The 70,437-nt window shown below is 45.0% G+C and overlaps 5 protein-coding genes and 1 non-coding gene across 9 annotated transcripts in view; 2 read left to right on the top strand and 4 right to left on the bottom strand.

Annotated features, from left to right (window-relative positions):
• The window catches only part of LOC125510458 (probable UDP-3-O-acylglucosamine N-acyltransferase 2, mitochondrial), a 16,093-nt gene extending 13,918 nt beyond the window's left edge, over positions 1-2,175 (bottom strand). Inside the window, exons 1-7 of the mRNA XM_048675638.1 lie at positions 1,985-2,175; positions 1,806-1,864; positions 1,375-1,424; positions 968-1,032; positions 673-724; positions 528-598; positions 357-423 (exon numbers count right to left, since the gene is read on the bottom strand). Coding sequence (XP_048531595.1) covers positions 357-423; positions 528-598; positions 673-724; positions 968-1,032; positions 1,375-1,424; positions 1,806-1,864; positions 1,985-2,160 — 540 coding nt within the window. The 5' untranslated portion in view covers positions 2,161-2,175. The remainder of the gene's footprint in view (positions 1-356; positions 424-527; positions 599-672; positions 725-967; positions 1,033-1,374; positions 1,425-1,805; positions 1,865-1,984) is intronic.
• Positions 2,176-28,017: 25,842 nt separating this feature from the next.
• Positions 28,018-35,970, top strand: LOC125510454 (mitogen-activated protein kinase kinase kinase 5-like). 3 transcript variants are annotated; one of them, XM_048675632.1, is made up of 16 exons: positions 28,018-28,352; positions 29,179-29,458; positions 29,532-29,784; positions 29,942-30,167; positions 30,250-30,373; positions 31,182-31,355; positions 32,543-32,977; positions 33,219-33,239; positions 33,415-33,479; positions 33,867-33,921; positions 34,333-34,369; positions 34,473-34,801; positions 34,897-35,028; positions 35,112-35,260; positions 35,346-35,472; positions 35,904-35,970. In XM_048675632.1, the coding sequence occupies exons 2-15, from the start codon at positions 29,297-29,299 to the stop codon at positions 35,374-35,376; spliced, it is 2,193 nt and encodes a 730-aa protein (XP_048531589.1). In that variant the 5' UTR covers positions 28,018-28,352; positions 29,179-29,296; the 3' UTR covers positions 35,377-35,472; positions 35,904-35,970. The 3 variants fall into 3 exon arrangements, with proteins under 3 accessions (XP_048531589.1, XP_048531590.1, XP_048531591.1); XM_048675633.1 differs by lacking the exon at positions 33,219-33,239; XM_048675634.1 differs by lacking the exons at positions 34,333-34,369; positions 34,473-34,801.
• TRNAT-AGU lies at positions 33,725-33,798 on the bottom strand. The gene has a single exon. It is a non-coding gene; the product is annotated as a tRNA-Thr (tRNA).
• Positions 35,971-36,748: 778 nt separating the features above from the next.
• On the top strand, positions 36,749-39,406 carry LOC125510457 (coatomer subunit beta'-2-like). Its single transcript, XM_048675637.1, has 9 exons — positions 36,749-36,858; positions 36,958-37,012; positions 37,213-37,261; positions 37,352-37,701; positions 37,811-37,942; positions 38,026-38,177; positions 38,273-38,338; positions 38,593-38,806; positions 39,006-39,406. The coding sequence occupies exons 1-9, from the start codon at positions 36,749-36,751 to the stop codon at positions 39,021-39,023; spliced, it is 1,146 nt and encodes a 381-aa protein (XP_048531594.1). The 3' UTR covers positions 39,024-39,406.
• A 1,363-nt stretch (positions 39,407-40,769) lies between these two features.
• On the bottom strand, positions 40,770-43,860 carry LOC125510455 (probable UDP-3-O-acylglucosamine N-acyltransferase 2, mitochondrial). 2 transcript variants are annotated; one of them, XM_048675636.1, is made up of 10 exons: positions 43,524-43,860; positions 43,212-43,410; positions 43,048-43,124; positions 42,613-42,662; positions 42,235-42,299; positions 41,956-42,007; positions 41,810-41,880; positions 41,639-41,705; positions 41,141-41,212; positions 40,770-41,047 (listed from the first exon to the last, which is right to left on the bottom strand). In XM_048675636.1, exons 1-10 carry the CDS (start codon positions 43,843-43,845, stop codon positions 40,973-40,975), a joined length of 1,050 nt encoding a protein of 349 aa, XP_048531593.1. In that variant the 5' UTR covers positions 43,846-43,860; the 3' UTR covers positions 40,770-40,972. The 2 variants fall into 2 exon arrangements, with proteins under 2 accessions (XP_048531593.1, XP_048531592.1); XM_048675635.1 differs by having other exon boundaries at positions 41,810-42,007.
• Positions 43,861-48,661: 4,801 nt separating this feature from the next.
• Positions 48,662-50,701, bottom strand: LOC125556623 (putative UPF0481 protein At3g02645). The gene has a single exon (XM_048719309.1). The coding sequence runs from the start codon at positions 50,699-50,701 to the stop codon at positions 48,980-48,982; it is 1,722 nt and encodes a 573-aa protein (XP_048575266.1). The 3' UTR covers positions 48,662-48,979.
• Between the last annotated feature and the right edge of the window lie 19,736 nt (positions 50,702-70,437).

Raw genomic sequence — 70,437 nt, 5'->3', positions numbered from 1 at the left:
CTCTAGTATCGGTTCATGCCATGAACAGGTACTAAAGATCTTCATGGGGGCCCCAGCCTGACCACAGCCGCACTGGCCTCATTAGTACCGGTTGGTGGCATGAACCGGTACTAAAGGTTGCCCACGAACCGGTACTAATGATGCCCGCCCGCCTAGCCATTGGAACCGGCACTAATGGTCACATTAGTGCCGGCTCAAATTCAAACCGGCACTAATGTGTTTCACATTTGACCCTTTTTCTACTAGTGAATGCAGCTAGTTTTTAGCACATGACAACAAAGAATTGCATGGAAATTACAAATATTGTGGAATAAAAATAAAGCAAGGTCAAAAGGACGGAGCTGAGAAAACAGCACCTTTGAAGCAATGGAGACATGATCCCGGATGGCCACCCTACCACCTAATACTATGTAGTCACTCAACCTGTGTGTACATAATAGGACAAATTTCAAAAGGCACACATGACAAATTATATAACACACCTAAGAGGAATGAACACTTCATCCATGAGATGAAGCTATACGTACGTTGCAGAACCTGCGATCCCTACTTGTCCACAAATCAAGTAGCACTTTCCTATCACCACATTGTGACCTATCTGCAAGAGGGATGCCAATTCACAAAAAAGAGAGAAGAGCCTGAATCTGATAACTAAAACAGGGGAGAGAATACCTGAACTAGATTATCAATCTTCGTGTCATCTCCAATCATTGTGTCTCTCCAACTGCAGTTAACAAATATAGTTAGAAGTTGTCAGCAAGAATCAGTTGCAGTCAAATGTATAATGGTGGCATGGAAAGGGTACATAGTTCGTCAGGTATATTGAGATCAATCATGGACTAGCCAACAGAGGCCTTAGCCAAGCTAAGCATTCCCTGGACATTAGCACGCCGACTCTATGAGCTTTGAACTATCGAACATTATCAAAATACATAAATTTAGAAAGGATAGAAAGGTGACAAGTTACCTGCCTCTGTCAATGCATGTATTTGCGCCTATTTCCACATTGTCTCCAATTCTTGCATAAAGCTCCTGAAGAATACAAAGCTTTTTCTATGAGGCCTAATTTTTTTATATGCATAAAAATTATCAAATTACGATATACAGAGTCACTCAGTCAGTAGGCACTTCTTAGTGAAAGACATTATTTCTTCCATGTCACGTTGTAAAAGCATTACCTCTGGGTTTCCTCTGTTCTCTGTTACTAGCATTGCACATTTGTTTTAACATATATTAACCAAGAACTTCTTCACCACTCAACCCAATAATTGTGACAAAACACTTCAACCTTAATACTTAGTAGTTATTTGTAATCTTCACCAACAGTTCACCCATGTATTTAATTTCCACCGAGTGATAGTGATGAGGACTAACTTGTGGTTTCTTCTTGACCTGTCCATCCTTGTCCACAAAGAAACCAAAATCTGCAAGGGATACATCAGCAATGGACACCTACATCTACATAGCATCAGAAATCAAGCCCTATTGTTTGATAGTAATTTATAAACCAAATATTTACTATTCAGCTACTATAACAGTAAAACAAAGAAAATTAAAAAATTGACAATAAACAGACCAAATAGGCTTTAGTACCAAAAAACTTGAGATGCAAGTCACCAGCTAAAATGACTAAGAGAACTGAACTGTTTTGATCAGCCGAGAAGCTGCAATTTAGTGTTCCTAGTAAACATGTGCAACGTATCTGAAATAAGTAACGTGACATGTTCTTTGTAGTGTGGTAGAGCATAGAACATACCATGTCTGCCAATTGACATATTTGCAACACTAGGTGAGAAAGTGCTCACCGTCTTGACCGATGCAGGCGCCATTGTGGATCGTATAGAACTCGCCCACCGAGCAGTTGCTCAACACAACATTATACCTGCACATATCAACACATAACTCATCTGCAACAAATGATCACTGCAACCAAACAGAGATTGCTCTGTCTCAACATTGAGATGACACCAGCAAAACGCCATACCCGATCCTGGTGGACTGCCCCACGGATACCGAAGGCCCGACCACGGTCCCAGATCCGATGACCACCTCCTTGCCAATCACAGCACCGTAGTGCACGACGGCGCCGGCCTCCACCACCGCGGTGGGGTCAACAGACGCTGCTCGGTGCAGAACGCCGCCACCATTACGCCAAGGCATGAACTCCGCCGCCGCAGAGGCCGCTGTCCCAGCATCTGGTTCAAGCCATTCAGGAAGCCAACAGGGTCGTACAGACTACACATCTCACAAGTACAGTATGGCAGAAACATGTTTTGGATATATCTAGACTGATGCGTATATGCATTCTTCAGAGAATGCTCAATTTGTAAACTTATGTAAAATTTGGTTGAACCCAATTTTTATTCATCTTAAGATGATTTTGTGTATGTAGGTCTTGTAAAGATATTGCTGATGAGGTAATCGATATACACCGAGGTGATGTAAGAAAACAAAGTTCAGGATTTCATGAGTAAACATAAAAAATCATCATTATTCGTATAATCCTCTGAAAAAGGGACTCATGTGGTTAGTCGTACTGTATAATTTTCTTACTTGAGTCATAGAGTGACTTTTATAATTTTGCACGATTTCAGAATTTTAAGCCCTTTAGGAACTTCAGTATAGATATCTAAAACAAGTGACCCATATGAGTATGTAGTTCTTTCATCCATTAATTGCATGAATTATATGATTTATATACTACCAATGATTTTTAGTATCGAAGCATAATTCCACTTATATCTAGAGGGTACGATACAGCGTAATAGATGTCGGGTCTACATGTACACATTTTCTAAAAGCCTTGCTTTCTCACTAGCTCATAAATTTTTCTTATGAATGAGATGTTAATTTATTCCATGTAGTAAATAATTATGAGGAGTATGTATTACATCGGTAAATACAACTCTTTTGCTGAGTGATTGTTATTCTTCTTTAACTTGCTTCCTCTTGCGAACTAATATGATGCAAGAGGTACTTACCATGGATTTTGTTTCAGAGCCAAAAAAGTATTAACAATTTTGAGAAGAAATATACGTCAATAAATGTAGTCTTTATGTTATATGATTCTGGTAGAATCGATAAATTTGTGGATAATCCATTTATTCCTTGTAACTCCTTATAATTTCCTACAACAGTGGTGTGAAGGTGTTTCGTTGTCCCGACACAAAAATATTTCTACACATTGATGTCGGGCTTTGACTGATGAACATCATGTGATGTGTCTTTGAAATTTGATGTTGAATTACATTTACTGGTTGAGGATCTAATCTCCTCTGTTTCCGCGGAAACAGAAAGTATTGTGGCAAACTCTAATTGGGTCAAATGCAAATTTTTTTATAGGGAAGTTCGGTGGGTGTTTGCAGTTTTCCAAAGAATGAGGTGTGGTTGGTCGAGTGAGGAAGGCGTACAGGCGTGGTGAGGGAAACTAGTGGGCCCATGGTTTATTTTCCGAAGAGAATAGTTTGACAACAAATTTCGTGAGGCAATAATTCTACACATGCAAGATTTTGATGGCTAAACTACCAAATTTTTTGGTTTCCGAACATTTCTTCAAGCAATAAGACATTTGGTACCCATGCATGCTTTGAGCACTTTCTTGGGATCCAAAAAACAGCCATAAAATAAACTTTTTTTTGATAAAGGGTGGACTTTATTGACTCAAAATGAAGCATTAAGAGAATACAAACACAATGAGAACGCATCCGGCCTCTGCATTGCCAGGATGCACACGGCCAACACCAATGCACCCACACAAAAACACGCCGGCAAATAGCAAAGTCATATAAGACCAAAACTATGGTAGGCGAGAAAAAAGAAAAAAATGCCTCAAAGCGATCAGATCCGCGATCGGCAAACTATAACAAAGTCATAAAATAAACTAGGCAAGAATATAAGACGGGTGTGACTAGTGTGAGCCTACTGCCCTTGCTTAGAATTTTTGCGCACCAAGTGGATCGCATGGTTGAGGAATCTGAGCCTCGATGACCCTTAAGTCGGATATCCCACTACAAATAGGTCAACGCATCCAACTCCAACGAAGCAGCATGAGTTAGGCGATTTCACGGGTTAGCTAGTTAACCGTTTTGCAAGAGTAGCAAACCTAAAACTGACTGGTTTGTGAAAGTGAGAGAAAAGGTTAGCAAGATGCGTTTAGACGAGAGCACGTAGCTACGTACATTCCTACCGTCTATTCACTTATGCTAACAGTCACTTTTTAGCATTTGATGAGGTGCATGTCTTGAAGTGTAGGGAAACTCGGTCGTGGAAAAGAGACTTAAGAGAAAAACATGCATAAGATTTAACATTATGGCAAGATTCATTTAAGCCATAGCTTAACTCTTCTAGCAAGCTCCTCGGAAATCCTTTTTCTTTCAAAGATCGATGTCAATATGCATGCATTCTGTTAGCCACAAGAGAGGAAATTTGTTCCACGCTTTTGCATTCCAAATACAATTGGTGTCATCACATTTACTGGCGGATGGAAGAATATAAATTTGCCGGGGCGACGAACAATGACGGAGCTTGATGGTGCTAGTCGCTGGCCGCTAGGTAATTAAGGGTTACCCTGCTCCGCTACCAAAGACCTGGGATGGCCGCCCCGCTCGCAATAGTACGATTAATTCTCCAGGCGAAAAAATATTAGACATTTCATCTTCGAAAAACCGCACTTTTGATGTTACTTGGCGTATAATAATCTCTATGTTCGTCCCAATGATAATGGATCTACTATATTGATCACTTTGCTCACGACAAATCTCTGTTAGTCACACCATTCAATTCCACAAGCTTCATCATACACTAGTGTAGAAATGGGCTTTAGTCCTGGTTCATAAGGACCTTTAGTCCCGATTTTGTAACCGGCACTAAAGGATACTCCCTCCGTCCGGTAAAGAGTGTACGTTTGGCTTCAAAATTTATCCACAAAAGAATGTACTTCTATCTTTCCAATGCACTTTAAAGTAGAAAAAAATACTTTTCTCTCATCACATGGTAATCTAGACTAATAACAATCTACACATGGTCTTCTTAATTTTTACATGCACTTAGCTCATTGGAGTTGGTTAATTAAAGAGGAGAGAGATAGTGGCATGCACTTTTTCAATGCATTTTTTATTTCACTTCATAATTTGTCCTAAAATCTTTAGATGTACACTCTTCATCGGACGGAGGGAGTAGGGACTAAAGGTCCCCCCTTTAGTCCTGGTTCAACACGGCCCGGGACCAAAGGCCCACCACGTGGCACGAGCCCGCGCCAAGGGCTGGGGACCTTTAGTCCCGGTTACTAATACCAACCGGGACTAAAGGAATTTTTTTGAATTTTTTTATTTATTATGAAAAAAATCGAAGTTTATTCTAATTTTCAAATTTCTGAATTATTTAACAATTTACTATCTAATCACCCCTCATCACTGCTCAAGTGTGGAGCACTCATTTCAAATCATCTAACTTTCCGGCCGGTCACCCATCCTCTCACTACTCCAGTCTGAGCACGCTTAACTTTCAAGTTCTATTCCCCCTAGTTTCTAAGTCTACACTTGTTGTTTTCCTAACAATAGTAAGCTGTCAATCCTATTCACCCTTAGGAGTTTAGCTTGAGCATGAAGTCACATGTTTCACCGTTTGAGTTTCAAACTATTATGCTAAAAAACAATAATTATTTATTAACACTAATATTATTTGAATAAGTAGTTTGACCATAGTATGACCACAGTTTGACCAAAATTCAAAAAACTTAAATTTGACGATAACTTTTTTTCTTTCAGAATTTGAGGATTCTAAAATTTGCAAAACGGCCTATGGCCGCCAAAATAGGAATCGGCTTTTCGTGTTGAACATTTTGATATATTATACGTCTTTTCGACATCGTATGCAAAAGTTATAGTCATTTTACTTTTTCATAACATTTTTTTGCCAAACGTGTCGCAATTTGTGTTTTTAAATTTCTCTAACTAGTAGATGTAGTAACATAACTACATCTTGAAGGATTTTAATTTTTGAAGTTTTTATCATTTTCTTTTGTTTTTTTAACTGAAAAGGCGATAAGGGGGAGGGGGTAGAGTTTGAAAATTGCAGAACCCCTTTAGTCCAGGTTGGAGCCACCAACCAAGACTAAAGGTTAGTCTCGGTTGGAGCCACCAACCGAAACTAAAAGGTTAGACCCCTTTAGTCTTGGTTGGTGGCTTCAACCCAGCCTGCCACCATCCCTTTAGTCCTGGTTTGTGACACAAATCGGGATTATAGATACACCACGAACCAGGACTAATGATGCCCGTGCCTTAACCGTCGAAACCGGGACTAATGGTCACATTAGTACCGGGCCGTAATCGAACCGGGACTAGCGAGGTGAACGTAAGGTCGTTTTTCTACTAGTGATATAATATAATATACTTTAAATATGTCACCTAAGCAAAAATCCGATAAGTATTGGAAGTGCCCTAGTGAAACCAACTTCCACGTGCAACAGCATCACTGGTACAACTACTACCTCCATACATGCAACCCCGCCCCTCTTCTTCCCTCGCCGCCGCTGATCCGCGCCGCCGGGCAAAGCTCGGTAGGTGCTGGCGGCGGCGGGGCCCATCTCCTCCTCGCGTGAGGGATCGGCGTGGGCGGGCATCCTCGGGCGGCGTCATCGCGTTCATCCGGGGCACGACGGCTCGCGGGCAGGTCCAACAGTGGTGCTGCGGTGCCTCGTCCTGCGCGTGGAGGGCCAGACACGGCGGGGGCTGCAGGATCACCCGGAGGCGACAAGAGCGACTCTGGTGTTGGAACCGCGAGCAGCAGGTAGGGCGTCCTCCCTTGCCTATGAGGCGGCGGCCAGATCCATGGTCGGCATGGTGCTCTTCCCCTCGGTGGAGTCTATGCCTGGAGATGGGCGAAAAAAGCCGCGGATCTGGCGTCCCGTCCAGATCTGCCCCGGCGTGGCAACCGGTGGCGTGTGGAGGACCGCTGACGGGCGGCTGGAGGCTCCCTACAGGCGTGCCGGCGGCGGCTTTGGTCTTCACGGCGAAGCTCCGTTCGGTTTCAGTCAGCTGAGAGATTGGGGGGCCGTGATTTACGGTGAAAATCGCGCCGGCTACGGTCATGGCGTACGATGGCGGCGTCTATGACGTCGTTCCCTTCTTGAGGCATCGTTGTTGTAGGTCATGGCGCCCCACTCGTGATGCTCTGGGGGAAACCCTAGATCTGGGTCTACCAGATCGGACGATGATGGCACCTTCGATGTCGTTGTCCCTCCTGGGGGCATCGTTTTGGAGCACGTGTTGGCTGAAGGGGGCAAGAGGAGGAGCGGTGTTACATCTACCGCAAGGCCGACGGCGGTTCCCAACGGCATGGCGCCGCGGAGGTTCGACGATGGGCACGTATTGGAGATGGACTCACGCAGGAGGAGGAAGTTGTCTGGCGTCATGGTGGCGTTGATGGCAGAGAGGCCTGGCAAGGTCGGTGCATCAGTTCTGCTCTGAGGATGGACCGAGGGAAGATGGAGGTGACGGCTCTTGTAGCGTGCGGTGCTCACTGAGAGTGTGCCAAACCGGTATGGGACCCAATCCAGGTAGTGGCTGAGATGGGACACCCGGCTTTAGATGTTAGGCTTTGGTGCGATGTCTGTTTGGTATTAGGTCCGGACATTCGGCACGCCTTCATCAAGGGGATAGGAGTAGCAACAACGTTACCAAGATGATAGCTTCAGCCTTATTGATGTACCACTTTGTATAGTCTTTGTGAATAATTAATAATACGTTTGCATGCATAGTTCAGATGCGGAGGCCGGGGGTACATCCTCCTTTTCTAAAAAAAAGAGGTAAGAAATCATGAGTTAAGTCGAAATTGTTGCTTGTAGACTTACCTAATCCAGTCAAACTAGCAAGCACAGCTAGCACAAATGACAGGAATATACTCCCTCCGTTCATTATTATAAGTTGTTTGAATTTTTTTTTCTAATTTAAATGCATATAGACATATTTTAGTGTGTTATTTTAATCTGTATTTAGACCATATTGAAATATCTAAGACATCTTATATTTGTGAACGGAGGGAGTAACTTATATGAATAAGGAATCAAGAATAGCATCAATTTCCACTAGCTAGGCCAAGGATGGTTGACGAGGTACACTTTTTGTTTCATGTGTGCAAACCTCGATGATCGTACGCGAGAATAGTGAGCCTGCACTAATCAATATTCCCTGCGTTCGAAAATACTTGGATGAGAAATAGATATATCTAGATGTATTTTAGTTCGTGATACATTTATTTTTATTCATTTCTCCAATAATTATTTCCGGATGGAGGGAGTACTCCAGAGCCAAGCAATTCAACAGTTGTGCATACTTGACTACCAGGTGTGAGTACATATTTACAAATAGTACTGCTCTACTAGTCGTCTAATGCATTGCACACTATGTTTGAGGACAGCCTACATGTAACTTGTTCCGGAAAGTACCTACAGTTTTTTTTTCTTTGCGTGCAAAAACGCATGGACTTGACTTGATCATTTGATCCGTATAGCTAGTTTGTAAGGTTGTCATATCACATGCGTCCATGAGTTAATGATACTTGTTTGGCATTTTTCAACTGTGTAATGCTACATGAAACAATTTACTCACATTATTTGTAACATTATATTGTTTTACTTGAAAGGCTGGAATAACTAACTGAACGTTGATACACAGTACATTGCTATATAATAGTTAGAGACTTTTTACGATACATCATACTACTCGTTATAACGGGTATTATTAAAGTTAATCCAACGATCAACATGAGTCCATCAGATTTTCTATTAGGGATAGAGTTGTCTTTTCCCAGGTTCAACAATAACGCGATTCATCTAATTAATGAAAATATGTGTCGTCTAATTAATCACAGCCGATGCCTCTGCAGGCCACCGTCCCCAATATCAGCCAGCCCAACGCCGGCAATAATCACCGGACGCATCCTGTAGTCTCCTGACTGTGCCTGTAGGCCGCCGCCTTCAAGAGCTCCGCCATTCCGACGCCGCTTGCAATCCTCCCGGTGCCCCGCCATCTCGATGCCGCTATAGCTGCAGCCGCCGCCGTTGCTACCATCTCGATGTAGCAACTTAATTAGCTATCGTTTTCCGAAAAGAAGGCACATGATGTCAAGACGAGAATTCAATAGAGTTCTAGCCATGATATAGCATCGCGTTCCATTATTAGCGAGTCATGCCTGGGACGGGTTGAACAACACTAGTAGAAAACAGGGCTTTCGTTCGGGCCAGATAAGCCCATTAGTCCCGGTTCAGTCACGAACCGGGACTAATGTGAGCATTGGTCACGGTTCGTGCGGCTAAAGGCATTAGTTCCGGTTCAAATGAGCCCTTTAGTCCCGGTTTGAGACACGAACCGGGCAACACCCTTTAGTCCTGGTTCGTGTGTCAAACTGGGACTAAAGGTCCCATTTTCAAACTCTACCCCCCTCCCCTGTGGATCGTCTTTTCACTTTTGTAAAAAGCAAAAGAAAATGATAAAAACTTCAAAAAAATAAAATTCTTCGAGATGTAGTTATATTACTACATCTACTAGTTAGGAAAATTAAAGAACTTAAATTTGGACATATTTTGCAAAAAAGTGTCATGAAAAAGTAAAACGACTATAACTTTTGCATACGATGTCGAAAAAAACGTATAATATATCACGAAAATCCGCATCCGATTTTCACAGCCTACGACCTGTTTGCAAATTTTTAAAATCCTCAAATTCTAAAAGGAAAAAAAAGTTATGCTCAAATTTCAGTTTTTTTAATTTTAGTTAAATCAGGTCAAACTTTGGTCAAACTACTTGTTCAAGAAGTATTAGTGTTACTAAATAATTATTCAAGAATACCAGTGTTACTAAACAATTATTACAGTATTTTTGAATTTTGGTCAAATCTGGTCAAACTGTGGTCAAACTACTTATTCAAGAAATATTAGTGTTACTACATAATTATTCAAGAATATTAGTGTTACTAAATAATTATTTCAATTTTTTGAATTTTGGTCAAACTATGGTCAAACTACTTATTTAAGAAATATTAGTGTTACTAAATAATTATTGTTTTTTAAAATAATAGTTTCAAACTCAAGCAGTAAAACATGTGACTTCATGCTCAAGCTAAACTCCTGAGGGTTAATAAGATTGACATCTTACTATTGTTAGGAAAACAAGAATTGCAGACTTGGAAACGAGGGGGAATAGAACCCGGAAGTTAAGCGTGCTCAGGCTGGAGTAGTGAGAGGATGGGTGACCGGCCGGGAAGTTCGATTATTTGAAATGATGAGGGATGATTAGAGATTAGAGGTTAAATAGAGCAATGATGAGGGGTGATTAGAGATTAAATTAAAAAATAATTCAGAAATTTAAAAATAAAAAAATCAAAAAAAAATTATAAAAATACCTTTAGTTCCGATTGCCCGTCGAAAATACCTTCGAGTTCAGGAAGGCAAGACGTCGACGGGGCATGCGGCCGGGGCCACGACTCGCCTTCGAGTCTCAGCTGGTTACCAACTCCAGATCCGGCAGGCAAGAAAAGAACAAGAAATGCAGGGCATCTTGCTGCCGATGACGGCCGGCTAGGCAAGGACGGGGGCGCCACCGTGCCAGTGCAAGGCAGGCTGGATGGGGCGACCGGCGATGGCGACGGGAAATGTTCAGTGCGCGATGAGTAAATTACCTACCTGGAATGGATAAATGTGAACTACCCAAAATGCCCCTGATTACTTAATATACTACCAGAAATCTGGTGTAGTATTGGCTCATCTCGGCTGTACAACGAGCAGAAATAAACGATCCATATTAAGTTGATGCACTGTAAAATGTTTCAATAGTTACATAATAGTATATATCAGCGATAAATTGTTGGTGAGTAAACTCTAGCTGCTCCTTGAACCTACTTGCATTGCTACTGCTGCAATCCGCCATGTCAACTAGTTCTATGTAGTATGGACCGACACTCACAATTGTACCTTCAATGGTAAGACATAGGAGTAGCTCAAACTTCATTACAATTTATTGTCTTCTCTTTACGGTAGGGTGGTTACATGATATATGCTCGCCAATCAACATCTCTTGTCTAGCTGGCACAATTGGGTTGGATGTAGAAGAGAGATTAACTAGCTGGGTACATGGGGATGATGGTGAGTGGAGTGTATCAGTATAGTCCATTGTGAGATTGGATGTTAGTAGCCTATGAATGGGATGCATCGGGGATACGAATTCAAGCCCAACAACAAAATTGCGAGCTCAAAGCCAAACATAGTCATCTATATTATAGACAGACATTCAACCATAGACATCCTAGGTATAATTGACGAGTGGGGATTGCAGGGCAAATATGTCAGCATAACGGGATTGAGGGGTAATTGCCACTTTTCTCTTGTATCTTCTTCCACCAAGAAGCAGTGGGTGCCTGGCCCCAGGAACCATGCGAACCGTCCGGCGCCACGCGAAGTCCACAGCAGCAACCTCCGACGACGTCGCGTGGGCGGTTCAACGAGAGACGACGACTCGTCTATGTAGAACCCTGCAGAGGTGTTGGAGCAAGAAGAGTGAAGGCTGAGCACGCAGCCGAGTTAACTGAGGCAATATGCTACAGTTTCGGTGTCAAAGGAGAGGAGACCGCAGCGAAGGCAACAACTAGATGGGGTTCTTCCCCTTTTCTGGCACCAATTGTCAGGAGGTACTAGGATCATACCAAACATCCAGAGGCCATTAGCCTCTTTTCTTTGAAGGGGTTGAGAGGCTACCAGCCATACAGAGACCGGCGTGACAATGACAACTACTCCCTTCGTTTCTAAATATTTGTCTTTCTAGACATTTCAAATGACTACTACATACGTATGTATGTAGACATATTTTAAAATAGATTCATTTATTTTGCTTCGTATGTAGTCACTTGTTGAAATGACTAGAAAGACAAGTATTTAGGAACGGAGGGAGTAATAACCTGCATCACTTTAGTGTATCTATCTCGGACCAGTGTTGAGTGATATTTTTATGCTCATCACACTGTTGTTTAAACAGGATAATCTTAGAAATTCTTAGAAAATCACTCTGAAATCGTCACTAATGACTAATGAATGTGAGAGATCATGAAATATTTTTTACTTTGCAAACATTTTCTTCAAGCGATAAGACATTGGTACCAATGCATGTTTCCTCTAACGTCGAGAAGAAGGCAAGTCCAATCGCATCAATTGCTTTGAGCACTTTCTTGGGGATCCAAAAACAGTAATAAAATAAACTAGGCAAGAATATAAGACGGATGAGACTAGTGTGATCCTACTGCCCTTGCTTAGAATTTTTGCACACCAAGTGGATCGCATGGTTGAGGAATCTGAAGTCTCGATGACCCTCAAGTCGGATATCCTACAACAAATAGGTCAACGCAGCCAGCTCCAACGAAGCAACATGGTTTAGGCGATTTCACCGGTTAGCTAGTAAACCATTTTGCAAGACACTAGCAAACCTAAAACTGACTGGTTTGTGGAGTGAGAGAAAAGGTTAGCAAATTGTATGTCCAGGCGAGGTGGGTGAGTTAGGTGTCGGAGCAGAAGAAAGTGTTGTGGCCATCTTCAATTAGGATGAATGAATTTTTATTTTTTTTTTAACATGGATCGGAGGGTGTTTGTGTTGTGAGGAAAACTAGTGGACCCAAGGTGTATATGGAGACCCTCGCAAAGAAAAGGTGTATATGGAGAAGAGGGCAATTTAAAGACAAATTTCCTAAGCTGGACTGCTGGAGCAAGAGGCTTGAAGCGTTTTCTTTCCTGAGGGGCGACTCCCAGGGCGACTTAGGGTTCCGCTGGTCCGCCGCCAGCCGCCTCCCCGGCGGCGGCGCGGGGGCCGGTGTTCTCTGTCCCAGGGCGGCGCCGGAAGGTGTCGTGGCTGGTTTCTTGTCCCAGGATGCTGCCGTGAGGTGCCGTCGCTGGTTTTGTCTCTCTACTACGAGTTCTGCCGCCTTGCTGCTGGAATCCGTGATAGATCAATCCGTCTGTTCAATCGACTGGATCGGATGAACATCTCAAGCATGAGATTTTGAAGGTCTCGTGAAGAAAGTTGTGCTCCAATCTATTCAGATTGGTTGCGTTTCTAGTGGTGGTGTTTTGGTACCTGGCCGCTGGGCGTGATTGTTTCAATTACCAAGGACGGAGCTCCGTGCTGGGGCTCGACCGGTTGCAATCAAAATATTATGTTGGAACTGCCGTGGGATGAGGAAGCCCGCGGCAGTTCGTGCACTCTTGGGGGTCCAAGGGCGGGTGAGGCCGGATGTGCTTTTTTTGTCTGAAGCTCATCTATGTAAAGCTAAGGCAGAAAGGTTGAGGAGGAGACTCGGTTTTGATAGCTTGGCGGTAGTGGAAAGTGATGGAAGAAGCGGTGGTCTAGTGATGTTCTGGTACACAGGATTGGGAATCACATCTTTCGAAGTTCAGGCTAATTACATTGACATCCGAATTAATGAAGCAAGTGTTAATGGGTGGCGCTTCACAGGTTTCTACGGAGAGCCGAGTGGAGAAAGGAAGCACTTGTCCTAGGATTACTTGCGGGAGTTACATGCAATGATAAATTTGTCGTGGCTAGTGGCAGGCGATTTCAACGAAATACTACATGCACACCAGAAGGACGGTGGAGTCGCAAGACCACAAAGAAGTATGAAAATGTTCAGTGATGCTTTGTCTGATTATGGACTAGATGACCTTGGTTATACAGGCGACATGTTCTCATGGCGTCGAGGCCACCTACGTGAGCGCTTGGATCGAGCAGTGGGGAATATGCAATGGGCAGACTTGTTCCCTGGTTTCGCTGTTTCAAATGAGGAGTTTGATAAATCTGATCACCGGCCAGTTCTTATTGATACCGATTTTAATCGGGGGTGCAGCCTAGGAGGCCGTCAGGAACCCGCAAATTCGAGGCGCGGTGGCTAGTGGAGGAAGATATTGAAACAATCGTTCAAACTGCGTGGGACAAGCGCAAGGAGTTGGGCTCTGTGCCACTAGCGATCAGCACTGCAGATGTTCATGTGGCTCTTCATCGCTGGGATAGAGAGGTTCTTAAGGGACCTCGTAACAAACTCCGGGAGTTGCAGAAAGAATTGAACGTAGTACTCTCGGGACCACTATCAGATGAAGCAGTGGTTAAGCAACATGACCTACACTTGCAGATTGAAAAACTTCTAGAACAAGAAGAAATCTACTGGCTCCAACGGGGCCGGGTGGACTGGCTTACTAGGGGAGACAGGAATTCAGAGTTCTTCCATACGGCAGCTAATGTGTGACGCCGGGATAATTAGGCTACAGTAATCCCACGTTAACGATGCCACGTCACTTTGATTACTGTTAGTAATCTCGCGTTAGTTCGAAACCGATTCAAATTCAAAATCAAAATCAAGCAAACGATAAAAGTTTTTCAAATATTAAAACTAAAATGTTCAATAAATAGTAGATAAATCAGAGGCTAGGATAAAATTGTAAACAACATTATTGAAATTTGATAAGTGACTTAAACAACCTCAAACAGTGGCTGAAAACAATATTTACTAACCTTTTTATTAATAAAAAAATAAATATGAAATGATAATTACCCCAAACTAGTTTTTGGTGGTAGGATATATTGTGTTGTGAATTTTGGGCCGACTCTCATATTTTACAAAACTCATTTGGTGCCCAAACAATTAGCCAAAACAGAAAAGGAAATAAATAAAAAAAAGAAAATACATAAACAAAAAGAAGAAAGAGAAAACCCCCTGCCCCCTGGGCTTCGGCCCAGCAAGACAAGGCCCAACCGGCCAGCCCACCTCACTCTCCTTATCCACTCCCCTCACCCCCCGCAACCCTAGCCGCCACCCACTCGCCCCCCCCCCACGTCGTTCCCACCCCCTCCCGATCCAGATTGGATCGGGGACGAAACCCCCACGCCCCCCCTCATCTCCTCCCTCTCACCCGATCCAGACCGGATCGGGCCGACCCCATCGCCGCCACCCGAAGACGCCACCCCGTCGCCGCCCCGGCGCACGTCCCCATCGCCAACCCCCGCCGCCTCGCCGGACCGCCTCGCCTCCTCCCCGATGTGCTCCACCGACCCCGACGCCACCCCGAACCGCCGGCGCCGAGCGCCATCCACCCGGAGCTCCCCCGTCGCCGCCTGTAGTCTTCGTCCTCCTCCGCACCCCCCACTGCCACTCCCCTACACTACTCGGTGAGGGTCATGCCCTCTTCTCTCTCCCCTGTCCCGCGCACTCTACGGCGTCGTCGCCCCCCTGCAGCTCTCGACCACGCCCTGCGTCTTCCCGTAGCCGCCATCGCGCCCTGACCGCGGGGTGGCCACACCCATCGTGCGCGCCCGGCCCGCGCCTGCCGCCTACTGATCTCACCAGCCCCGCCCCTCTCGTGCTCACCCCCGCGTGCTCGTCGGTGCCCTGCTCCTCTGCTCACGCGCCACCACGCTCGCCAGCTTCCGCGCGCGCCGCACTGCCGCGCCTCGCCGTGTCCTCCCTGCAGCCGCTGCTGCTCGCCTTAGCCTCGCCCCTCCGCCCCTGACCACTGCTCCATCGCGCGACCCCGCCACCACCTCCACCGTTGTAGCTTGCGCGCGCCGCCGCATGCCTCACCTCCGACGCCTCACCTGGCCGGCGTCTTGCCACCGTCCCCCAGCCGCCCCGTTGGCCACGCCCGGGCCAGCGCCCGCACACTCACGGGGCTCCGCCCGGAACGCCCCAACGCCCGTGCGCCCATTATGCCCCCCTAGGGCCAATGACACATGGGGCCCAGCCCCAGCCCCAGAACGTTTTGTTAAAAAAAAGAATTAAAAATAATATGTAAAATAAATAAAATAAATAAATAGATAATAATAATTTAATTAATTAAGGAATTAATTAAGTTAATTAATCATAATTAGATTAAACTAACTAACTAATTAGTTTAATTAAACAGTAGTTAGTTTAGTTAAACACTTATTAGGCTAAACAGTCAATGACCAGCGGGACCCACCTGTCAGGTTGACCAAGTCAACTACTGACGTCATGCTGACATCATGATGACGTCAGCAGACACTATTCTGGATAATGTTGATTAAATTAAATAAATAAATCCTAAAAATGATTTAAATCTTTTAAAATTAATATAAAATAAACCGTAGCTCGGATGGAAAAACTTTGTACATGAAAGTTGCTCAGAACGACGAGACGAATTTGAATACGCAGCCCGTTTATCCGCCACGCATCCCTAGCATAGCGAACACGCAACTTTCCCCCTCTGTTTCATCTGTGCGAAAACGCGAAACACCGGGGATACTTTCCCGGATGTTTCCCCCCTTCACCGGTATCACCTCATACCGCGATAGGGCATCCCTAGCACCGCTACTTGTCATGTCATGCATCGCTATGCATCTATTTGCTTAAATATTTATTGTTTCTCCCCCCTCTTCTCTCGCTAGACACTGAGACCGACGCCGCTGCTACCCAGTACGACTACGGAGTTGACGATCCCTCTCTCTTGCCAGAGCAACCAGGCAAGCCCCCCCTTTGATCACCAGATATCGCCTACTCTTCTCTATACTGCTTGCATTAGAGTAGGGTAGCATGCTACTGCTTCCCGTTAATCCTATAGTGATGCATAGCCTGTCCTTGCTACTACTGTTGTTACCTTTACCTGCAATCCTAATGCTTAGTATAGGATGCTAGTTTATCATCAGTGGCCCTACATCCTTGTCCGTCTGCCATGCTATACTATCGGGCCGTGATCACTCGGGAGTTGATCACGGGTATATACTATATACTTTATATATGATACATGTGGTGACTAAAGACGGGTTGGCTTGAGGAGCACCCGCGAGTGGATCTTTGAGGCGGAGCGGTAGGGCAGGTTCCGACCACCTAGGAGAGAGGTGGGCCTTGCCCTGGTCGGCGTTCGCGGATACTTAATACGCTTAACGAGATCTGGGTATTTGATCTGAGTCTGGCCATTTGGTCTATACGCACTAACCATCTATGCGGGAGTAGTGATGGGTATCCCGGCGTCGTGGTATCAGCCGAAGCCTTCGTGACGTCAGCGACTGAGTGGAGCGCGCCGGATTGGACTGGAAGGCCACTAGGCTAGGTCTGCTTTCGGCCGCGTTCGCAACGTGCAGGTGTGCTAAGGGCGATGGGCCCAGACCCCTGGGCACTTAGGTTTAGACCGGCGTGCTGACCTCTCTGTTGGTCTAGGTGGGGCTGCGACGTGTTGATCTTCCGAGGCCGGGCATGAGCCAGGAAAGTGTGTCCGGCCAAATGGGATCGAGCGTGTTGAGGAATGTGGTGCACCCCTGCAGGGAAGTTAATCTATTCGAATAGCCGTGATCTTCGGTAACAGGACGATTTGGAGTTGTACCTTGACCTTATGACAACTAGAACTGGATACTTAATGAAACACACCCTTCCAAGTGCCAGATACAACCGGTGATCGCTCTCTCACAGGGCGACGAGGGGAGGATCATCGGTTAGGGTTATGCTATGCGATGCTACTTGGAGGACTTCAGTCTACTCTCTTCTACATGCTGCAAGACGGAGGCTGCCAGAAGCGTAGTCATCGAAAGGACTAGCTATCCCCCTCTTATTCCGGCATTCTGCAGTTCAGTCCACATATGATACCCTTATTCCATTTGATACCCATGCATATGTAGTGTAGCTCCTTGCTTGCGAGTACTTTGGATGAGTACTCACGGTTGCTTTCTCCCCCTTTCCTTTCTTTCTGGTTGTCGCAACCAGATGTTGGATCCCAGGAGCCAGACGCCACCTTCGACGACGACTCCTACTACACCGGAGGTGCCTACTACTACGTGATGCCCGCTGACGACGACCAGGAGTAGTTAGGAGGATCCCAGGCAGGAGGCCTGCGCCTCTTTCGATCTGTATCCCAGTTTGTGCTAGCCTTCTTAAGGCAACCTTGTTTAACTTATGTCTGTACTCAGATATTGTTGCTTCCGCTGACTCGTCTATGATCGAGCTCTTGTATTCGAGCCCTCGAGGCCCCTAGCTTGTAATATGATGCTTGTATGACTTATTTTATTTGTAGAGTTGTGTTGTGATATCTTCCCGTGAGTCCCTGATCTTGATCGTACACGTTTGCGTGTATGATTAGTGTACGGTCAAACCGGGGGCGTCACATAATGGCCGGCGGAAAAGAAATTTTATCAAGCGTCTCCAACGAGAAAATGGTGACTGGATAAAGGACCAGGATGATATTCATACTCATGGTGCAGATTACTTCTCCTCTTTATTTACTACAGGTCAGCAAGCCCCGGACATGAATGTAATTGACAAAGTCAAACCAAGAGTAACAGATGCAATGAATGACGAACTAAACAAAGCATACACCCGAGAGGAGGTGAAGAAGGCCATGTTCAACATAGGCGACCTAAAAGCCCCAGGTCCGGACGGTCTCCATGCATATCATTGGTGAGGATTTGATTGATGAAGTGCTCATTGTTGTTAACTCGAAGAAGATCCCTGAAGGATGGAATAACACCACTATTGTTCTTATCCCAAAGGTTGAAAATCCTACGGTTATAACCCAATTTCGGCCTATAAGTTTATGTAACGTCGTATACAAGGTGATTTCCAAACTTCTGGCTAACCGACTGAAATATATTTTGTCTGAGATCATCTCACCAAACCAAAGTGCATTTGTTTCTGGACGCCTCATTACGGATAATTTTCTGGTGGCCTTTGAATCTTACCATGCGATAAAGAAGAAAACTACGGCCAAATATGGCACATGTGCAGTGAAGCTTGACATGCATAAGGCGTATGATAGGGTGGAATGGAGTTTCTTGCAAATGATTCTTCTACGCTTGGGCTTCACGGCAAATTGGGTGGACCTGATCATGGAGTGTGTCAGGTCGGTGACATACCAGGTACGGGTGAATAACGTGCTTACTGATTATGTTATTCCTTCCAGGGGCATTGTTTTGGAGTTTGCTCCAGTTGAACGGACCAGCGACGCCGGCGCACGTCTGGTAGAGCAACTGTCGATGATAATCGCGCCGACTACGGTCATGGCGGACGATGGCGGCGTCTTAGATGCCGTTCCCTTGTCGAGGCATCGTCATTGCAGTCTGCGTCATCAGGCTCGGGATGCTCCGGGGGAAACCCTAGATCTGGGTCTTCCGGATCGGACGATGATGGTGTTTTATTGCTTTCCCTCCTGGGGGCATCGTTTTGGAGTAAGTGCTGGCTGGGGGGATGGTGGAGAGGTGCTTCATCTCACACATCGATGGCAGCGGATATCAGCGGCATTGGCGCTGTGGAGGCTCGGCGTCCGATGCACGGAGATGGACTCGCGCAGGAGGAGGTTGTTGTTTGGCGTCATGGTGACGTCGATGGCAGAGTGGCCAGACAAGGTAGAAGCCTCAATACGATCTGAAGAAGGACCTGTGGAAGATGGCGGCGACGACACACGAGTGCGTCTGACCGGATTGTGCCCCAAACCCGGTATGTGGCTCGGCTGGGGCTTCCGAATATGTTTCGGCTTCCGGCTTTTGATGTTAGGCTTAGGTGAGTGGTTTGGGTAGTGGCCCAGCTAGCACCCCTTCATCATTTTGGATAGGAGTAGCGGCATGCGTTGCCAAGATGGTGAATTCATACACATTGTTGTAATACTTTGTAAGGTCCTCGAGAATAATCAATAAAGTGGCCGTATGCATCTCCCAGATGCAGAGGCCGGGGGTCATCCTCCTTTTCTAAAAAAACTGATTATGTTATTCCTTCCAGGGGGCTCAGACAAGGGGACCCCCTCTCCCCTTACTTGTTTTTGCTCTGTGCGGAGGGCCTTTCAAGTCCGTTCTCGCATGAGGAGGAGTCCGGGAATTTATTGGGAGTTAAGGTGTGCAGAGACGACCCCCTCGATGTCACACCTTCTTTTTGCTGATGATTCATTAATCTTGATGCGAGCAGACGCTACAAATGCAACTAGTCTTCGAAGAGCTCTAGATGATTATTGTACAGCTTCAGGTCAGATGGTGAGTGAGGCCAAGTCTACCATCTTTTTCAGTCCATGTACACCCGTTGAGACTAGGGTGGAGGTTTGTACCACCCTAAACATAATGGCAGAGGCGATTACAGACAAATACTTGGGGCTACCCCTGATTGTGGTTGTGGACCATTCTGATTGCTTCCAACATCTCATTGATAGAGTACTTAGCAGAATTAGAGGGTGGAAAGAGAAGTTACTATCTTATGGAGGAAGAGAGGTTTTATTAAAGTCAATCATCCAGGCAATTCCATCTTACGCTATGTCAGTGTTTATAAATTACCTAAACAGATATGCAGTGCTATAACTTCTGCCATGTCTAAATACTGGTGGGGTAATGATGACTTGAAAAAGCATATGCATTGGTTTGCCTGGTGGAAGATGTGTGTACCGAAGGAGAGAGGTGGTATGGGATTCAGAGATTTACACTGCTTTAATTTGGCTCTCCTTGCAAAACAGTGTTGGAGGCTTCTGTGTGAACCAGACTCTTTATGTGCTACAGTCTGGGGAGCAAAATATTTTCCTGAGGGTGATCTACTTAATTGCAGTCTTAAGAAGGGTAGCTCTTACACTTGGCAAAGTCTTTGGTATGACATTCAAACTTTCAAGAGAGTGAATATATGGCGAGTAGGAGATGGGTCACAGATAAATATATGGGAGGACACATGGATACCAAGTTGTTGAGTTTCGTAGTAATTTCAAAAAAATTCCTACGCACACGCAAGATCATGGTGATGCATAGCAACGAGAGGGGAGAGTGTTGTCTACGTACCCACGCAGACCGACTGCGGAAGCGTTGACACAACGTAGAGGAAGTAGTCGTACGTCTTCACGATCCGGCCGATCCAAGCACCGTTACTCTGGCACCTCCGAGTTCTTAGACACGTACAGCTCGATGACGATCCCCGGGCTCCGATCCAGAAAAGTGTCGGGGAGGAGTTCCGTCAGCACGACGGCGTGGTGACGGTCTTGATGTTCTATCGTCGCAGGGCTTCGCCTAAGCACCGCTACAATATGATCGAGGTGGAATATGGTGGCAGGGGGCACCGCACACGGCTAAGGAACGATCTCAAGGATCAACTTGTGTGTCTAGAGGTGCCCCCTGCCTCCGTATATAAAGGAGCCAAGGGGGAGGGGGCCGCCGGCCAGGAGGAGTCCTACTCCTGCCGGGAGTAGGACTCCCCCCCCCAATCCTAGTTGGACTAGGATTCCCCGAGGGGGAAAGAGAGAGAGGGGGGTCGGCCACCTCTCCTAGTCCTAATAGGACTAGGGGAGGGGGGAGGCGCGCGGCCATCTTGGGCTGCCCCTTTCTCCTTTCCACTAAAGCCCATTAAGGCCCATATGGCTCCCGGGGGGTTCCGGTAACCTCCCGGTACTCCCGTAAAATCCCGATTTCACCCGGAACACTTCCGATGTCCAAATATAGGCTTCCAATATATCAATCTTTATGTCTCGACCATTTCAAGACTCCTCGTCATGTCCGTGATCACATCCGGGACTCCCAACTAACTTCGGTACATCAAAATGCATAAACTCATAATAACTGTCATCATAACGTTAAGCGTGCGGACCCTACGGTTCGAGAATAATGTAGACATGACTGAGACACATCTCTGGTCAATAACCAATAGCGGGACCTGGATGCCCATATTGGCTCCTACATATTCAACGAAGATCTTTATCGGTCAGACCGCATAACAACATACGTTGTTCCCTTTGTCATCGGTATGTTACTTGCCCGAGATTCGATCGTCGGTATCCAATACCTAGTTCAATCTCGTTACCGGAAAGTCTCTTTACTCGTTCCGTAATACATCATCCCGCAACTAACTCATTAGTTGCAATGCTTGCAAGGCTTATGTGATGTGCATTACCGAGAGGGCCCAGAGATACCTCTTCGACAATCGGAGTGACAAATCCTATTCTCGAAATACGCCAACCCAACATCTACCATTGGAGACACCTGTAGAGCTCCTTTATAATCACCCAGTTACGTTGTGATGTTTGGTAGCACACAAAGTGTTCCTCCGGCAAACGGGAGTTGCATAATCTCATAGTTATAGGAACATGTATAAGTCATGAAGAAAGCAATAGCAACATACTAAACGATCGGGTGCTAAGCTAATGGAATGGGTCATGTCAATCAGATCATTCAACTAATGATGTGACCTCGTTAATCAAATAACAACACTTTGTTCATGGTTAGGAAACATAACCATCTTTGATTAATGAGCTAGTCAAGTAGAGGCATACTAGTGACACTAAGTTTGTCTATGTATTCACACATGTATTATGTTTCCGGTTAATACAATTCTAGCATGAATAATAAACATTTATCATGATATAAGGAAATAAATAATAACTTTATTATTGCCTCTAGGGCATATTTCCTTCACAAGCAGCCCCAATCGAAAGGTTATGACACCTAGAGCTAACATTGTGATCACCAAGGTGTCTGAATTAATTGATGCGGATAACAGAGTGTGGGATGCACAGTTGATTCATGAGTTGTTTTGGCCAATTGATGCGCAACGTATTCTGAATATCCCATTGGCTGTAGGGATGATGGAGGACTTTGTTTCTTGGCATTTACATAGGAGTGGATCATTTACGGTGAACTCGGCCTATCATGAAGAATGGGAGCACCAACATGGACGAAAGTTGAGGATGACTAACTCAATACAAGCCTCAAGTACTAGCCCAGTTTGGAGGACCGTTTGGAAATTGAATGTGCCAACAAAAGTAAAAATCCACGTGTGGAAAACTTTACTTGGAGCGATCCCATGTTAAGGAGTTCTTGCAAATAGACACATAATAACTAGTTCTCAATGCCCTTTGTGTAACTCAGATTGTGAGAGCATTCGACATGCTCTCTTCCTATGCTCGTGTGTTCAACAAGTTTGGCGCCTGCTTGGTTTGGCACCAGTGGTTAACGAGGTTTGCATGATGGAAAGGGAGGGCAGCTCAGTTATGGTTGATCTGCTTATGTCAAAGAACCCAACGAAGGCGTTGGTCAGTGATGTCCAGCGCAATGACCTTGTTGCCACAGCGGTGTGGTATTTATGGTGGGAGCGACGTAGCTATACCCATGGTGAGCAACTATATGAACCCACTAGATCGGCGCAGGAAATTTCAGCACTTGCGAAAAATTTCTCAAGAGCAAATTCAAAGAAGGGCAGAATAAAGAGACATGGCTGGGAGAAACCATTGGAGGGCATGCTTAAACTGAATTTTGATGCTGGTTTTGATAGTGACAGTGACATCGGGGCGACAGGTGCGATTCTGCGGGACCATATGGGCTTCTTTGTGGCAGCATCATGCAGCAACATCCCATTCGTACAAGATGCGGCAACGGCAGAAGCACGGGGATTGCGAGATGGACTCCTCCTTGCCAATGAAATGGGATGTAACAAAATTTGCGTAGAAGGTGATTGCATGGAAGTTATTGAGATCATGCAAAACAGAGGAAACTTACTTGGTCCGGCAGCGGCAATTTATGAAGAATGCTCGTTTTTAGCTCGTAATTTTATTTCAATAGAATTTTCTCATTGTCCTAGGAAGGCCAATATGGCGGAGGATTTGTTGGCTAGAAATTTGGAGGTCTCTAGAACCATTGTCTGGAAATCGGAGCCTCCGGATTTTCTAGTAGATGTATTGACAAATGATGTATCGATGTTTGCACATGAAATATAAACCGCCATAATGGCATTTCCCTCAAAAAAAGACAAATTTCCTAAGGAGGAAATTATTCTACACATGCAAGTTTTTGATGTCTAAACCAACTGCTACCTCCGTATTGCAAAAGAAGGCGTGCATGTTGTTGCACACATATCAAGGCCCTTTCAGGCCCACCAGTCCATGTAAGTGCTACCCACTCAACTCAGCTTCTTTTTTTTGAATGTTGGCAGGAGAATTGCCAAATTCATTGATCAGAAGAAGGTGTTACAAAAGTTCTAAGAGAAGGAAAGCACCGCAAAGGCAGCGCAAAAAGAAAAGAAAGAAAAGGACCCGTCGGCGGCATCACAAACTCAATCTCTACCATCAAACGCGAACACCATCAAAACCCCTCGGCGGGATCACCAAGGTGACGCCTCCAAGGAGGAAAACGAAGCTAAGGACTCCATCGTCACCCGATCTGGCACTGCCCAGTCTTAGGTTTTCACCCAGAGATCTCACGCTATTGGGAAGGAAGGGAACGGCTCCACAACGATACCTCCAAGGAGGAAGACGACATCCGTGGACGCCGTTACCGCCGGCAATGACAGAGTCGTTGCATGATTTTCATCCGGAGCCGAGTCTTTCACCAACAATCCAAGGATCCGAGGCCACCAGCGCCACAGTGCAACATGACCCCAAAGCAAACACTACTAGAGACGAATTAGTCAAGCCGCACGTAGGAACTCGGCGAGCGCACGCCAACCCGACCGGTCCGCACCACCGCTCGCCGGCCCTGGGCGATCCAAGCCAGATCTGGCCATCCTCTACATCCGCACGCAGACCTGGGCGATCCTCCGCACCGCAGCGCACAGGAAAGGTCGAGGGAGAAACCAAACATAGCCGATCTGCACCACTGTGCGCAGGACTTGGCAGGATCCAGGCCAAACTGTGCGGCTCGCACCGCCGCGCGCAAGAACAGGACTATCCATGCTAGATCTGGCCTGCCCGAACCTTCTGTAGCACATGAAAAACTGAACGGCGCCACAGCTCCAGGAGCCGGGCGTGGACGCGCTTGAAGGAGAGACAACCACCAGCCATCCCCGACACCACCGCTGCAGCCACCACACGTCGCCGGACTAGGCGTGAAACGCAACCACTCTCCAACGACGCCTAGTGCCTCCTCGAGCCAGCCCTCCAGCCACGGTTGCCAGAGGCCAGATCTGGCCAAAGCCGACCGCAGCGCCCCCGCACCCCCACGGCGCCCGAGCGGGCAGTACTGGCCTGCCACGCCTGCCTGGCGCCCCGGCGCCCGCTCGCCGCGCCTGCCGCGCGGCGCCGCCGCCTGCACTCCACGCCCGCCGCGCGCATCGCCAGCCCGCTCGCCGCGCCTACCTGGCATCTCGACGCCCGCTCGCCGCGTCGACCACGCCTGCTCCTCACGTGCGTCGCGCCCCCGCGCCTCTCCTTGGCCGAGCGGCCCCGCACCGCCATGGCCTCGCGAGAGGGAAGAAAAGGAAGGCCCCGCCGCCGCCGACGCCGCTGGGGCTTTGCCCGGCGGCGCTTGCCGGCGGCGGAGAGGGGAGGTGGGTGGATCTGGAGGAGGCTGGTGCGGCGGCTAGGTTTCACTCGGGTCGCCCGTGGGGTGGGGCAACACGAGCGACTAGACAGGATGGGGCACGGCAAGGTCCGCAGGAACAGTGCGCCTGCACGCGCAAATGACCATATACCTTGCTTTTGGAGAAAAGAGAGAACAAGTTATAGGGAAATGCATTGGAGCACCCGGTGTCACACACCCCTATATGAAAATAGCATTAAAAAATATCAGGAAATTAAAAAAAAATCTAAAATTTTAGGATATGAAACCTGAGTGCCCATTGTACACCTGTGTTCATTTTCGTAGGCAATGGGTGCTCGTAGTATCCACGGCGCAGGAATTACGGTCCGACATACTTCCTCCACCTCACAATATAAGAGCCTTTTGCAAGCTATGTTAACTTGCAAAACGCTCTTATATTGTGGGACGGAGGGAGTACATTACATTTTTTGTTCTACACATACGAATTCTTTGTCCTTTTTACTGACATTATCTTGAACACGGGTGTACAACGGGTATCCAGATTTCATATCCTAAAATTTCAGAATTTTTTGAAATTTTCTAATATGTCTTTTAATGCTATATTCATATAGGGATATTTAGCACCCGAGAGCCACAAATACTCTTCCACAAGTTATGCCTCTTGTTTGTTCAAACGGAGGGAGTCGTTGGTTATCTTTCTTGTTGGAAGTCTTGTACTACTCTTGTTAGTGTTCATCGCCCTTCGCCCCTTCCTGTGCAGTGTCGATGGTTGAATTTCTGTGCACAAGGATCTCCAAGGGGTCGTTTATCATTTTTCTTATCAAGGGTGGTGTCTCTGTATTGTTAGGGCATCTCCAGCCGCGCCCCAGGAAGGTCTCCCCAGACGTTTTTTTTGCGCCGGCGTCGAAAAATCGGCCCAGTCGTGCCCCCAGGAGCCCGATTTTCGCCGGCTTGGGCCGAAAACAGCGCCGGTGGACCCAGGCCGAACCCGGCGCGCTGGGGGCGCCCGGGGGCGCCGGGGCGAACTGTTTTGGCGCGAAACAGCCGCGGGCCCGCCGCGTCAGCGACTCTACCCTCTTCTCGGCCCTTCGTCGTCCTCATCGCATCGTTTCCCGCGGCGAATCAATGCCAAAGCTGCCGCGCCGGTCATCCTGCGCCATTGATGCCTCACGGGCGGCGCAGTGAAGACCGGATGACGCGCGTCCCTCGCCCGCCACGCGTACTCACGACGGCTCGCGCACGAGCGGCGCCTCGGCCTATATAAGACACGCCCCAGAGCACTCGGCGACTCGTACTCTCTCGCCGTCGTCGTTCCTCCCTCACCTCTCTCTCGCCGTCGTCGTTCCTCCTTCTCCTCTCTCTCGCCGTCTCCAGCACCCATGGCCGAGCGCTTCCCAGGCGACGGCGAACGGCTTCGGCCGCCGCCATCTTCACGAGAGCGAGGCTCGCCTCCTTTTCGAGGCCGAGTACCCGGTCCCGCCGGACATGCGGGTACCCAAGGCGTGGAGGATCAGCGCCGGCGGCGTGCCGGTGCCCCCGATACCCACCGGCGCGGCGCGGCGTGCGGAGATCGCACGCATCCGCTCGTTCCTGCCGCGTGCGGCGAGGGAGGGGCCACGGTACGTCCCCGACATCCCGCTCTGGGAGCCCTACTTCCGCCGCCGTCACGCCGAGCAGCTCAAGGCCACCAACGGCGTCGAGCCCTCCGGCAGGCTCAACGCTGTCGGCCGGCGTCGGTGGTGGGGTGTGCCCGGGCGCATGTTGGAGGCCGTCCTCGAGTACATCGAGGGCGGCAACACGCCGCGCCTCGAGTACCCCGCTCCCCCGTCCTTCACACGCCGCCGGGGAAGCTCCTGGACCCCGAGGCGCATGGAGACCAGGGGTCCTCTTCCTCGTCCGACGACTCCCCCTGCCTCCACCTCCGCCCCGTCAAGCTGGAGCCCCAGGGCGCGCCTGTCAGCGCGCGCACCCGCAGCTCCGGCGTCCGCATCGGCGACAACGCCTCCCCCACCGGCCGCTTCGTCCTCGTCGAGCCCAAGCCAGAGCCCGGCCTCCCCGTGGAGTACGAGGAGATAGCCCGGCGTGGCTTCTTCGACGAGGACACCCTGCGGTGGGAGCGGGACGACTACCTCCGCGACGAGATGGTCCGGCAGCGCCGGGCCCTGGAGGAGATCGCCGCCCATAAGCGTGGGCGCGAGGACGAGCATGGCGTCGTGGTCCTCAGCGACGACGACGACGACGCCCCCGGACCGTCCAACCCGCCGCGCCAACCGGGGGAGGGATGCAGCAGGGACGGCGGAGGCGTCGGCAGGGGCGACGACGACGACGACGATGGCGGTGACTACACGCGGTTCTACCGCCTCCTCGGCATGTAGAACCGCGTGGGCGGGCGGCGAGGCGGGCGGCGAGGGAGACGGCGGGGGTAGCCCGCGGTAGTTTTTCCTTTTTTTGTAAAGTATGTTTAAATTTGAACGAACTCGCCGAAGTTTGCGTTAAATTTGAGTCGTGTTTGCGCCGTATTTGACTTTTTTAAAATCCCGTGGGGGGCCGCGACTGGGGGGCATCACGCCCCCAGTGCGGTTTAGCGCCGGTGTGCCCCTAGGGGGCGATTTTTTGCCCCTCGTGGGGGCCAACGGCTGAAGATGCCCTTAGGGCATCTCGTGGATTCCTTTCAAGAGAAAAAGAAAAAGGAAAGAAAATACAAAGTAGAAAACAAGTAGTAGTAAAAGAAAAAGGAAAGAAAATACAAAGTAGAAAACAAGTAGTAGTGCGTTCCACGTGCTGCCAATCATTCAGAGGAAGAATAGTCTTTTCCTTTCTTGAGCTACACTGGAAGAAGCGTTGATTAGCACTCTAGAGCTCAATCAATCCCCAGCCGCCACCTTCCATCCCCATCTCCGGCGAGGTCTCCCGCTCATCCATCCATCCCCGCCTCCGGCCGGCCGGCCAGCGATTCTCATCCGTCCCCATCTCAATCGCCATCTGTGGTGCCCGATTTGCGGACAAGCAGTGGCGAGAGGGCAGAGGCAAGGGGAACTGTTCTGTTCGCCGTTGCAAGAGGGACGGGGAGCCGGCCGGGCGGCGCAGCGACACCACGTCCACGCTCGTCTCCACGAGGTACTGAATCCATTTTCTCTTCTGCAAACTGAACCCGTTTCTTCCATTGCTGCTGCTCTGCTCTGCATAGTTCGATGCCACGTGCTTAGGAGCAGCAATGAGATGTTGTTCTGTAGACTAAAATGAAGCAGGTGATGGAACATTCATGTGCATATCTTGAACATTCACGCCAAGCTAACGCATGAAAGCTGGGAAGAGTAGATTTGTGAACGCAGCAATGCAAAAGAGATGAATAGCAAGAAACAGAGGAAGTTGGCCATGAATCAAGTTTGGTGTCCTGTCATTGTCTTATCCACTTTTTTTTCTTTGAAGAGGACTTATCGACTTAGTATTTTATACACTGACATAGCTATTGGTTTGGTCCATCAAATTAATCAAGTAAACCATTTTGGTTGTGCCATAATCAGCACACATTAGTTTTGGAAAGCTTGAAGGCTGGGAAGAGTAGATTTGTCAGATCAGTTTGATGTTGCCCTTTGGATGTCTAATTGTATTACTGATACTACTGTTGTTTAACACAGCTTTTTTTCAAGGAAGATCATGAATAGATGTATACTGGCAGGGCAGGTAGCGTGGTCAAGCTGCCTGCAGTGAATGTATTGAATGAACTACAAAATCTGTAAATCATGCATTTCTAATCCCTACCTAGTTGAAGGTGACGCAATAAAATGTACAAGCACAAGTTGTAGGAATTGCACCTAATGGATCATATCGTGGATGACTGTCCAGCAGCTGACTGTCCAGTAGTTTTCTCTTGTGCTTAGTTCTGCACTCAGCTTTATAAGTATATTTATTTACCATAATGTTGGCCTATTATGAAATGTAGGAGACTAGTTACTGAAGTCCCTCTGTTGGATCAAAGTCTCCCTCTGCAGTTAGTCTATCCTGTGGTTACTGAGTAATTGGAAAGCTGGATCTAGTGGTGCTCTGCTATAAAATCGCTAATGGGTTGCCGAGATACTGCAGCACTAAATGACCTTGAGCTCATGCTACTAGATGAAACGGCTGACCCAAAGGCCTTACCACTATCACTTCTGAAAGACATCACAAACGATTTCTCTAACGATCGACAAATCGGTAGGGGTGGCTTTGCATTGGTATATCAGGTAACACAACTTTGAAATGCCTAGTTGATTTGTGAACTCGACATGGTGCTGAAAAGGCATGTTTCTATCGCAGGGAGTACTTGAGAGTGGTACAGTCGCTGTGAAGAGATTGAGCGATATGTGTATGGATGAGAAGAAATTCCATGGAGAGGTTCAATGTTTGATGAAGGCAAGGCACAAAAACATAGTACGGTTTTTGGGATATTGTGCTGACACACAAGGGAATATGTTGAGCTACAACGGAAAATTAGTCATGGCAGATGTACGGCAAAGATTGCTTTGCTTCGAATACATGTCCAAAGGGAGTCTACGTGATTATATTAGTGGTAGGGACATGATTTTCTACACTATATTATTATTTTGGTCAAGTATCCCCAACATATGTTATAAATCATGTACCATGCCATGTACTACCTACCATTGAAATATTAAAAAACCCAAGTGTCTTGAATTCTAAACTCACTTTCTCATGACCCCATATAGATGAGTCTTGCGGACTTGAATGGAGAAAGCGCTACCAAATTATCAACGGAATTTGCCAAGGTTTAAATTATCTCCATGAGAATCGTATTGTTCACTTAGATCTGAAACCAGAAAATGTACTCCTAGATGACAATATGGTACCAAAGATTACTGACTTTGGTCTCTCAAGGTATTTTGAGGAAAGGCAAACTAGCCAATCTATTACTTCAAATATTTCTGGTACACTGTAAGTTGTCTAAGTCTCTTCTAGTCTCATTTTTCTTTGTCCTGAATGAATATATTTCATCCACCTTTTCTTTATGATGCAGGGGATATATTGCACCAGAACTCTACGATGGGGAAAAAATCACAATCCAGTCAGATATATATAGTCTTGGTATTATAATCATAGAGATACTAACAGGAAGAAAAGGGTGTCCCGACGTTGAAGTTGTAAGAATAGCTATTCCCGATATTTAATTAGAAAAGATTACTGTTAGTCACTTAGCTATTCTCATATGTAGACACGGAATTCACAGTAAACCAATAACTAAGCCAAAAAAATACGGTTACTCTCCACTTTCAATGTAGAACAAGACAACCTTAACCACTAAAGTGTTGCCCCTCACATGTACATATTAATTCGCAACGAAATGTGCACCCAAGGATTCATTTTATCTCTAGGCTAGTTTTGTGAATATAGTTTAAGGGTTGAAAACTGTCATTCTTCTTTGGACATTATCTACTAGTATTAGTGATAACACAGTTAGTAATCAGGTAAAAAAACACAGTTAGTAATGTAAGAAATTATAGAAAAAAATTAGAACAACACTTCTTGGAGCATATCAAACCAGGTATAAATGTGTTTTACCGAAAAAGGCTTTCGCCCCGCTTTATATATAAAGCAAAGGTATAAATGTGTTTTAAGGTAAAAATAACAATGAGCTTAGCCATATAAATGATTAATGGAGACTAAAACGTACACAATAACCAAGTATTGTTTACTGTACAAAATCAGATCTGTCTTTGGAGAAACCATTCACTTAAAGAACTATATGGAAAAACTGGACTAAAATAAAGGCAAAGAAGTACATATGCATCTTGATTATTACTTACATGAAGTACTTCACTTCATATTACCATTTTTTGTTATTGACCGTGAAAGTGCAATTTAAATGCTGATAGATGTGACTAGAAACCATTGGTCCAAACTTCACTTTTTGAAGGACTTTTGTCATTAGTTGATGGTTGAATATTGCAGGTACTTGAGAGATGGTGTGAAAGGTTGGGAAAATCACTAGAAGACACACATGTGGAACAAGTACGAGTTTGCACTGAAATAGGGATAGAGTGCAGTGACTTCAATCCAGCAAAGAGGCCTGTTAGTACACACAAGATAATCGAAAGGCTCAAGGAAACAGAAACTACAGATGAGGTGAGGTATTTTAATACAAAAAGGTCTAACAGCTCCCGGGTGCCTAGGCACCCTCTTTGAACAGTAAATTCAAAAAAAATCTGAAACTTTGTGACATCAAAGATGGTCAAACTTTGTAGGTTCTTGCAAGTTTTCATGCCAAAATATCATGTACAGAAAGGTGTACAAACGAGTTTTCAGATTTCAGTGCTAAAAGTGCTCAAAACTTCAAACACTGAAATCTTTTTCGCATGTAGAGCTCCTCTAAAGGTTTTCTGGCATGAAATTTTCCAAGCACCTACAAAATTTAATCATCTTTGATGTTGCAAAGTTTCAGTTCATGTAGAGCTCCTCTAAAGGTTTTCTGTTCATATAGGGTGCCTAGGCACCCGGGAGCTGAAAAGGCACTCTCATTTTAAAATAGAATTGGCTGCCTGAATATGGTGTGTGAGGTGAAGTGGACATGGTTGTTGGTACATGTTATTATGCGTCCAAATTTTGGTGGAGCTGTGATACTATGCAACATCTAAACACAATGACAGCTTAGGATTTATTTATATCATTGACAAGAGATGCATCCATGCATCTTACCACAAAATCAGAAATTAAATTGTTAAGAACAAAGGGAAATGGGGAAATGTACAGTGATTAGTTTATAGAGTTACTAATTATAATATAGTTTGTCAATTTAGATATTGTTCACATCGAGCAAAATGAAACATTACTGACTTTTTGTTTCATCATAGTTTTAGTTCCCCTTTTGTCCTATTTTTAGCCAAAAAGAATTGTCTTTGAAATTCAGCAACAATTCTGATGATGTAAAGTTTTAGTTAAATTCTTTGCTAATCTTGTTGCATGTTTCAACATCTAACACAAATGTGTAGTGGACAAAATTCTAGTGATAGTATATTAAATTATTGATTTGCTTGATGGGATATTTCAATAATTATATCCTTGTAAATATGCTTATATGATGAACCTGAGAACAATAGCTAGGGTAAGAATAGCTTAGGGCTCTAGGTCAAATTAAATATCGCCTCCATTGTTCTGAGCGACAAGTGCAATATCGTTGTTCTAGGAAACTCACTGAACTGCATGCATATTTAAAACTGATCAGGTAAGTTAGATGTCCCGCAATTAATTCAATAAAAAAGGACTTTAGTTAGAAATTCACCATGACATTAACAGCACAGGCTCTTCTTTTGCAGGTATCCAGTGTCTTATCCAGCACTGTACCCACCAAGCTATTTGTCCATCCGCATCTCCTCTGCTTTCCCTGCGTACCGAACAAGCTGATCCCAAGTTCGCTGAACCTTAGAAACTTCACAGATGAACATTTTGCATTTAGGCTTGTGGAATCCTATGCAGAAGAAACTGAGCGACGCTTTGCCAAATTGCCACTGTACGGAGTCGTGTCGCCGAGGTCAACACACACTCTTAGTTTGACACTCCAGGAACGGGACGAAAAATCCATTCATTTGGTCCTAGAGAGCAGTACATTTAAGGATGCACATATGCCAATGTACTGTAGCGAATTTAGAGGGGACAAATTTTTAGAAGAAACCAAAGAGAAAGGTAATATGGTGCAGCAAGTGATAGTGAAAGCTGTTGCTACTACTGCACAGCGAGAGATAACGTCTGAGGTGAGTTCGTCTTTGACAGAAAAGTCCCGGTACGTACATTGGCCAGCATACACCCCTTGCTAAATCAATACAATGGCATATGCCTTAGTTTACCAGCATTTATAAACATATCCTTTAATCTTTTTGGGGGCAAATATTGGCCAGTATAACTTTCTTGCTAAGTTTTGTCATTTTTGTCTTTTCTATTCACTTGCATGATCGATATGGTCATGATCGCATTCCACTGGCCATCATTTGGCAGCTAATCCCAAATAAAACGAAGGTATGCATCTGTTTTGCACATCTCTCTGATTTGTATATTTATATTGTCCTAGAAATTGCCATAACCTCATATTTAACAAACTTACTACTTTGCTTGCATGCTTTCTAGACATATATTTTTATAAACACAACTTTGAGGTTGTCCCTGAATATTAATCACGGAATTGTTCAATCAGATATTATTCAAGAAGAGCCCATTCACGTCTCTGGACTGCCAAGATGTTAACCTAACCAAGCAATGGTGGGTCTATTATTTATTGAAAAACTATGTTACGCGAGTGGTCTTTTTACTACATCTTCGTTTTTGGATATTATTAAATGAAAATCTGTGTCACGCAACACGGATTATATATTATATTTTTCGTTGCCAAATATTCTTGAATACCAAATTAACAAATACATATAATTGGGATGAAAAAACTACACATAATTTAGGTAATCGACAAAAAATGTTTCTTTTTGAGAAGGATAAATAATAAAATAAAATGCTTTCATTGAGAGTTGAACTCAAGACCTCCCGCTTACTAAACGGGTGCTCTAACCAACTGAGCTATGAAAGCTTCTCGTGCTATGCAGATATAAGGGATGTTACTTGTGGGTGTCTTCTGATTTCATTCGAGTGTTGCAGGATAATAACAGGCCATACACGGGGATATGTTTGCATTTGGGACGGTCAAACACAGGCAAGTGATACATACTTACAGTGCAAAAATATAAGGACTAAAAGCACTATATTTCTTATCAACAGACTTATGCTACATCTATACTAAAGTACCATATGTAGGGCTAATGACAATACATACCATGTAAGGCTACTACCCAATTTGGGGGCTCAAATTGTCTACATCAGCAGTGTCGTCGGAGTAGTGAATTCACTTTGGCTTTAGGATTCCCCGAAACAAATAAATCTAATAATACAGAAACATACTACGTAAGATCATGATTACCGAATCAATAACAACTGCAGCGTTACATAGGGAACTCGCATCAAGGTCATCGGGATTCAACTGCACCATCCCCATCCCAAATCTCATAATACCCACATAGGTTTTTCTTCTGCATTGACTAACAAAGTACTTTGCCTTTGCTCGCAGAGGAAAGTAGATTCGTTTAAAGTCTCCACCGACAAAGGCATGCAATTTGAGTTCTATTTTTTTAATTCTTTCTTGTTAAGTTCTTCAGCCGCGCCATATATACTGTATTACAAATAAAAAGATGATGACTCTGTCTGCAGTTGTTTTGGTTAAATTTATCGTACGAAAACAATGGTTTGTGGCTGGAGCCGAAGATGGCTTTATTCACATCTACAATTACGAAACTAAACGGCAGCAAGTCCCAAGTTTCACAGCTCATGCTGGAAAAATGACATCACTGGCCGTTCATCCAAGCAAACCGTACTTGATGTCATGGAGTTCTGATGAAATGAAGCTTTGGGATTGGGACAAAGCCTGGGAGTGCACACAAACATTCAAGTGCAAACACTTGGGTTATATTTGCCAAGTCATGTTTGACCCAAAAAACACCAACAGTTTTGTCACTGCCTCAGCCAATCACATGATAGATGTATGAGTTTCCTATTTTATTTCAACTAAAGTTTGACATTACATAAATATGTGTTTTTACTAGACCTTCATTGCGAAATCCAATGTTTGGTCCAGGTTTGGGATTTTGATTCTCCTCAATGTAAATACACACTCTCTGGGCACTGGGACAGAGTTAACTGCCTTGATTTCTTCACACATGACAATCAGCAGTATTTGATTACTGGCTCTAGTGATTGTAGCGCGAAGGTTTGCCATTTCTATTGATTTTTTTGCTAATACAGTATGCGTATAACATTTCTTATGATCCACCCTTTGTTTTGGCAAATCAGATATGGGACATGCACAGCAATATGTGTACTCATACACTACACGCTTCCATGTCTCCGGTTATGTCTGTCATGTTTCATCCCAATCTTCAGGTTCTAATTACAGGTTTAGAAGATGGCACTGTTTATTTGTGGAGTTCAACTAATTTCAGGTAATTGGTTCTTGTGCAACATGTGCACATGTTTTTAATTGCTGTTATTTTCATGGATTGCAGTACTAAATTTCTACAATCCCAGGCTTGAGAGGATCAAACCCTCCTGTAATTGAACCCCCTGCTTGGGGTTTTGGATGGATATACAATATTTTTAGCAGCCCCGTAAGTGAACATGTTTGGGGTCTCGCATGTTCGATGAAGTCAAAAGGGTAATGAATACTTTTCCGGCTATTATTCTTATTATTACCGTCATGGAGAAATGCTTAGAAAGATTATTTGTTTTGGAGCGTTTACTGTGTATATTTTTAAAAGAGTGTAAAATGGACATACAAATGTTATCCTCCACAAATGTGAGTGTTAATTCTGATAAATACTAGGAAAATTCGGGTGCACAACAGCACGACTCGGTGAGGGAACAAGCTGTCTTTAATTCATTTGCTTATACTCAGCTTGCCATGTTGATCTTTGGTATTGTATATCTACATGGTTCCAAAAAAAAAATTAGAACCATCCTCACTCTCAGCATTAAACCATGAGCCTATCCCTTGACCTTTTTTATATTTTTCCTGCTTCTTATATTATTTTCACTTCCTAATTCCATTATGATAAACTTGGGAAACATGGCAACTTTATCTGTTAGGTTTGTGTTTGGAAGAGGAGAGACGGTAGCAATGGTGGATGTCGGCAATGTAAATAATCAGGAAGAATCAAGTCATCACAGTGTACCACAGATAAGAGCTGACAAATCTACTCAGGTGAGCACATTAATGAAACAGACAATGTCATCTCTATATGCTTCATTTTAATCTGGAAACACTTAATAGCACATAGTTTTTATCCAACTTGTTTTGTCAATAAATTCTTTAAAAAATGCTGATCTGTCATCGATTCGTTAACCACATAAATAAATTATTCTTGTCCAGTTGATCGACAACAGTGGGCTACTTGAAGTGCACCCGTCTGACCTCCGCTTCCCCTTGCAACCACACAAGTCAACCACGTGCTCACTGGACCTAACAAACCACACATATGAGCGGGTGGCATTTAGGCTTGTACAGAAGAATAAGAGCCACTCGTTCGGGGAAGAAGAAGATTCACTTTTATCAAATGTGCTGATTTATGGATTTATAGCTTCCAGGTCCACGTACACTCTAGTCGTGACAACAAAAGAGTGGCCAGATCAAGGAGATGACACAAGCTTGGATCTGCTTCTGCAGAGCAGTATATCGGGGGACAAGTTCATCGTCCCATTCGAAAACGAGACTGAGTGTGTTGATCTATTTGAGGAATTAAAAGAGATGGGGAATGTGGTGCATGAATTGACACTGAAAGCTGTTTTTTATGCACAAGAAGAGGTGACACGCGAGGTTAGTTCCCAGATGTTCTTTTCCTAACATGTACGTTTCGAAACAAAGTGGTTGGGCCAAAAGAATAAAGTAAGACAGTCTTGCCTATCCAATGCAATCAGTTTGTCATTGGTTTTACATGGAACTACATACGATGTATGATCAGATCATATCAGCCACGAGGAAAGTTGATGCACTTGGATTCGGCAATAGGCTGGTGTGCCTAGATGCACATCCAACAGAGACATGGTGAGTGCATATATACCACACAACACAATCTGGGCATTGAAATAATCTTTTGATCAGGTGAATTTGTTATCATACGATAAATTTCTTATGGCCTTGCAGGATCTTAACATGCAAGTTTTTTGGAGATGTTCACATGTGGGATCTTGTCTCTCAGGCAAGTTCTGTTGGTATAGTTACTAGCATGTGCTTCTATTTATATTTGGCCATGGCCGTCATTTATGACCGTCTTTTTCTCCTTGTATATGTGTATCTTTTCTTTCCTCCTGAAAGTGAACATGAAAATGTGTGTAGGCCTGTTTTGGATTGCGTCGGACTAACAAAATCGTTTGTATTGTATTGTACATGTATCGACAGGAAAAGAAGGCCCTCTATTCTTTTCATGTCTACCAGAATGGAACAAGAGGCATGTTTCCAGCTTACTTACTCCTCTGTTAACCATATTTTTTTCTTCATGCACTGCCATGGTAATAGTGGCACATTAATCAAATTTCAGGGCTATCAGCGACAGTTAGATTCCTTAAATTTATCGCACGGAAGCAATGGTTTCTGGCTGGTGCAGACGATGGCTTCATCCATGTGTGCACCTACGGAACAGAGATAGTACAACAGATCACGAGTTTCAGAGCTGGTTCTTCCAGTGTCACAGCAATGACCATCCATCCAACCCAGCCATATGTGCTGTCCTCAGCTTATGAAAGCCCGATTAGGCTTTGGAACTGGGAAGAGGGCTGGCAGTGCACACGAACTTTCGACGATGAACACTCTGGAACTGTCCGACAGATCACCTTCAACCCAAAGGATGCCAACTGTTTTGCTAGCGCGTCCGAAGATCAGACAGTAAAGGCATGCTTCCTTTTCCTTTGCACTAACCAAAACATAATACGCAATGAAACACTAGTTTTAATATTAGACCTTGATTGCGAACTTGATATTATGCACGCTTGGTGTCCAGGTTTGGAACCTTGACTCCCCAAAATCTAGCTACACTCTGTTTGGGCATTTGGCTCAAGTGAACTGCCTTGATTTCTTCGCACATGCTGATCAACAGTATCTGATTTCTGGCTCAGATGACTTGACCGCCAGGGTATGATACTTGCATTCTAAAAGATGTATTCTGTTTTATATATCTGATATGCATAACATTGCTGCTTGATTTTGTCAATTCAGATATGGGACCTAGAGAACAGGGTGTGTGTCTATACAATAAGAGCTCTCATGGCTCCGGTTCTTTCAGTTCTATGTCTTCTTCCTGATCATCCATATCTAACTATAGGCTTAAAAGATGGCACTCTTCATTTGTTCAGCTCCGCTAATTTTAGGTAACTTAGCACCAAAGTTCATGCCATCGTTGTTGCTCTAGTAGTTACCGTTTGCTTCTCCTTTCTCTTTTAAGTGACCGCTTCATATTCTCCAGGCTTGTGAGGATCATTGACTTAGGCTGTAGCAAAGTTCGCAGTGTCAATCTGATGGGATCAGTAAGGTAACAATTCACCTGCCATTCTCTTCATCTTCTTCAATCTTGTTGTCTGCCTTGGACTTGGAGTATTGCTATCATGCTTTACTTTTCTGAAAATTAACATATGTGTATGCCTTTGCTTGAATGTAAATATATAGAGTTTGTTCAGCATGCTCCAAACTTTATATCTGTTCGACCGTGCATATCACATTTATAGCATTAGTTATCATTACCTATGATGCGAAAACATGCGAGTAAGACCCTAATTTTAATGATAGGGTTGTGATTGAACAAGAGGGGGCAGTGTCAATCATGGATATAGACCCTGAACAACAAGGTGGGATTATCAGTGAAGTGGGGGCTAACATGGTTGATGCAGTGAGATTGGATGTTGCTTCGGAAGCACAACTAGACATCTTCCAAGAACACAAAGAGGATTTGTCAGGTGCAGTGTCAGGGACAGGAAATACGAATTCCACACAGGCGTCCGAGGTGAGCACCTATCTTAGTTTTCTAAAGAAAGGCCATTTCGCCAAATGTTACTGTATTCCAGTATATCAGACTTCTTTCTTGGTTGCACGAATTCTTGCCTTTACTGTCATTGTTTATCTGTTTTCCACTCTGCTTGTTCATTACAGTGCCAAACTTAATTACGTCGTAACGCACAACTGATATGTCTATTTTTCTGTAGGAACGCGATGGGATATAACAATAGATTAGTGCTTACAGAATTTCGCCCACAGAGAAAAGAAATTAGAAAGTGATTACACCAGCATGAGTAACAGAATGAAAGCTAAATCTATTTGTGCGAAAACAGATGGACGAAGAGCAGAAAATAAAAACTGTGGGTGGATGTTGGAGAATCCTCTCCACTGATTTTTTGTTGTTGTGAAACTGATAGTCTCTGCACTGATATATACATTGCATATATTGCTTGGTAAAATTTTGGACAGATGGAGAACTTGTGTGCTTTTCATCAATTTCTTACAAGAATAAGAAATTACAGGCAAGACACTGAAACCGCAGTTTGTCTAGTGGACACGTGCTTATGCCAACTCAAGCTCTATCTATGTTGTGAAATTTGGTTGGCAAGGTCGTTTGCTTACTACTACCTCTGTAAACAAATACTTAGTGACCTAAAATGTCTTATATTTGTTTACAGGGGGAGTACTAATGTTTGCATTGCTTTATGATAGACACAAACATTACATGCATCACTACATGGAACAACTCACCATTCTAGCAAATGACGAGTAGCTAAACTGTGGTCACCGCTGAAAATAGATACCGGCAAGAACTCAGCTTAGCTGGCCCAACAGGGCTGATGGCATTCAAGCAAAGGCATACACAAGTGGGAATTTTCATTATAGAACTTGGCTTGTATATTCCGATGATGGGCTTCCTCAAATGCTTGAGGTCTTCATGAGCAAGCAAATTGGATGCACACCCACTTAGTTTCAGTTTGAGCTTTCATGCACTTATAGCTCTAGTGCATCCGTTGCATGGCAATCCCTACTCATATGTTAATTTTCATCATTTATCGTAGTCACACGGCAAGGGCATGTTTAGTTTCCCTGCACACTTGTGACAAAAGTTAACTAGCAACTAAGACTATGACAAGTGGGGTATGTGATTAATGAAATGTGGCAAGCTACAACTGTGGCTACAACCAAACGCTTGCCACAATTATGGCAGAAAAGTGTGGCCAACTATGGATGCCAACCGGACATGCCCTAAATAATTCAACGATAGTTTGTTGCACTATATATTGAAGTTCATTGTTGCAGCTTCACAAAATCAAATAGCCTCCATAGTAGAATGCTGAAAACTGTAACAAAAAAAAAATCCATCTCTCATACCACTCTTATGGCTGGTTGGATGCAGAAGCTTGGTTTTAGTTAGCTTCATGTACAGGAGGATAGTGAGTGGCATTGATTTTGTAGAAATGTGATGCATTGGAAACATGAGTTCAAGTCAAAACAGACTAACTTGAGTTCAACTTAAAAACATGATGAGAATTTCCAGCCATTTATCTCGGGAACTCAAAGATGGATAAGCTAAAGCAGTGTGAATATCTACAAGATGATCATGTCCGGGGAGAATGTCATCCCGAGTAAAATATTGTGATTGTCATGCAAGAACAAATTTTGGTTTGTACAAGAATTGCACCATGTGTCCCAAATTTGTCTTACTGAAGGAATGTATTCCAAAACGGTTTCTTACATAAGACTTTTTTCAGTGCAAGGATTGAGACTTTTTCTTTTATTGATTCTTACACTTTTTACACTAAAAACTAATCTTGTGCGACTGATAAGATTGTCCAAAATCAAATAACTTCTCCACACTGAATAATTAGCTACATGGTGTAATATAATCGACTCATATGACAGCTAAAAATATGTGTGTACGTGAAGTAGCCTGACAATTTCACAAACGTCCTCTTAGCAGGAATGCATGTGTAAATGTGTACTGCAGCACTATGACAGTCTTTAATAGTAAGTAGATACATTCAAGTTTAAACAATAAAGAATCCAACTTCCATGGTGAAGATTGTTTCGGATACCAATTTCAATGCTAGTTCTCTAGTGAGATATTGCAAATTCACTTCAAGAGAATCAAGTTACAAACATATTTGATGTCACTGGGATTGTAGAGTTACTATCTTCTGTCATGGTGTTTCTTTGAAAATAAGCGCAAGTTCACAGTTTGTCGACGCCATTCGTTTATTGGGACCTAATTCAAGATGAATATTGAGTACTTAGTAAGCCGAGGGGTAAAAACGAGGAACACAAGCTGAAGTAATATGGTCAATACTGAAATGCTTACAGCTGGAAATCCGCCATAGTCACCAGGCTCCTGAATGTCCTTTGTCGCTAAACTATTTGCAGCGAGTCTAACCTGCAATTAGACCAAGGAAAATAAATTAACGAGGGTGGTGGAAAAAATTGTGGGCAATCAAATATAATGTTGTCATCTAGGTCTTGGTCAAATGTTTGGACCAGTGTTATCTGGATGCTTGCCATGACTACCAACAGGAAAGAAATGCATGTTTTGCCTGAACATTTGTTTGCTATCACCACTGGATATGAACATGAAGTCGTACATGGATTTGCTATATCACGGTCAGTTGCTCAACAAGAAGAGAAAAGGTAGACATGTTCTCCCTGCAACCTGCATTACTTGTGAAGCGCTATCGGGCACTAGAGTACGCTGAGCAATGCAGATAGGTTGTAGCACATGACAACACAGAGTTGCATGGAAATTACAAACATTGTGGAGTAAAAATAAAGCAAGGTCAAAAGATCAGAGCTGAGAAAACAGCACCTTTGAAGCAATGGAGACATGATCCCGGATGGCCACCCTACCACCTAATACTACGTAGTCACCCAACCTGTGTGTACAGAATAGGACAAATCTCAAAAGACACACATGACGAATTATATGACACAACTAAAAGGAATGAACACTTCATCCATGAGATGAAGGTATACGCACGTTGCAGAACCTGCGATCCCTACTTGTCCACAAATCATGCAGCACTTTCCTATCACCACATTGTGACCTATCTGCAAGAGGGATGTCAATTCACAAAAAAGGAGAGAAGAGCCTGAATCTGATAAATAAAGCAAGGGAGAGAATACCTGAACCAGATTATCAATCTTGGTGTCATCTCCAATCATTGTGTCTCTCCAACTGCAGTTAACAAATATTGATCGAAGTTGTCAGCAAGAATCAGCTGCAGTCAAATGTATAATGATGGGTACATAGTTCGTTAGATATATTCAGATCAATTATGGACTAGCCAACAGAGGCCTTTAAGCCAAGCTAAGCATTCTCTGGACATTACCACGCTGACTCTGCGAGCTTTGAACTACCGAACATTGACAAATTTAGAAAGGAATAGAAAGGTGACAAGTTACCTGCCTCTGTCAATGCATGTATTTGCACCAATTTCCACATTGTCTCCAATTCTTGCATAAAGCTCCTAACAAATACAAAGTTTTTTTTCTATGAGGGCTTCTATTTTGATTTGATATGCATAAAAAATGTCAAATTACGAAATACAGTCAGTCGGTCAGTAGGTGCTACTTAGCGAAAGATAGTATTTCTTCCATGTCACATTGTAACAGTATTGAACATTTGTTTTAACATATGTTAACAGAGAATTTCTTCACCACTCAACCCAATAATTATGTCACAACCGTTCAACCTTAGTAATACTGAGTAGTTATTTATAATCTTCACCAACAGTTCACCATGAATTTAATCTCCAGCGAGTGATAGTGGTGAGGACTAACCTGTGGTTTCTTCTTGACCTGTCCATCCTGGTCCACAAAGAAACCAAAACCTGAAAGAAATACATCAGTAATTGGCACCCACATATCATCAGAAACCCAGTCCTATTGTTTGACAGCTATTTATAAACCAATATTTGCCATTCAGCTACCATAGCAGAAAAAGAAAGGAAATTCAAAAATTTGATAATAAACAGCTCAGAATAAGCTTTGATACCCAAGAGGCTTAATACAACTGGAATGCTGCAATCAGCTCACAAGCTTCCACAGTTAGTATTCCTAGTACACCATATCATGTGCAAGTAATACAACCGGCATGGTGCGATCACGTGCAAGTATCTGAAATAATGTAACATGTTCTTCCCAGTGTTGGAGAACATACAACATATCATGTCCACTGCATGACGTATTTGCGATACTCGGTGAATAAATGCTCACCATCTTGACCGATGCAGGCGCCATTGTGGATAGTGCAGAACTCGCCCACCGAGCAGTTGCTCAAGACAACATTGTACCTGGAACATAATGATTCCAAAATCATTTCCATAACCAAACAGAGTTTGCTCTGTTTCAACACTGATGACGCCGGAGAAACACCGTACCCGATCCTGGTGGACTGCCCCACGGACACCGAAGGCCCGACCACGGTCCCAGACCCGACGACGACCTCCTTGCCAATCACAGCGCCGGAGTGCACGACGGCGCCGGCCTCCACCACCGCGGAGGGGTCAACGGACGCCGCCCGGTGCAGAACGCCCCCCCCGTTACGCCACGGCATGAACTCCGCCGCCGTCTCAGCATCTGGTTCAGGCCATTCAGTAAGCCAACAGGGTCATACATACACACCACACATCTCTAGAAGCATTTCTGGGAGAAACTGAACCAAGCGTCTGGATCCGGTGGTCGGTTATTACCGGATGATGAAGCTGCGGGCACGCCGGCCCCGAGGAACCGCGCGAGCCGGCCGGCGCCGCGCGGCGTCCGCAGCAGCAGCGCGGTTCTTGGCAGGATGGCTGCCATCAGTAATCCCCTCTTGCTGTTGAACCTTGCAGAGGTTCTGTGCAAGACCAGGATGGTGAACTTGCAGTGTGGCAGAACGCGAAACCGAGCTCCTACGACCTCGGCGGCAGAGGAGAGGAGGCGGCGGCGGCGGTGGCGGAAAATGCAGCGACGACCGGACGGAGGAGGAGGAGGTGGCGACTGGGCCCGGGCCTTCCCATTCTGACGCGCTCGCATACCTAAGGTCTCTAGAGCCCATGAGCGACCAAGCGGGCCCGCCCATTCCGCTCTCGCAGTGTAACGACTCGGTTCAAAGATAGAGAGCGGTTCCATTTTCTTTTCAATATTCTGTTTTAAATTATTTTTTTCAGGAGTTTTTACATTTGGTCTTTTAAAAAGAAAAACAAAATTCTACCTTGGTCAGCATATTTAATTTCCTGACAACATTTTACGAAAAAAGATGAAGATTTTTTAAAACGTTCTGTGTACATTCCCTTGGAAAAGGCTAACTTTTTTTTACAACTTTTGTGAATATTTTATAAAAAGAATCAGAATATTATTTATACCTTCTGATCACTTTCTAAAAACCCAGAAATTAATTGATGATGTGAATTGTTTTAGAAAAAATTGAACATTTTAAAACTGCATCTCATGTCGAGCTCTTCAACATTAGATCCCATGCTAATAAATTTTGATGAACTGTTTTTCTCTCAAAAAAAAGGAAAACAAGAAATACAAAAACCAAAAGAAAAAGAAAAAGAGAAAACCAACAACTGAAAAAAAATACCCGAAAAACCAGCACCCCGAAGCATGGTTGCGGTCACTTATTTTTGAAAGCACAAGCTGTGCTTTTTGAGAAAATTCTTTATTTGACATTGTCTTAAAATCCGATTCCTTATTTGATACTGGAAAAAAATTTCTTCCCTATTTCACACTAGTCTAAATTTTATTCCCCATACGACACTTCCGTCCATTTTAAGCCTAAATGGCACCTGAAAAGACGATTTTGCTCCTCATGCGGTATATGTGTGCGCGTTTTGTGTGCTGTTGCGTGTGTGGGTGCACGCACACATGTGTGTTGCCGCTGCGTGTGTACGTGCGCGTGTGTGTGTGCTGTTGCGTGCCTATGTGTTGCCTGCGTGTGTGCTGCTGCGTGTGTGTGTTGCGTGTGTGTGCGTGTGCGTGTTGTTGCGTGTGTGTGTGTGTGCATGTGTGTGTTGCGTGTGTGTGCGTGTGCGTGTTGTTGCGTGTGTGTGTGTGCGTGTGTGTGTGTGTGCGTGTGTGTGTTGCGTGTGTGTGTGTGTGCGTGTGCTGTTGCGTACCTATGTGTTGCCTGCGTGTGTGCTGCTGTTGCGTGTGTGTGTGTGCTGCGTGTGTGTGCGCATGCATGTGTGTTGCTGCGTGTGTGTGTGCACGTGCGCATGTATGTTGTTGCGTGTGTGTGCGTGTGCGTGTGTGTTGGTGCATGTGTGTTGCTGCGTGTGTGTGTGCACGTGCGCATGTATGTTGTTGCGTGTGTGTGCGTGTGCGTGTGTGTTGGTGCATGTGTATGTGTTACTGTGTGTGTGCTCCTGCCCTCGCACCGGTGTTGCGTGTGTGCGCTATTGCCCCCCACACACATACCATATGAGGGACAAAAGAGTCTTTTCAGGTGTCATTTAGGCTCAAAATGAACGAAAATGTCATATAGGGAATAAAATTAAGAACTTGTGTCAAATAGAGAAGAATTTTTTTTTCATTATCAAATAAGGAAGCAGATTTTAAAATAGTATCAAATAAGGAATTTTCTCGTGCTTTTTTCCTTTTTTCGCGCTCGCGAAAGCACGGATTGTGCTTCTCGCGAAAGCACATAATATGCTTTTCCTTTTTTCAAAAAAGCACAACTGTGCTTCTTTTCCCTTATAGATGTGCTTCTCTCTGACGAAAGCATAGGGTGTGCTTTTCGCACAAGCAAATATGTGATTTCTGTGAAAACACGGCTGTGTTTTTAATAGAAGCATAGGCTATGCTTCTTAAGAAGCAAATATGTGCTTCCACGAAAAACACATGGACTGTGTTTTTTTTTTCTTGGAACATAGCTGTGCTTCGCCAAACAAAACTATTTTTTTCAAAGAACACAGAGAAAGCTAGGCAAAAGCCAAACCCCCAAAAAACCAAAAACACATGCAGAAACGAAAAAAACGTGCTCCCACGGATGCACCAAAGCATGCAACAGGTGGCAGCAACTGGAGCGCCCTGCGCAAGGGGATACCCATCAACTAGTTTTTCTCATCAAGTAGGAATAGCCAACAACCATTCAAAAGGAGGAGATATATCACTAGAGGCTGAATCAAGAACACCCTATTTCACACTGCATGGCGTCCGCGGCCACCATGGGGAGGTGTTCTTCGCAGGATGGCTGCATCCCTACAGTGGTTTTGGGCAAGACCGGCATGGTGAAGTTGCGGCACAGCAGAACGCGAAGGCGAGGTCCTACGATTTCGGTGGCAGAGGAGAGGAGGTGGCTATGGCAGAGAATGTAGCGGCGACAAGGTCGGAGGCAGAGGTACCGATTGGGCCTGGGCCTTCCCATCCTGGCGCCAAGCATAGACTACTTCCCGTTGAGACTGAGAGAGGTCGGAATGGGGCCTCTACAGCCCATGACCACATGTACAAACCACACCATTTTGGTTTATCTCTCGGCCCAACCCTATCTTAAACTGAAAGCATATAAGTTGTTGCCTTCATAATGTCAAACCACGTGGTCTGTGCCTTGCCCTAAAAACCAGAACGTGGATTACCAAAGCTTGTTCCTAACTCTCATATATCATGTACAAGTCCTCAAACTTCTCACCCATCAATCAAGCAACCCAGGAGCTTCATTAAGACAAAACAAGGACCATTCATTTTTTGTACTATTTTGAATGAATATAATAGGAACCCATGACTGCTGCAATATATTCCCCTCCGCTCCATGCCCACGACCCACGGCGTCTTCCAATAGTAATGCGGAATGTGGCTTTACAGGGATTCTAAGAGACTTGGGGTTCTTCTTGTCCAAATTGGCTTGAATCGGAAGGGGTTCCAGCCGACAAATAAGCCTTCCATAGAACCAAGATAGCAGTATTTCTCGGCTTCTCTCTTTAGCAGAAGCAAAGAAAACAGATTTAACAATTCATTTCAGATTCCACTTACTTTCTACTAGGTAACCGGAATTTGCTATTCCAATAAGTAACCACAAACTCCATCTAAATTTTGCATAGCCACACTTGAGTTACACAGATTCCAAATTGTATTCGGGCTGGCTACACTCATGTTTAGATGTATCTCTCCTCCAAAAAATCCGGATTTTGGAATAATGAGATATTCAAATAAATGGTTATTGTGATTTGCCCTATTCTTCCACTACAGTCACCTGTGCTTCTCGTTGGCTATGACTTGGACTCATTACCATCGTTTCTGATCAAATCACCTAGCAAAAGCATAACGAGCTGTTAAGATGATAGAAAAAATATGGACAAAGTCTTGGCTAAAATAGAAATTGAATACAGTTCGATCAGTACGTGCTTCCTCACTTAACATAACTTGAACCAAAAAGAGACATGTGAAAATAATTCAAGTGCATGATGGATGCTAACTTTTTTGTATTAATTAATTTGGGTGCTGAGATCATTGGACTAATTACTACTTAAACTTGCAAAACAAATGCCCTGCTGATCGTACTGGCCCTCCCGGGCCAAGATGGGAAGAGCTTGGCATGCCGCTTGGCCCTCCCGGGTCTCGCACGCGTGCGAGTCGGCCATGCGGGTGGTTCGTTTTTCCCACCCGGGTACGTCCCTATTTCTTTTTGCCCAATAAACAACAATACATAGTGCTAAACCGGCATGGTCGAGCAGGACGTGGCTGGGTAGAAAGGATGGTTATGTCTTAGTCTGAACAGAAAGGCCAGATATTTGGGAGACAACCGGGCGAAACGGCTATCGGGTTCTTCTAGCGAGCCAAAGAAGGACATGAAAAATGATCACGTTAACTGTCGTTGGTAATACATGGCATATACAAATGCATTATGAAACATAATCACTTGGAGACCATTTGCAGGAAACATCCTTGAAATAGTTCACATAACTTCCTTTTCATGTTTCAAATAGTTCGATTAGCTTCTGCATTGTTGGTTGTCTCTGTGCCAATTGGCGTAATGAGCCATCTAGTATCATAAATGCAAGCGAGTCTTGATGGACACAGACAACCTCGTCGAAGCTGTTATCAAGAGATGCTTGCAAATTAAGTTACGTCACAATGCAGAAAGTGAACCATCCACGGTTCATCTTGATTGCAGCTTGAACTGCAAGTCAAGCCAAACTCCCATTCCTAATGCATCCCACTCTCAACCCAAACAAGTTAAAATTGTCTATGCATTCGCCAGAACTGTTGCACCCACACGAGAGATAGCAAGCTATAATTTTACTCAAACTACAACTTTTCATGTTGATCGGCTATGAAGGCCCAATGTGGTTATATAGGTTGGAGTGTAGTTGCAAATAGCCACAGGTCAACATCGTGGCATCAACGACCTTATTTATAGTGTTAATATGACAAATCTTGTAGAAAGATGGTATGTAATGAATGCACAGATGCGTAACTGATACACATATACGCAATGGATGCACAGTTATTTCCTTCGATCTTTGAAGTTAGAAAAAAATGAACATGGCTTCTAGTAAGAATGAATTGCGCACGCTCATTTTCATTTCACGAATTGCTCTTTTTTAGTGGTAGCGTACATAAAATTTAGAGTCAATTCCATTTTATCACCCCTTCTTTTTGTCATTTTTGATGGAGATTACCACATTTAAGAAAGTTTCATCCACTTTAGCCCATTTAACCAAACTTATGCCACACTTTATGTTTTTATTTATTTTTGAACACGTTCTATCCACTTGATTTTAGATTGATCTCAAGCAAGCCTTTTGTTTTCAAATATTAGTTGGAGCCATGTCGATTTTCTAGAGCTGAAGGATCAAGTTGCACAAGCACGCCGTTTGCTCCATATAACGGCACCCCTGAGACATGCCTACACAAGTGAAAACCAGAACCGAAGAACTAGATCGGGAGACACACCATCCTCTACATGCCTCTAGACGACACACATCCGAAACTAGGACAAGGCGAGGATGACTTATTCGACGCCGGCATAAGGCAACATCATCGTCTCGCCATCGACGACCGGACACCAAACCTTAAACTTTATTCCTACTCCTACAACCGAGATTGAAGCATTAGGTCTCGCCGGCAAGGAACTGAAAACCTTAGGTGCAAATAAACAAGCCATAAGCATGATCACGCTATGTCGTCGCATACACCGGGTGGCTGAGGAACGCAGGCGTATACCGATCTACTCTCTTGATGTCGGCGTGACCGCGACAACAACGTCACCGAACCACCGAGAGCACGTGTAGACGGAGCAGAAGGCCTGCATGGTGGTGAGCAGCAGCATGCTGATGGTGGCGAGGAAGGTGAGCATCTTCCATGAGCTGAGCACGTACTTACGCATGAACCGCTTCGCCTTGACGCTCCACCGGCGGCCGTAGTAGCGGTTCACGTCGTCGATGACCGCGTCCAGGTCCTGCACCTTGGAGTGCTGCACCGAGCGGCTCATGCCGTTCCACAGCTTGGCGGCCTCGCCGTCGCTCTTCTTCATGCGGTTGATCACCACGCCGCGCTTGCGGAGCAGAGTGACGTCGTCGTCGGTGTCGATGATGCCGTTCATCAGCTCCGTGTACCGGGTGAACACCAGCGGGCCCGATGCGGCGGACGACTCGTAGGCGACCAGGTTCCGGAGCACCACCTCGGTGTTGCAGTCGAGGGTCACCGCGGGGAGGTGGAGCGTCGCCGTCTTGCGGTTGAAGGCGATGGTGGACAGGTTGCCGTTGGTCGGCGCAAACCGGACGCCGCTGCTGGCCAGTTCGGTGACCGATGGGATCTCGATCTCCTCGTCCTGGCTCATGGTGGACGCCTGCTCGCCGGTGTCCGCGGGCATGGACAAGGCCGAGATGCCAGGTATGCCAGTGAGCATCTTCCACGGCGCCTTGGCAGCAAACTCGATCGGCTTCATCACGTGGCTGAGGCGGCCGCCCTTGAGCCTCGACGCGACTCTCCGCATGGTGGCGAGCACTTGCATCACGTGCTCGCTGCCGCTGCCGGAGGAAGGTCCTTGGCCTTCTTCGCCGCCGTCCGTTCTCTGCTCCTCGATATCCTCGTCGACGTGGCCAGACCACGCCGGTGCAGAATTTTCACAGGGCTTGGGCACGAGCAGGTAGTAAAGCAGCTCGAGCAGGTGCGCATGCTTGCCGATGTCCCTCTCAATTTCCTTGTCCGGGAAGTTGCCCTCCATCTTAAACGGGCAGAGCTCCTTCATGAGGCCCGTCACCATGCACGTGAGCCGCGTGGTGGACTCGTCGACGGACTGAGACTGGGAGTGACATGTCGCCTGGAGGATCTGACGGAGGAGGAAGAGCGGAATCTGGTTCTCGAGCATGAGCATGTCGCGGAGGATGAGGCCGTGAGCGGACTTCCGCCCGCTCCCGCCCAGGTCGATGAGGTGCGCCATCCTCGACGTCCAGCTAGAGACGGAGACCCTCTCTGGCTTGGCCTTGGCGGCGGCGTGGTGGTGGTGGATGGCGAGGAACTCGAGCAGGAATGCGCCGTCCACGAGCATCATGAGGGATAGCGTCCCGTCTTGGAAGTCGAGGTGGCGGTGGTAGTGTGCGCGGACCCTGCGCTCGTGGCACGCGAGCTTGGAGACGATGTCCTCCAGGCTGCTGCCGGCCGCGCGGAGCGCGCGGCGGGCGGCGTCGATCTTGTAGCGCTCCATGTCGTACAGGTGAGGGTGCCAGTGGTGGTAGGGGCCCAGGGCTATGAACTGCGGCCTGTAGGCATCGGGCCTGTGCACCTGCAGCTGCTTCGGCACGTCGAACACGGACACGTGGATGCCGTCGTCCTCCTCCTCCCCGGGAACCTCCCGGAGGGACTGCCGGATCAGCTCCACCCACCGGGACTCGTCCACAAAGCCTTGCCGGTTGCTGCGGGCCTGCTGTTGTTGATCGGAGGCGGCCATTTCTCGCTCAGTCGCTCAACCTCTACCGTGTGTGTGTGCGCGCGCGCGCGGTGCACTAGGTATGGTTGCCGTGGCTGGTCAATATGGCAGTGGTATTACTATATATAAGAAGGAATGGAGAATAGATGCGACTGTAACTCAAGTACAGTATCAACTAAGGCTCTGTTTGGTTCATAAGTCCTAAGACTTTTCATAAGTTTTAGGACTTTTTTTAGTCCCAATTTATAAGTCTCAAGTCCCTAAAAAGTTCCTACATGTTTGGTTCCTGGGACTTATAAGTCTTTATAAGATCATATTATAACTATAAGTCCCTATAAGTCCCTCCTTGAGAGTCTTATTTCATAAATCCCAAATGCCCACTTTAAGTCCGTCCCTCCTGTTTGGTTTAAATGGGACTTATAGGGACTTATTTAAGTCCCTAGACCAATGAGTCCCTGAAAACAAATACTCTCTAAGAGCATCTCCAACAGGCGCCCAAAAAGAGCACCGCGCACTAAAATTTTGTTTTTTTAGGCGCCGCACAGTTCCAGCAGATGCTGCAGCGCTAAAATTTTTTGGGCGCGCGCTGAAAAACACTATCGTGCGCAGCATATTTTGGGCTCCGAATTGCGCGCGCTTCACAATTTGCACTGTGCGCTTTTTGTGCGCGCGTTTTCGGGCGTCTGCAAAAGCGATGTTGGTCCCTGCACACTAAAAGTGCTAAAGTGATGCACTATAACTTTTATTGGACGCTAAATTTTTGTGCGGCCGTTGGAGATGCTCTAATCCTACCAAATATCTAGCAGTTAAGATGTATCCTAAAACCCTAATTGTGCGCACGCCCTATCTCATCTAATCGGGCACTCACCTAAACAACAACAAGCCTTAATCGCGCGCCCTAGCTCGCCAAATCGAGCGCTCACACTAAACGACAAGCAACTAGCAAGAGGAGGGATGGGGGCGCATGTGAAACGACAAAGGATCAAAGTTGCATGTAACCTGGAACCGGATTCTCTAACATTGTGAAGGAAAGTTAGAGAAGTTATAATACCATAACTTTCCTTCTTTCTATCCATATGGTTATGACTAAAATAACTTAAATTAATTTGCAAAATGATGATCTACTGTGTTCATTTATAGTAATTACATACAAATAAATTGATGATGAAATAAAATTAATTTTAAATTATTTATATCTACATTAAATACTAACAGTAAATAACCGACTAATTACCTACTAAGAGTTTCCTTATTCATTTTACACTAGGCAAATACTGTAGCACCGTGACTTTCCTTCATAATGTTAGAGGATCCGGTTCCATGCAACCTGGGTCTACGTATATGATGGAGGACACCGAAGCACGACATGTCATGCATTTAACTGGATTTTTAAATTTTCAAAAAGGCATAACTCCACAATCGAATGTCAGAATCCGGATCCGTTTTCATGGTTGGAATTCGCTCTTTGAAACTAGATCTTATTTATATATGTTTTGACAAAAAAAACAATGCCAACTCTAGTGCTATATGGTGCAACTCTGTTACTACATGGTGTAACTTTAGTATTGTATTGTTCAACTTTTTTCGAAACCAATTTTTTTTACCCCATGATCCAATTTTCTATGAGGATTAGCCATGACAAAGCAACTTTTTGTCATGTGTGACTAGTCTGTTGTCTAGTCAACTACCTAGTAGTCGATGTGCACTCCGCCCTACTAATGGTTTTCACCGGCACACCCTGCCCCACCTATTCCTACCGAAGATATGTGCAACTTAGTTTGGTGTTCCAGCCAGCTGCCTAGTAGTTGATGTGCTACTCCTCCTCCTTCCTACTTATGGACGTTAAGTTTTAGTTGGCAGGGGCGACAGACGAAGTTCTACATGGTCAGTTAGGCAGTTGGCCGGGGCAATAGACGAAGTTGCACATCACATTGGTAAGAATTGTTGGTGAAAATCTGCATATCCATGAGGGTAGAGAAAAGTTGTTGATACGTCTCCGTCGTATCTATATTTTCTTATTGTTTCATGCAAATATTCTACAACTTATATATATATATATATATTTGGTAATATTTTATATTATTTTTGGTATTAACATAATGATCCAGTGTTCGTTCCTGTTTTTTGCATTTTTTCACAAAAAATCCATATCAAACGAAGTCCAAATGCGATAAAATTTTATAGAGATTTATTTTGGAATATATGTGATTTTTGGGAGGAAGAATCAACGCAAACGGAGTCCCACATCCTTCACAAGGTATCAGGACGCCACCACCCCCAGGTCGTGCGGGGTTGCCTTGTGGCCACCTCGTAAATTGGTTGGAGTCCTTCTTCGGCCGCAAGGAAGCTTATATCGAGAAATAAAAATCGTGTTAAAATTTCAGCCTGATTGAAGTTACGGATCTCCGGATATCTAAGGAACGGTTTTCGGACAGAAATAGAGACACGAAACAGAAGAGAAACAGAAAGAGATCCAATCTCGGAGGGGCTCCTGCCCTCCGGGAGCCATGGCAGCCATGGACCAGAGGGGAAACTCTCCTCCCATCTATGGGGGGAGGCCAACCAAGAAGGAGGAGGCGAGCCTTCTTCGCCTCTCTTCCGGTGGCGCCGAAGTGCCGCCGGAGGAACCATCGTGACGGCGATCTACACCAACAATTTTGCCGCCGTCATCACCAACCCTCCCCCCCTCTATGCAGTGGTGTAACCTCTATATTCCCACTATAGGCCTCCTTTGGTTTGGAGGAATTTCATAGGAATTTTAGAGGATAGGATTCTTATAGGATTTTTTTTCCTTTAGAGCCCTTTGGTTCATAGGAATAGATTCCTATTCCTACATAGGATTGGTTCCTATCCTCCACATTTCATAGGAAAATAAAAATGAGCCTAGACTCAATGAAAAAATTCCTTTGATGTCAACCAAATGACATCTCGTTTCCTATTCCTACTCGTAGGATTTGAGATACATGTCATCTCATTTCCTACAAAATTCCTATTCCTATGATAATCCTATCCTATGAACCAAAAGAGGCCTATAATTCTCTACTTGAACATGGTGCTTAATGCTATATATTATTATCCAATGATGTATAGCCATCCTATGATGTTTAAGTAGATTCTTTTTGGTCCTACGCGTTAATTGTCGCATGGTGTGATTGATATGGGTTTTATGTTGATATGGTGATGTCCCATGGTGCCCTTTGTGTCGCCCAAGCATGTGGGGTTTCCGCTGTAAGGTGTTGCAATATGTTTATGATTTTCTTATAATGGGTTGCGAGAGTGATAGAAGATTAAACCTGAGTAAGGGGGTTGTTGCGTATGAGAGTAAAGAGGACTTGTTGCTTAATGCTATGGTTAGTTTTACCTTAGTGATCTTTAATACTAGTTGTGGATGCTTACTAGAGTTCCAATTATAAGTGCATATATATGATCCAAGTACGGAAAGTGTGTTAGCGTATGCATCTCCCTCATTGCATATGATAAGTATTTATCGTGTTATATTCAATTGCCTATGGACAATCTTTCTCTTATGGTACAAAAAGCTCTCTATTAAAACAAACTAACTTTTATTATCTAGCAAAGTACTCCTAGTTTTATTTTTGTAAAGTAGTTCTAGTTTTATCCCTACAAAATATTTTTATTCTTGTTCTAGGTAAAGCAAACATTAAGTGTGCGTAGAGTTATATCGGTGGTCGATAGAATTTGAAGGGAATATTAATTCTACCTTTAGCTTCTCGTTGGGTTCGACACTCTTACTTATTGAAAGAGACTACAATTGATCCCCTATATTTGTGGGTTATCAGTTGTCTATAGGCCCCCTTTAAGTTGGGATGGGGTGCTAGCAGTGAAAACTACATATCCATGGGGTACGGGACGAAGTTGCACACCGACAGTGAAGTAGTTGGCCGGTGTAGCATCTAAAGTTGCACGTCCACTGCTAAGAACTTGGCGGAGGAAGGAAATAGTGAAAACTGACATCTAAGGACATGAGAAAAGTTGCACATTGACTACTAGGCATGACAGAGCCAGCAAATGAAGTTGCACATCTCACTGATAGGGGTTAGTTTGGGTTGGAGGTGCCATAAGTAAAAACTGCACATTCACGCGTAAGGAAAAAGTCACACATCGACTATCATGTAGTTGCACATCGACAGCTAGCCAGTTGCACCAAACGGGACTAAATTGCACACAAAAAAGTTCATCGAAACATACCCTTGAGGAATCTAGTTTTGAAGAGCACGCCGCGAGAATTTCAATAGTGAAAGTGTATCTTAATTTCGACGCGCAGTTTGAAAGATATAGGTTTCAAAAAAATCCAAAAATGAATTAAATGCGTTAATGTTCATGTCGATGTTTTTTCTGTTTATATGATACCGTTCCTAATGTATGGAATATATTTTTTCTTATTTGAATTAAGGTATCAATTAGGGGGACACATTGTTTCCCTTTATAGATTAGGGGACAAAAAAATCCTTGTTGGGACGGCTGTTCCGGAGGGCTAGGGAGAAACCGGCCGTTCCCTAGACATGTCCAAGATATATTACATGGCTAGAGATAAGAGAGAGATCGGCTGGGAGATTTATACGTGCATGGGTTGCATGCAATGTACATGTCACACTCAAGACCCCAACAGTCTAAGCAGCAGCATCGACGATGCATATATTGGAATGATGACTTCGACGAATAGTTGCGTGGTCGGTACATGAAGTACCTTCAGCTCACCCAACTGTACCTACTCGCGCACGAAATGAACATCCAACTCAATTTACTTGGTGCGCTTGTGCTGGACCATGTTGGCAATGAGATAAGTGGCCAAAACATTGTCAGGGAACACCACCGTGGCCTTGAGAATGGGAACCAAAAGCTCGCCAAAAAGTTGGTGCAGCCAACATGTCTCGGTGGCTACATTGTGCACAACACGATACTCAGCCTTAACTCTCAAGCGAGAGACGGTGGACTCGCGCTTAGAGGTCCATGAAGTGAGTGAGTTGCCGAAAATGACGCAGTAGCTTGGAGGTGCTTTTTCTAGCATAGTTTTGGGTCTCTTTGCTGGCTGCTTTTTTCTAGTGCTCAGGATGGGCGACCCGTTCATCGGTTCTGGAGCATTTATGGCGTCAGCGTGTATGCCTTTTGTTAGTGGACTTGAGCAGATCTTGGATCCAATCCTTTTGCTCCTTTCTGCTAGCCAGGCGTCCCCCATAATGCAGCATCCTGATATTATATCCGATAGCTCAGGAAACGTTTTAACTCGTCTCCTTGCAAAGACACTAGAGATGCCTTCATCGTTACAATTAAGGCGGAAAGCCGAAATAGCTTCCACATCGCAGCAATCTGGGATTTTATTATTTACAAACAAGAATCCCATCCAAAATTGCTGATACCTCCTTTTACTGGTCTGGTATTAGAACAGAAAAAAATATCCCGCACCTATTTACCTAGAGGTGACACGGGGTTATCGAACCCATGAGAGGAAGATTCCCTTGAAGTGATGGTCTTCAGCAAGCTTTTGTCGAAGTATCAAATCCAGCTTTTGACCGAATTAGCAAGCAAATAGTGATTCAAACACTTATAATAAAAAGAGGTACGGGTATGAGGTCTTATGTTTACAACCTTCTATTTACGCTGGGATCAAATAGGATATTAATTTGTGCGCTGAAACGCACCCATCGAGATGTGGTTGTTACAGATCGAAGTGGGGCATGTGTTCAAATAACATCTTGACCGACACGACTCCTGCATCAAGAATCAGTTGTCTTACCATAGGCCCTATCTGTCACGCGGGGTTGCCTCGATAATTATGATAATGAAATCAGACAAGAGCTTTGGGTATTTAATGGCTACACCTCATTTATCCCCAAAGATATGATCCATGTTACCCTACTGAACCTTACTGTCACTGGTGTTTGGTATAACACTTCACGGTCTCCTTGCTCCTAGCCTCACCGGTTCTCGATCTCCATGATTCTGGGTACCTGCAGGGATGAAGATCGCAGACAAGACAAGAGACATCTTCACGGAACAATTTTATTTCACACATACGGGACGTTATGTCAAAGTCTTTACAGATCGCGTGAAGAAAACATTGAAGAACACATCTTGAGATTGATTGATTGCAATATGTCATACAATGGAAGCCTTGTGCGATGCACGCTTACAAGTATGAACTAGATGAGAGAGCACTATGATGGTGGTAGAGATGGCTATGGATGGAGATGACAGCGGCTAGGGTTTGTGGATGATGATGATGATGATGAAGAGGTTCTAGCTTCTGTGCTCGTCGTCGTGTTGACACTTCGACGGGGTCCCTTTAATAAAAGTTGTTCAGGTGGACGATCTGCCTCGAAATCCCAAATGGGCGCTCATACAAGCGCCTGCGTCTGTATATGGAACGCCTTCTTTTGCTCTGTCTTCGCGTAGGCGCCTCCTATTGATTCTTTCTTCCTCCCTTCTCCTTCCATTCCATTTCCATACGTGATTTCTTTCCTTTTTAGACCATTTCCCATGGAAACACATCGAAGAGAGGATTTGTGGAATCCTTTGCATTCTTAGTCATTAGTAGCAATACCGGAGCGAATATCTCTTTTTAAATGAAATATCTCGGTTTAAACAAAGGTGAAATTGGTGTAAAATATCACTCATCAATTGCAGAACTGTCTCTTCAGGATTTTGTTTAACAAAAGCCAAATCACATATGTCGGTTGGTCCTGAGCCGTCGGGACAGTATGCGACATGAGGGTGGGTGGCAGAGCGAATCTGAATTCAGATCGGTGCCTACCGAGGAAACTCCTGTGATAGTGGCTCGAAGGTGCCCTTGGGGAGATCAGATTATATCCATTTTGAAGATGTTTTGATGTGTGTTCAGATCCGAGCTCCATGTTTGGTCCGACCGGTCACAACCATGGTTCTCTATGAGGAGAGGGACCGGCTTGACGACAACGACCGTTTTCAAGTCCTCGGACAAATCCGAGGAGGTGGCAAGGATTCCGACCTCCACATTCGACTCATGGGATTTTAGATCTGGATGGTGGGTGAACATTTCAACACGCTGGGGTGCTTCGGTTAATGTGAAGTCTTGAGTCTCTAGAGTAGGCAATACATCGAGAAGGGTTGGATCGCCAGATGAGGCTTCCGTCGAGCCTTTTTGACCACACAACGGGGCCTGCATGGGCCACCAATGTCGGTGCTAAAACCGGCAGATCTCTCGTAGGGGGCCCCGAGCTGGTGGTCTTGGATCGATGGTAACACGATGAATGGGGACATGGTGCTTTACGCAGGTTCGGGCCCTCTGGAGGAGGTAAAACCCTACGTCCTGCTCTTGTTTATATTGATCATGATGGGGTACAGAGTATAGTATGATCTACCTCGAGATGGTATGAAGGAGTTCTAAGCTCTAAACCTTGCAATCATGTCTCTACGGACTAAACCCCAATTCTTATATAGGCACGGGGGTATCTAGGGTTTAGACATGGTCGGTTACAGTCTAGAGATAAGTATGCCGATCTTTCAAGTATGCCTTGAAGTGCACGCCAACTCTTCGGAGATGTTCATCTTGATTACGCTGAGGGCAAGCCTATACACGGCCCATTCATTTATCATCGACAGGGCCCGGCCCATGGATGATGGACCGACGTGGTGTGCACCCCCTAGTTCAGGACTCCGTCAATAAGGCCCACCACTAAGGCCTCATTTGGTTTATAGGATATAAAAATTATAGGAATAGAAAAATTGTAGAAACTAAGATGACATGTATCTCAATTCTTATAGGGAATGGGATCTCACTTGATGCATAGGGTATGAATTTTTTTATTGAGTCTAGGCTAATATATATATTCCTTTAAAATGTGAAGGATTGGTTCCTATAGGAATCTAATATCCCTATGAATTAAAGGGCTCTAAAGAAAATTTTCCTTTGAAAATCCTATCTTAGAGAATTTCTATAAATTCCGGCAAACTAAAGGAGGCCTAAACGGGGTTTAGGGGCAACCGGGTGTCCTACAGTAGCGGAGGCAAAAACTCGGTCCGAAGCACTTGGACGAGACATTTCCTACCCATCTATACCAGGAAGCACGCCGGAGAGAGAGGAAAACACAATATGCAGCAAGCGCCTTGACCAGACATTTCCTGCCAAGTGCCAACTGGCAAGCAGTAGGAGGAAACACTTTTTTCCTTTCGCTTTGGGCTCCGGCCAACTGCCGAGGTTTGAAAGGAGAATAACTGTCCGGATTCAGGTGATAGGTGCGGCGATGTACGCAGTAGAGCATGGTTAATAGCATAATCAACTGCTGGCTATATGATATTGTTATGTCATATAAAGCCATCATTTATAGTCACGCATACTAGATATAAGGCTGGCTATAAAAGTATTATATTTTTCTTGTCTTCTCTTTATCTATTTCTTATATTTATTGTATCGGTCTAGCTTGGCTCTTGCATGGGAGCTTACTCCCTTCATTTTTGTATGTCTCTCTTCTTTACATAGACAAAATTGCTATTTAAACAGGCCATAAGCCGGAAATCCAACTCGGTGCCAAGGTTCATCTGCTCTCGCTCAGAACAAAAATCAAAACAAATACTAAAAAAATTAAAAAAAATCCAATTTTTTGTGTGTGGTAGATAATTTGATGCATGGGGTTCGTTCCAAATTTCAACTCATTTGGACATCTGAGCAACTCTCGGCAAAAAAGACAATTCGGGTCAGAACATTGCATGAACAACAACAAAAATTACAGACCCTGATTTTGTCTTTTTTGCCGAGAGATGCTCAAATGTCAAAATGAGTTGAAATTTGAAGCTGACCTCACGCATCAAATTATCTACCACACAAAATTTTCTTGTATTTGTTTTTTTAGCATCGGTGCAGATGAGCCCGGTAGTAGAAACTCCACATCCGCTATAAGCCTGCTATTATACCTGATCGTAGTAGTGCACACCGGAGCATCCACCATGAAGTGACATTTTGTTTGCGCGCGACGGGCGTGCTCTGCCGCACCATGGGGCACACATTAATGGAGAATCTTCGGCTTTCTTGACGCCCTAGAAATCATCAGCTTCGCCTCAAAAAGAAAATATTCAGCTTTCTCAGGAGTCGGACCGCGCGCACATGCAAGAGATCGCGAGGTTTAGGTTCCATTTAGGCCCTGTTTGGTTCCAATAAGGGCCTGTTTGGTTTCAATAAGTCACCTGACTTATAAGTCAGGTGAATTAAAACCAGTGACTTATAAGTCACGTTCGTTTGGTTGTCACCTGACTTATAAGCCACCTGACCACACATTTACACCTTGTTTTTTTATGTAAAGATGGTGGGACCCATGCAAAAGAGGGTGACTTATAAGTTTTAAGTTGGGGTGGAGCAACTTATGACTTTATAACTTGGGGTGACTTATAAGTTGGGTCTGTTTGGCAAAATAAGTCACTTTTTTTCACTTTTTGACTTATAAGTTGGTGACTTATTTGGAACCAAACATGCCTAAGTTGGTGACTTATAAGTCAAAAAGTGAAAAAAGTGACTTATTTTGCCAAACAGACCTAACTTATAAGTCACCCCAACTTATAAGTCATAAGTTGCTCCACCCCAACTTAAAACTTATAAGTCACCCCCTTTTGCGTGGGTCCCACCACCTTTTTGGCTTCAGGTTCGCCTTTTCGGAAAAAAAAACAGGGTGAGAAGGTGTGGTCAGATGACTTATAAGTCAGGTGACAACCAAACAGGCGTGACTTATAAGTCACTGGTTTTAAGTCACCTGACTTATAAGTCGGGTGATTTATTGGAACCAAACAGGCCCTAAGTCACCTGACTTATAAGTCAGGTGACTTAAAACAAATGACTTATAAGTCACGTCCGTTTGGTTGTCACCTGACTTATAAGTCACCTAATCACACCTTCCCACCTTGTTTTTTTATGTAAAGGTGGTGGGAGTGAGACCCACGCAAAAGGGGTGACTTATAAGTTTTAAGTTGGGGTGGAGCAACTTATGACTTGGCCTCCTTTGGTTCATAGGATAGGGAAATCATAGGAATAGAAAAGTCATAGGAAATGAGATGACATGCATCTTAAATCCTATGAGTAGGATAGGAAAGAAGATGTCCTTTGATTCACTTCGTAGGATTTTTTCCATTGAGTCTAGGCTAATGTTTATTTTCCTATGAAATGTGGAGGATAGGAAGAATTCCTCCATAGGAATAGGATTCCATTCCTACAAACCAAAAGACTCTAAAGGAATTTTTCCTGCAAAAATCCTATCCTATGAAATTCCTACAAAAATCCTCCAAACCAAAGGAGGCTGATGACTTATAAGTTGGGTCTGTTTGGTAAAATAAGTCACTTTTTTTACTTTTCGACTTATAAGTTGGTGACTTAATTAAAACCAAACAGGGCCTTACCTTCCAAATCTCTTACTTGTTTAATTGCATATAGACAAAGTGCGCTCTCTAGACATGCACTTTCTTGGCGTGTTACAAGTACATGCATGCAGTGGGGACTCACGCGCATATTCTTACATGCATGCATTAAAATGTCTGCACGTATTCTTCCATGCATGAAAATGCCTGCAACGCAAGTGTGACCATGCATATTGCACTGAGTAATGTTGCAAAGAATTAAGGGGAAACAAGAAAGATAGTGCAACCAGCCTTTGTAGAAGCGAAACCAAAGGAGCTATGGACCGACCATATAGCGCGCGCGCGCGTGCTCTGACTAGCTTTTGTGTCGCTCCTGCCTAGACTAGACTTATGAGGACTGCCTTTGAGAAAATGGACGACGGACTAGACCTTGAGTAGATGGCTGCCCATGAAGACTGCCTGGCCTGACTTTGAAGGTTAGCAGGAAAGCTGCTAAGATTCCATTTAAGGGGACTGCTTGACCTGACTCACCACTCACTGAAAACAGCGCTTGTCAGGAACCTCTGCCCCTTTTCCACAGATGAATGTGGCATTCAAGTGATGTGTACTTGGCTGTACTTTTGCGTGAACTAGTAAATGTGCACGTGCAATGCAATGCACGTCTCTACCAAACTTGCACATGCAATGCACGATCTCTATTCTAATAACCACGACCCCTTCACTAAAGGGATTTACAAGGGCCAATGGTATGAACATACCGGCACCCAGCAATGTCACAAACCCTGGCGTGGCCTTATAGCACTACCAGCATGAATTGCTATCTCTCTACTCCCATCGCCACATAAGTCCATGGCGGAGTTGCGACTTTCTCCTTGCCATGCAGCCGATTTTGCCATGTAATAGTAATGGGATGTGCTTCTTCTCAAACCTGAGGGGCATAGACAGTTAAATCGCCACATACAACTTATTAAAATGAAGTAAATTCAGAAGGCTTGAACAACTTATTAAAATGAAGTAAATTCAGAAGGCTTGAACAACTTATTAAAATGTTCAAGCGCAAAAAAAAAAAATCTACCATCAAAAGATGAAATGCATAGTAAGGCATTAAAATCATAATAAAATAGCATGAATTCAACTACCTTCGGGATTCCATATAAAGGTTGTGGAATGGACATGATGCAACAGAAAAACGACAAGCAAACAATAGTAGTTCGTATGGAAATGGTCACCATAAGGAAATAACAATTTTCACAAAAAGGAGCTTCTTTGCACTTTACTGAAAGATAAAAAAGGACAACACTGCAATAAACACCTGAGTAGAGAATAACCAAAGATGGAGTGCTTCATTTTCCTACATGACCTTACTTTCTAGAAATATCATAGGGTGCTTTATAAAGTACAAAATAACATCTACTATCTTTAGGGTGTTTAGAGAGCAGAGCTCACAAGCATATGCATTTGAATGTACAGCTAGCATTGATGATAGAAACTCCTCCTTTGGGTTCTAAATCAATTCCAAGAGGAAAGGCTTGTGCTTCAGCTCAAATCTCTAGTAGCTAGACTATTTTCCTGCAAGCACGAACAGAAAACAAGACAAGCATATAAATAAATGTGTTCTTGTTCTCAAAAGGATGTGTGTGATAGCTACCTGATGCTCCAGTTTAGCTGGATAGAAAGTTCCAGGAAATAACTAATGATAAGTATGTTCATAGGGTCATTTTGCTTAAAAAGACTACTGTCACAAAATTGTGCTGTGCATATAAAGGTCCTTGTCTGAGCTGCAAAGTACATTGGCCAACACAATTTGTGACACCGTATGATCCAAGTTATCTGCTTCCCCGTGTATTTCCTAGTCATTTTAATTACCGTCGAGGTAGTAGAAAACTCACGGGTCTTGCATTCTTATCTATAATAATGATGAGAATAGTAACTGTTAGAGTTATAATATAAGTCATGTACCCCTTTGTATTTATCCCGTTGTATAAGGGGTTTCCTGCATATGTTCCACACCTGTACATGTATATATATCGGCCTATGGCCTCATGGGAATACTTGTTGCATATTTCCTAACATGGTATTAGAGCCCTAGGGTTTTTTTTTCACACGCCGCAACTCATGCTTGATCCCGTCGTGCACGGCCGTTTCCGTTTCCTTCTCTCCGGACGGCCGCTGCTGCTTCCTCTCTATTCTGCTCCGGTGGAATCTTACCCATCCATCCACGCCAGGTCCTGATCCGCCGCCCCGGCCTGAAGCATCCACGCCCGCCGGCCTCCTCAGCACGCGCTGGGGCGCTGCTTCTTCTTCTGGACGCCACAGCCGCCACGTGGTCTGCAAGGTCGGGCAGACTAATCCGGCCGCTCGCTGTTGGCCTGTGACGGCCCGCCTGAACCTGACGTGTGCATGTACAAGTCTCATCCCAATGTGTGCTTGTTCACATGCGGCTGCTGCACCATCTTCCTTCCCGTGAAGGCCCGTGACGTGGTGCACTAGCCTCCCCCACTTGATTCTGCTCCGCCGCCGCCTACTGATTCCGATCTGATTTGCTCGGCCGCTGTGTTGGCTGTTTGACTGGTTGCCTTCCGACAAAAATAAAAAAAAGAAAAAAAAGAAAAAAGAAGAAAAAAAGAGGAAGCATCATGTCGTCGGGTACAATTTCCTCTCCACACTGTCCGCTGATTTTGGAAAGCGTACCCTACACTGATCCTGTCTCGCATATGCGCTTTTCCTCGGTGCTTGGTGCTCGTCAGCCTGTGACGTCGTCCGCTACGGCATCTTCCGCCTGTTGTGTTGGTCACTCCTCCGCGACTCTTCTCCCGACCTCTGCACATGGTGACCGTCGCTCTACGTCGACTCCTCTCGCGACTTTCACTGGTAGTGCTGGTGCATATGGTTCCGTCGACTCCGCCTCGCACAGGCGTCTTCCATTGACGATTGGCGCTTGTCTACATACGGCCTCGTCTCCTCCACCGGCCTGTGTGGATACTACTGGTCATGCTACACCGCCACATCTAGCGGCTTCCACAGGTGGTGGTGGCCGCTTCTCTCCCGGTGCTCCCGGTGCTACTGCGTCGACTACTTCAGCTGTGTACTTCACTGAGGAGGAGATTGCGCGACTTCGCGCCCTGCTGATTGCCTCAGACTCTCTATTGTCGGGCGCATCTACGTCGACCTCTTCAGTTGCGCCCCTGACCGAGCAGGAGATTGTGCGAGTTCGATGCCTGCTAGCTCCATCCTCCGGTTCTCCATCGACAGGTTCTGCTGGTTCTGCTGCTGACTCTTCTGGCATTGTGAGACCACCTTCTACACAAGCAGGTACATCTCTGTGGATTCTTGATACTGGAGCATCTTTTCATATGACTCATGATTCATCCACTCTGTCCTCTACTCGACCTCTCGATTCTCCTGTTCATGTTCTTACTGCTGATGGTACCTCTCTCCCGGTTATTGGCCGAGGCATTCTTAGCACTTCTTCTTTTCATGTTCCTGATGTTGTTCATGTTCCCCGACTTACCATGCAGCTCATTTCTGGTGGACAAATTGTTGACTCTGGTTGTCGTGTCATTCTCGACTTTGACTCTTGTTCCGTTCTGGACCGCCATACTGGTACTCTCCTTGGTGCCGGTCCTCGACGTCGTGACTCTCAGGGTCTCTGGGAGCTTGACTGGCTTCATCTTCCGTCCACTGCTGCTGTCGCCAGTCTCTCCTCCTCTGTTGCCTTGTCTACCAGCTCTTTTCAGCAGTGGCATCATCGCCTTGGTCACCTATGTGGCTCTCGTCTCTCATCCTTAGTTCGACGTGGTCTTCTTGGATCCGTCTCCGGCGGTGTGTCTTTAGACTGTCAGGGCTGTCGGCTTGGTAAACAGGTCCAGTTACCTTATCCTCACAGCGACACTGTGTCTCAGCGTCCTTTTGACCTTGTTCACTCTGATGTCTGGGGTCCAGCTCCCTTTTCCTCGAAGGGAGGTCATCGCTACTATATTATCTTCATAGATAATTTCTCTCGGCACACATGGATATATTTTATGTCTTCTCGTAGTGAGGTCTTATCTATCTATAAGCATTTTGCTGCCATGGTCCACACTCAGTTCTCTACGCCTATTCGTGTGTTCCGTGCTGACTCTGCTGGAGAGTATATCTCCAAGATGTTGCGTGGAGTTCTTGCCGAGCAAGGTACTCTTGCTCAGTTCTCTTGTCCTGGTGCTCATGCTCAGAATGGCGTGGCTGAGCGCAAGCATCATCACCTTCTTGAGACGGCTCGTGCGTTGATGATCGCCGCCTCTCTTCCACCTCATTTTTGGGCCGAGGCTGTTTCCACTTCCACCTATCTCATCAACCTTCAGCCTTCCACTGCTTTGCAGGGTGGCGTTCCTTTCGAGCGTCTCTTTGATCGTTCTCCTAATTACTCGGTGCTTCGTTTGTTTGGTTGTGTTTGCTATGTTCTTCTAGCCCCTCGTGAACGCACCAAACTGTCCGCTCAGTCTGTTGAGTGTGTCTTCTTAGGCTATAATGATGAGCATAAGGGCTATCGTTGTTGGGATCCTATCGGTCGTCGGATGCGTATTTCTCGGGATGTAACTTTTGATGAGTCTCGTCCTTTCTACCCGCGTCCATCTTCCTCAACCTTTTCAGTGGAGGATATCTCTTTCCTCACTTTTCCTGACACACCTCCCTCTGTGCCCAATATTCCTATTCCTCGTCCTGCTGTTGCAGATCCGACGCCATCCTCTCCTACAGATTCTTCTCCACCTTCATCACCGCCACATTTCCCATCTCCACCTTCATCACCGATACCTTCCCCTTCTCCACCTTCGTCCTCGCTACATTCCCCATCTCCACCTCCAGTGATTCCACCTCTTCCCTCCTTTCCTTTTCATTATACTCGTCGTCCACATGTTCTAGATAAATCCACTGACGTGCCATCTACTTCTGGTGCGTCGTCCTCCTCATCCCAGCCGCCTTATGGTCTTCGGGCTCGGCCTCGCCCTCCCCCTGACCGCTATTCTCCTAGTCGATATGCTCTTTCGGCTATACTCGAGCCTACGTCTTATCGCGATGCTCTTGTTCATCCTGAATGGAAGTTTGCGATGGCAGAGGAGCTTGCTGCTCTTGAGCGTACCGGCACGTGGGATCTTGTTTCTCTTCCTCCCGGTGTTTGTCCCATCACTTGTAAGTGGGTCTACAAGGTTAAGACTCGCTCTGATGGTTCTCTTGAGCGTTACAAAGCTCGTCTTGTGGCTCGTGGTTTTCAGCAGGAGCATGGTCGTGACTACGATGAGACATTTGCTCCTGTGGCCCATATGACCACTATCCGCACACTTCTCGCTGTGGCCTCTATTCGTCATTGGTCTGTTTCTCAGCTTGATGTTAAGAATGCCTTTCTTAATGGTGAGCTGCGTGAGGAGGTATACATGCAGCCCCCACCTGGGTATTCTGTTCCTGATGGCATGGTCTGTCGTCTTCGTCGCTCTCTCTATGGCCTTAAGCAAGCCCCTCGTGCCTGGTTTGAGCGTTTTGCCTCTGTGGTGACTGCCGCTAGTTTTTCAGCGAGTGATCATGATCCAGCGTTGTTTGTCCACATTTCCACTCGTGGTCGGACTCTTCTTCTTCTCTATGTTGATGACATGATCATCACTGGCGACGACCCTGAGTATATTGCCTTTGTAAAGGCTCGTCTTAGTGAGCAGTTTCTTATGTCTGATCTTGGACCTCTTCGCTACTTTCTTGGGATTGAAGTCTCTTCTACCTCTGATGGCTTTTTTATATCCCAGGAAAAGTATATCCAGGATCTTCTTGCTCGTGCTGCTCTTACTGACGAGCGCATTGTTGAGACTCCTATGGAGCTCAATCTTCACCTCCGTGCTACTGATGGTGATCCTCTCCCTGACCCGACGCGTTATCATCATCTTGTTGGCAGTCTTGTCTATCTAGCTGTCACTCGTCCAGACATCTCTTATCCGGTTCATATTCTGAGTCAGTTCGTCTCTGCTCCCACATCGGTTCACTATAGCCATCTCCTTCGTGTTCTTCGATATCTTCGGGGCACGATCTCTCACCGTCTATTCTTTCCTCGCTCCAGTTCTTTACAGCTTCAGGCCTATTCGGATGCTACTTGGGCTAGTGATCCCTCAGATCGCCGTTCACTTTCTGCTTACTGTGTTTTTCTTGGTGGTTCTCTCATTGCCTGGAAGACGAAGAAACAGATTGCAGTCTCCCTTTCGAGTGCCGAGGCTGAGTTGCGAGCAATGGCTCTTTTGACGACAGAGGTGACTTGGTTACGGTGGTTACTTCAGGATTTTGGTGTTTCTGTCACTACACCGACTCTGCTCTTATCTGACAGTACAGGTGCTATTAGCATTGCGCGCGATCCTGTGAAGCATGAGCTCACCAAGCATATTGGTGTTGATGCTTTCTATGTGCGCGCTGGTGTGTAGGATTAGGTTATTGCTCTTCAGTATGTGCCTTCTGAGTTACAGTTGGCGGATTTCCTGACGAAGGCCCAGACTAGAGCACAACATGGCTTTTATCTCTCCAAACTCAGTGTTGTTCATCCACCATGAGTTTGAGGGGGGGGGGTGTTAGAGTTATAATATAAGTCATGTACCCCTTTGTATTTATCCCGTTGTATAAAGGGTTTCCTGCATATGTTCCACACATGTACATGTATATATATCGGCCTATGGTCCCATGGGAATACTTGTTGCATATTTCCTAACAGTAACGAGCGATCATCAAATTGTTAGAACTTAAGAAATCAGAGGCGCCTGCAATATAAACCTTTGTTCGCCACCATGTTTTTGAAATCTGCCATCTTCACCAACATGAGGTACAGTACCTTTGAATGGTTTGGTGTGAACTAATTGTACCAATGGTTCAGAAATATTAATGTTTCTCATTCTGAATCAAAGCAACAATGACTACTTGTCTAGTATAATCAATATTCTCAGTCTAGTGGGAAATAAACATAAAATCATAGAAAAATAAATCTATGCTTTGCACTATTAATACAAAAAGTTTTAAATAAATATGACGTAAAATATTTATTTCAGTTCTCAATATAATATTAAATTATTAATGCATACAAAGAAAATACCCAAAGCTATTTGTGGTTCCTAAAATATGCAGTTGAATTATTGGCCAATGGAGAAATCACAGATCTATCTGTGGTTCTTTCATCGTTAATAATTCCTTGTGTTTCTAAATCTCTGTAGTAATACTGAGAGGCAAGAGAAACTTAGCAAAACTATTGTTGGCAAAGAATAATTCTGTACAACACAGAGTCTGGAACTCTCGATCCTCTTTTATTTGACCACTATTAGCAAAAGTAGATCCTCTGTTAGGTTGCAAGTGTTAACAAAAATACTTTTAAGACACAAATGGAAAAGGGTTAATTGGTTAACAAGTGTGGACACATGCCACAAGCTGAATTAACTACTCTTTCTCCTCAAACTGAATCAAGATGCACTCATACTGGGCATATCTTTCCCCGTCTGACAGGTTCAAATTATCATCAGTGCTAACCAAAAAGCAGAAAAAACAAAACTTTTCTGATTGTGCTAAAAACCTGAAATACAGCTGCAAATAAGGGTGCGAGCATGGTATCATACATGATTTATCCAGTAACGATTGTTGTAAGAACTTACTCTGAACTCTCTAAGACCCAAAGAGCTATTAAGAACAAATTATTCTGATCTAGAAACCACGAACAGTCTGAAAGGAGATAATCAGAAGAAAATAGCACATGTATGCTTTCCAATCCATGTATGATATACAAGGTTTCTAACACACATTTTCAATAATTCATGCTAAAATATGAAAGATTGTAGAAGATACGGTACAATAGATGATTGGAGATAAATTCGACGTCTATAACTAAATTTTCAAAGTGAGCATAAATTGCACAGAACACTACTCAAATGGTTAGGAGGGAAAACGCGCATATTATCTTCTTTTGAATGGGCTCCAGCGTCACTGGAGCAACAACCTCTACATCTTCGGCATCCTACCCCAGTCCGCAACAATAAATAAAAATATCAGGCAAGAAATAATGCAACTGGCCCGATATCCGTATAGTGACTGCCACCGTCGCGGTGCCTTCGACGCGCCCTGAATTAGTGAGAGCGAACCGCTGAATCTTCACGGCGATTACAGCCCTGTGGGTGCTCCCATGAATTAGAGAGAATCACTCCCACCATTTTCTATTATCTATGTGAGAATGCTTGCACTTCCATTATTAATTACAAACAGCTACATGCCTTGGTGATCGGCTGGTCTAGATAAACAGGAGAAAAAGGAAAAAAAGGTATCTCATGTTCATCCATCTACCTACCTATATGTAGTTCTGAACTCAGCCTCGGTGGTGAGCTTCTCCTGCTCACTGGCCAGCGGCTGCGCGTGCTCGGTCACCTTGCTGGGGGCCGCCGAGCTTGTGCTTGAAGGCATCTGTAACTCCGAGAGTTAGTGTACAGAAACTACTCAGAAATTGCAGCTCGGTGAGGTCGGCAGGACTGTGAAGGAAGCTGCTAGCTGAGCTGTAATTTCAGGTGTAGTAACACACTAACAGTACCATCTGGGCATCTAACAGTTGATCCGGTGACTGAACCACACAAGTTTATCTTCTTACTCATCACATGAATACACTCCCCCGCTTCTCTTCTGAATTCGTGAGCAGACAATGGTTTGTTTGGGGATTACCTGGATCATCGTGTTGCTTCCAGTGAAGTTGGCGGCAACAGTCAGGGGTGAGTCGAAGGTGCTCGAAGGGAGAGATGGTCGCGTGCGGACGCCTCATTCTCGGCTCTGATCCTGGCCTGCTACTGAAGGTGCCGAGGCGGCGGGGAGACGCCGGTGCGGGAGAAGCACGAGGATGATGAGGGCCGGAGGGGCAGCAAGGCAGGGCGAGGGAGGTCCGCCCGCGTCCTACGCTCGTCGTTGGCTCGGCCGCCTCCAGCGGCATCCTCCATCCAGCGACGGGATGGGGAGTCTGTGCCAACGGCGTGGGGCGGTGACATCCAGGGACGGAATCTGATGGCCGCATATTCGCCTGAATAATCGGCGGAGTTAGTGGGGAAGATGCGGCGTGCATGGGCGTGAGACGAAGGATTGCCGCGCGGGATTAGCGGTTTGTTGGGGTGATCCATCCGGCCCGGTCAGATTGATGGTCGTCTGCCCTGGCAGAACATCGAATCTGAATCGTTTGATTCTCTGGCACACCATCAAATTACTATGGACTCTTAGATTTGAGTTATTGGATTGGATCTAAGGGTTCTAATTGTCCTGTGTACATTTGTTTGGGTGGTTTTAGGAGAGTTCATGTTTGCTCTTTTAATAGTAGTATAGAAAAACACAAAACTAACCCTTTGTGCAAAGTTTAACACAAAATGAACCTGATTTAAAATAATGTCGTAAAATGTTCCTTTTGCATG

The sequence above is a fragment of the Triticum urartu genome, chromosome 5 (genome assembly GCF_003073215.2).
Source record: "Triticum urartu cultivar G1812 chromosome 5, Tu2.1, whole genome shotgun sequence".
Lineage (NCBI taxonomy): Eukaryota > Viridiplantae > Streptophyta > Magnoliopsida > Poales > Poaceae > Triticum > Triticum urartu.
This window is presented reverse-complemented; position numbering and strand designations above follow the sequence as displayed.

Bases quoted from the DNA above. Each gene is read 5' to 3' on its own strand.
- LOC125510454 (XM_048675632.1), top strand. From the start codon at position 29,297: ATGGGTTGCCGAGATACTGCAGCACTAAATGACCTTGAGCTCATGCTA. The intron at 29,459-29,531 runs GTAACACAACTT...TTTCTATCGCAG, and splicing joins GCTTTGCATTGGTATATCAG to GGAGTACTTGAGAGTGGTAC. The intron at 30,374-31,181 runs GTAAGAATAGCT...TGAATATTGCAG, and splicing joins GGTGTCCCGACGTTGAAGTT to GTACTTGAGAGATGGTGTGA.
- LOC125510457 (XM_048675637.1), top strand. From the start codon at position 36,749: ATGGAACTACATACGATGTATGATCAGATCATATCAGCCACGAGGAAA. The intron at 37,013-37,212 runs GCAAGTTCTGTT...ATGTATCGACAG, and splicing joins TGTGGGATCTTGTCTCTCAG to GAAAAGAAGGCCCTCTATTC. The intron at 37,702-37,810 runs GCATGCTTCCTT...CTTGGTGTCCAG, and splicing joins CCGAAGATCAGACAGTAAAG to GTTTGGAACCTTGACTCCCC.
- LOC125510455 (XM_048675635.1), bottom strand. From the start codon at position 43,845: ATGCGAGCGCGTCAGAATGGGAAGGCCCGGGCCCAGTCGCCACCTCCT. The intron at 43,125-43,211 runs GTACGGTGTTTC...ATTATGTTCCAG, and splicing joins GGGCAGTCCACCAGGATCGG to GTACAATGTTGTCTTGAGCA. The intron at 41,048-41,140 runs GTAAGCATTTCA...ATCTTGAATTAG, and splicing joins ACTATGGCGGATTTCCAGCT to GTCCCAATAAACGAATGGCG.
- LOC125556623 (XM_048719309.1), bottom strand. From the start codon at position 50,701: ATGGCCGCCTCCGATCAACAACAGCAGGCCCGCAGCAACCGGCAAGGC.